General features: G+C 52.7%; 1 protein-coding gene and 1 pseudogene across 1 annotated transcript; both read right to left on the reverse strand.

Annotated features, from left to right (window-relative positions):
* Nucleotides 1-22,170: 22,170 nt before the first annotated feature.
* Nucleotides 22,171-32,535, reverse strand: LOC133629303 (E3 ubiquitin-protein ligase RBBP6-like; annotated as a pseudogene).
* An 8,330-nt stretch (nucleotides 32,536-40,865) lies between these two features.
* LOC133629304 (inositol 1,4,5-trisphosphate receptor-interacting protein-like 1) lies at nucleotides 40,866-42,317 on the reverse strand. The gene has a single exon (XM_062019958.1). The coding sequence runs from the start codon at nucleotides 42,315-42,317 to the stop codon at nucleotides 40,866-40,868; it is 1,452 nt and encodes a 483-aa protein (XP_061875942.1).
* Nucleotides 42,318-70,310: the final 27,993 nt, after the last annotated feature.

Raw genomic sequence — 70,310 nt, forward strand, 5'->3', positions numbered from 1 at the left:
GATACTGTTGAAATAACTTGTAGCATTGATCAGTGATACCTTACTGTTTGATTTGAGTTTAGAGGGATTTCTCTACACAGAGGTAACTTGAATGTTTTCTGTGAGTTGTCTTGTTTAAAACAGACTTGAATCACTATAAATATCCTCTGTCCTTGTTCACTCGGTTCATTTGCATATCTTTATGTAAATACAACTGTCTTTTGGTTGTTCTTTTTGCCATTAGAAAATGAGACAAGCAAAGAAAGAAGTCAGTTGCAACCAACTGTAAAAAGACTGGCCTTTCATAGATTCAGATAATCACAAACGTGTTTCTGCATCTTTTAAAATTGTCTTTCTAGATCTTGCTGTATCTGGTTCTGTTCTTGAAAAGACATGACAAAACTCCAACACAGATGACAGTGAAACTACCACATCTGTAAGTGTTAGATTTTCTATTCAAATGTCAGAATGAATTAAGTGAAGCATCTGTAAGGCAGATTAGGAATACTGTAGTCAGCTATCACGTCCTTTTCTGTAACAAATCTGGGACTAACTCTTGATCTAGTTAAAAGAGAACGTTGTCCTTCAAGTTTGTGGTTCTGGTGGTTTTGGTTTTTTAAATTGCAATGATGGACTTTGAACAGGTTGTGTCTCCTTTTGTACTCACTTGCTCTAGTGCTGTGAAGATGTGTAGTGGTTTTGTGTGGCCAGCTTTTGGTAGTTGTTGGGGGAATACAGGGGCGGATTCTTCAAAGAAAGAGCTGCCAGAAGCTATAGCTTGAGCTGTGAACATGAACTGATTCTCCTGTGTGGTTGATGTTCTTGTTGCATGCTTGATTCTTAATGAAGAAAATTCGGTTAGGTAAGAAAACCACCTTGAGCTCAGTAATGTTTTTTTTCTAAAATGTTGCTCTTAAACAGTATTTTACTGCCAGAAAAGGGTTTGTCTTTTCTTGATAGATTGTCAAAACAATCCCAGGATTGCCTTTCAAGGAAAATCCAGCAGTTCACACAGACAGGTATGGTACAGTATGTTACATATTTGAAAGAATTGTGTAGCCAGATAATTAGGAGCTGTAGTATGTTTCCAGTTACTCTTCTTAGACAGCTAAAAGGACAGAGGGTAAGACAAGATGTGTGCACGTGGTATTGGGGAAGGAGGCCATTAGAAGCTGCTGATACTTATCCAGACCACAGTAAAAATAGCAATTCTTTCTAAACAGTAGCTTGAAAACAAGGCTGTGATGAGGCAGTACGTTTCTGCACACTCAGCATATCCAGTTGCCTTCTTTTATTCTTAGTGTGATTGATAAAGTTTTCAAGCTGAATGAAATCTGACTGAGTTGAGTTGTGCAAGTCTTTTATTATGCTGCAAATCACTTGCTGCATATGTAAACAACCTGAGGAGTGTTTTTAGAAACATTTAGTGCCATTTTAGAAATATTGGTGATATTTATCAATTACACTTTCCTTTTGCATTTACATTGAATTTAATATTGGTATATTTCTCAGGCTTCAGCAGTGCTTAAATTCTGATCCTTTGAAGACACATAGAACTGAAAATGAGCAACAGGTAATTCCAGGATATAACTTCCATTTAAACCTCTGCAAACGTGTGTCATATATGTGGAAGGTGTGGGTAGTGTTGAGGCTACAAGAGTGGTCATTGTGGAGGGACTCTGTGGAGGGACATCAGGGACTGAATCCAGCCACATCAGCAACAAGACCAGACCAAAGGTCAGCAAGCCAGCAAAGTTGATGGTGCCTCTGTGAAAATATGAAGGGCAAAAGAAAATGCAGGGGAAGAGAGAAAAAGAAAAAAAGCAAGAAACAGAGGCCATGGCCAAGTCAGGGGACAGTAGGAGTCTCAGCACTGTGCTGTGTGACGTGTGTGTGAGTTGTACTTCATTTGTGTTTACATTTCTTTGGCTAATTCTTCTCAAAAAAACAGTTTTAAAGTTGGATGTAAGCTCAAACCCATTTACTAAGTATTGCCTTTGTCATCTATTTCATATGGTTTCAGAGTTTTCAAAATCTTGAAGAAAGAAACTTTGTCTTTCTTGGCAAGAAAATGAAGCCACCATCAATTCTGGAAACAGCACCACTTCTTGAAGATCTGGAAAGGGTATTGCTAATGTAATACATTACATTTAGTATTTTTAAGACTACTATCATACCTTAACTTTCAGATACTAAATACTATAGTAGCTAATTTTGATTGAGGAATGTGTAGGAGGTTGTTCATACGGTTGAGTAAATTATACTTCAGAGAGACTGTAGAATTGTACAGTTTCATCTGATCTATCAACCACTGCTACAAATGATGGCATTTGAATTAGATGTAAGAATTTAACTCCTCATCCCAGAAGAACTCTTATCATATTGTGTGTTAAGGAAATGTATTATGCAGTGGGTCAAAGGCTTTTAAATTGCTCAGTGCTTTGTGTTGCCTTGTTGGTGTTTCAAGCACACGATTTTCAGGTAGAACTCTTTATTTCTCTTTCTGTAGGAACTTACTTGGAAAAAAGTTTTAGGCCCCAACTCCACTGAATCTTACTGTTGGCCACCAATAGCTCAAGGATGTGATGTAGTTGCCATCTCATATCAGGGAAATAATCCTTTCTTGTATATTCCACCAGTTCTTACACTTTTGCAGTCGAGCAGTTGCTACAAAGCCTTGAGAAACAGGAGTGGAGGATGTATATATTAGAGTACTGCAGGTTTTGTGTTCTAAGGTGCAAATGTCAATGAATGATCCAAAAGGTAGTGCATGTTGAGAATGGGTGCATCTGATGTCATCTTAGAGTATCTTCATGATGCTTCCCAGGTTATTTAGGCCATCTGCTTAGACATTGACAGAGATGGACTGCATGAGTGTGGGAGTCTGTAACTTATTTATCAAGTAATATCTAACAAGTGGTTAATGTCATATCACTTTGATACTCGATGAAGCTTGATTTTTAAGGGGCTGTTACATAGTGAAATGGAAATGTCTGGTTTGATTTTTAAAACATTGTCATTCATTTTCTAATGCATTAGATCACAGAAACATAGACTCACTGAGGCTGTAAGGGACCACTGAAAATGGCTCACACAGCTCCAAGTAAGACAAGATGTTTCTGCTTCTATGAAACTTTTGGACCTTTCACCGTGTGTTGCTGCACATCCATTTGTCTCCAGCTTGGTGCACGGTTCCTCGGGCCTGTACCATCTGCATTGAAGAGGTGATATGGTGTTAAAAGCTTCTGTTTGAAGCATTGAAAGGCCTGTTTTGCGGATTTTAGTTTTGCCCTAAATTCTGAAATAGTACAATGACTAAGATTCTAAACAGTTGTCTCATGCTCTACTGTAACTCTTTTGTACATACACACCTAGCCACTAGCACTTATCTTGTGTCCTGGGTGGAAGAAGGCACAACTTGGTTTTGAGCTACTGAAAACATACCAGAGATGCTCCAGACAGCTTCATCCAATGTTGTTAATACTTGGGCAGAACAAAGAAGCAGCTAAAAGTGTGAAAATCTGAGGAAGTAACAATACTTCTGTCGTCTTAATGACACTTGAATGCAATGTAGGCTGTCTTAGTTGTTTGTGACCAGAATGTTCAGAATGTTTTTGTAGTTGTTGATTGAGTGGCAGAACTACAAGTGAGTTTTCCAAAGACAGAGCTAGTAAAATCCTTGTTTGACTGCTCTGTGCCACACAGTGCAGAAATTAATTTGACCTAATATTTTGAGAAAGCTACTGTATATCCTGAGGTGTCTTCTCATGGAACTTCCAGTCAGTGTGGTCTCTGTTCCAGCACACCTCCTCCTCTCTTTCATCGCTGACCTTGGAGTCTGCATGGTTGTTTCTCTCACTGTTCCTACTCCTTGCACCGCCACCAGCCAGAAGAAGAAAGGGCAGAAGAAAGAAGAATGGAGGAAGAAACCTCCTCTTCAGGGTTCTCTTAAAAAGTGATGATGGAGGCTCATTGGCTCAGCCCCAGCAGTGGGTCTGGCTCAGAGCTGGGGAGAGCTGCGAGCAGCTTCTTCCAGGAGCCATCTTTACAGCCCCTTCCCCCTCACCAGAGAAGGCTGTCATGGCAAACCATGACAAAGTGGTTTGGGAAGGACCTTTTTTCTTGCTTCTTAAATCAGTGGATGGAGAGATGGAAACAGCCACTGTTAAAGTGATGTCACACTTCACATGCTTCGAGTAGTACACTTACAAGTGTGTATAAACCGTGTGCTTAGCTTTAACAGATGAATGCATGCAGTCTTTGGAAGCTACAGATGCCACTTGTGTGACACATTTCAGTTTTCCTTCTCCAAGAATCTTTGCTCATCGTGTACACAGCATGCCTGACAACTTCTGTAATGCGATAAAGGTTTGACAAACCGTTACCAGGTTAATAGTGCATTTGATCACAAAGTAGTGGATACACAGAAGCTGTTAAAAATACGTCTGTATTTGTTTTAGGATTCTTCTGTAGACCAAGAGATCACAAAGGCACAGTCAGTCGTTCTGTTAAGAGAAAACAACGAGTGTGATGCACTTGGGATCCTCCGCTATTTGCAGCAGGCAGAAGCTGAAGTTCCCCCAGAACTGCCTGGTTTGACTGCCAAGGTGCTAAAAGATGAAGAATACCAGAAATTGTCAAGGCCACTGTGTACCCATCTTAAAACATTTGGGGCTTGCAGGTAAGGAATTGCCAAGCTTTCTTACCACCCATACTGGTGTAGGAAGGTGGTATATGCCTCAATGATGCTGCTTCTGTTTTCTTGCTCAATTTTACTGTTGGATACTTTCATGAAACCATTTTTTGCTCATGACTCTTTTTCTTGTGGTTACTTTTGCATCAGTTTCACTCTTCTTAGATACCGCTACGAAAATCAAAATACCAACATTTTCTGGAGACCAATCTCATGTAGCCTGACAGGATGTCATAATTCATTGTCATTCCTGCCCAAGTGTTCTTGAGGGAACTTCAGGCTCTTTTTTGATTAGTATTCTAGCCCATAATTGCCCAAGGCTTATGCTTTGCTCTCTCCTCTGTTGTCTTCTGTCCCTCCAGATTAGGTAAGTAGATGACTTCTCTGAGCTGTGTCTAACTGGATTCTAACAGGGCCTTGGATGAAGCCCTCAGATATTCCTTCTAGTGTGGATGACCCTTGTTGCAAGTAACACAAAATTCAGTGTTAGTCTTTGTTTTATTCTGAAACTAGTTTCCTGGTGGTTTTTGGTTTTGTTGTATAAACTTGTCCAACAAGAGCTTTTTGGCCACTTCTGTCTAATCTCCAGTCATTGGTGCTACTTGAAACAGAAATTGAATACTGAGGGCTGATGAAATGTTAGTGTTAAAAGATGTTGTAAGCCACATCAGAAATAGTTTACAAGTAAAAGGGCTTTGTTCTAAAACCAGTTTTTAAATATGTAGAAACAGAACAGTGTGTCTGGATCGTCATCAAGTTAATTTACAAACAGACGTGCCCCAGCATATCCCAGATACAGTGACACAAACACCTGGATATCTGATGGTAAGTTACAGTTATTGCTTTTTCCCTTGGTTTGGTGTACCAGGAACACATCTTAAATACCTCCTTAGCATATTACCTTCATGTTAATGTAGTACATATCCCACATCTCTTGGGTATTTGGGAGATTTTTAGCTTTTTTAGTTTCTCCGTTGCTTAGGTGTGTGTCAGATTTTCCCTTAATCTTTAGCTTGACCTAAAATTGTTTTGTAGGTGGTTCTGAGTTTACCTTAGGTTTTCTCCTGTATTGGAGCCTCATGTTCTATGGGAAGAGGGCATTTGTTCTGTTTATTCCTTTCCTCTATCAATTTAGAACATAAACCAAAATAGGCAAAGATTAAAGGTCCTGTAAATGTCATTATTTCTGTAGTAGAGCAAACACAATCCTCTGGAGTGAAGAAACGTTACAGTGGAAGATCATGCCTGTTTAACAAGAGTTAAAGGGAGGATTTTTCCTTCTCTGCCACGTTGATGCAGACTTCCTGAAAAATGAGTATATTCTGGCCTTGTCAATTGAACCAAATATTTTCTCTATTTGCACTGTCCATAGACATGGGATATAAATTCTCTCTTCTAGATGGAGCAGTTGCTTCCTACTAAGGTGTCATTGTGGTTTTGAAAACAGTTTTGATAGAATCCTGTTACATTCAGACTGCCATTTTTAGTAGTTAAATAGTCATGAAACCTTCCTGGTTACTGGTTTGACTTTGCTATAGTGGCTCTTCACATCTCAGTAACAGTTTGTATGTCAAAACTCCCTTCACTTGGCTTTTCAGTCCCTACTTTACTAGAGAGTCTTCCTGTACAGCAGTACTGTAGAGTCTGTCTCGTCTCCACCTTGGATAATGATTGCTGAGGGCAGATGTGTAGACACTGGTGCTTCCTTTCAAGGTTAGTACTTGGATCTGAGAACTGCTGGGTGCTTTCCTTTTTGGATGAGCTGCTTACACTTTCTTCCTGTCCTGTCTTTTGCTAGAATTCAGGTGCACTCAAGTCATGCAATCAATGGGTGTTCCCCATTCCCAAAAATCATAGGTTGTGAGAATAGACAATAAAAACTGGGTGGATTCCTTGGTGTCTCTCCATTTCTGCCTAATAAATAAACTTTTGTTGGCAGCTGGTAGTTCAAACTCGTTGATAACCTATAGATACAGTCTGAGTGCTTGAAACCTGGACAGATTTCATAATACTCCTGTTATAAACTTGTACTTCCCTTTTGTGCACTCAAGACAGCAGTTGTGGCCTCTTTCCTCATCTGGTTCTGCTTCTGCTGACTGCAGAGCCTGGATATATGTCTTACAAATCAGTTGTGAATTGGATAAGTGTTCACTGTCTCTTTTGTTTAGAACATGGTATCATGTTGCTTTCCTTTAAGAATCTCTAGTTGCACTGTGAGAGTTTTAGGGTTTTTAGTAAGTGGAAATTACCTTTCTGGTCTTCTTTTCTGTCTGGCCTCATGCACTCAGCTGTATCTCAGTACTTGTGCCTAGCATGAGCCTTTGGATGAAATGCACCCAGCATTTTGTGAATTGGTGTTCTTGGTAGCTTATGTCGAGCATTTTCCATGCAAAAAGAGGGAAGGCGTCACGCTTCCCCAGTCAGTTCTTGTAAATCTCATTGTAAGGTTGGAGACCACTTAAAATTAAGCTTGGATGATGTGAAATGCCTTAGTGGTTAGTAGCTTGACAGGTAATACTGTAGTTCACTAGTGTTCATTTAAGTGGAATACCACCAAGACCTAATAGATCTTGCTCTATAAACTTGTGTCCAGTCTGGACTGGGCTATGGACAGTTACCATTCATAAGGATTCATTCATTCAGGATTATTCATAATCTTTGGAGTAATAAGAGGTCATCATCTTCTGAAATGCATGTGTACAGCAGTATTTGTCATCTCTTTAGGCTGGAAAGAGGTAGGTCATCTTCAATATGAAAGCATCTCATTAGCTTAAGAAACCATCAGTTGTCTTTATAACGTATTTTATGCTTTCAGATTCTGCCTCTCCACGTTGTAAATGCAACAAACTACTTTGGTCGAAGAGTAGATCAGCAGAAGGACCAATATACAATTCTTGCTGAAGGAATTAATGGGTATTTAAGGAACCTGGTAATAAGATTGCTGTTAAAAATGTGGAGAAGCTGGCATTTCATGGTTTATGTCAGAAAACAGTTGTTCGCAGGTAAAAATGTGGATTTGTTTTGGTTTAAATTATTCATGTAGGTGAAGAAACACAAGTAGGTGAAGACACTTTCCAACTATAATCATTCTTTGTTTCCTCTCCAACTCTGAAGGGCTCAGGCGCTAGATATTTCCCCAAAAGAGAAGGGAAATATGTTCTGTAGTGTCAAAATTAACTATATAGATGAAGGCAGAACATGTCAAGTCCAAAGTTACCAGCTGTTTCACTCACCTGCCAAGATTCAGTGTCTGCCACCTCAGGCTGGGGAATTTGTAGAGTGACACCCATTGGTAATGAACTGGAGTGGAACCCAAAGGTAATATTTATCAGATTTTCAATGGTATGTTCTTTTGTTTCTCTTTGTGTGTTATTTTCTGTAAGAAAGCAGTCATGAACTGCAAACTTAGTTTTCAAATTTAACTCCTCATTAGTATTGACAAGAAATATCTACTATTGGCCAGATTCTGAGAAGTCAGCTTTCTTGGTTTGTTTTCCTGCAAAATCAAGTGAGATTTATGCGATTTTTTTTCTTCCATTCTTCTGAATTCAGTATCTTCTTCCAGAAAATGTTATTGCTGCTTTTGCATCTGTGGGGATTCAACAGGGGAAGGGTAGCCTCTGTAAATGAAATTGTGTTTGAGTACTGTCCCATTCAGGAAGCTCCTTCCTTCATGGCTAATAAAATCTGGTTTTATTTGTGTAATGCTGGTGTCATTTTTAAGCTTGGAAGATTTGTTTCATTACAGTTATTGTAAAGTTAAGTTGGAATTCATCTCAAGTGCAGTGACTTTGTTTTTCCTTAGGTAACTAATTCTATTCATCAAACAGTTAAAGGAGAACTACACAAAGCGAAAGTAGTACTGACCTTGGGAAACACAACTGGGATTGACCCAATGGGAGGTATAGAATTGCAGCATTACAAAATATTTGTATCTAAACTCCTTTACCAAGAGCACCTGTTCTTTTCTTTGCTTCTGTCCGTTCCAAGTACAGTTTGATGCCACATGGTATTCAGGTAACACTGTTGGATTTTTACTGTGGTGGCGTCTGACCCCTGGAACAGGTTTCTCAGAGACTGTAGAGTCTCTGTCCTTGGAAATAAGCAGAAGCAACCAGGATGTGGTCCTGGGCACATGATTCTAGGTGTCCCTGCTTGAGCAGGGAGTTTGGATGAAATTATCTCCAGAGGGCCATTCCAGCCACAGCCATTCTGTGGTAAACTGAGATAACTTCTCATGGCAATAATCTCAGGCATGGGATGAAATTGGTTTAATTATTGGTTTTCTCAGAGTCACCTCTTCAGGTTTTCCTGACATGAAAATATTACAGTCAGTGCCATGTTTGTATTGTTCTGTCAGTTCCCTGGCCTGTAATAAAGGCACTGGCAAATATTCTTCTCGGTAAGACTGACTAGAAGGTAACAGCCCTCCATGCAGTGAGTGTTTCCTCTCAGCATTCTCCTATTCTCCCAAAACCTTGTTGGTAGGAGATTCACTTAGAGGTGAGTTTTGTTTAAAGAGGTGGTTATGTTTTAATTATCTAGACAAGTTCATCAGAAAGGCCACCCCTCCATCTCAGGATCGTGACGTGCCTCTTGTGGCTGCTTGGTCCTGTCCAAGAGTGCAGTAAGTTAGTGTTTTGGAATGTGTGATGCTGTTTTCCATCTGACCATTCAGTCCATTTCAGATGAAAAATAAAGTGGAAGCGGGGAATTACTGGAAGTAGTTCTCCTTAGCAGCTTCCTTTTCTATATGGCATGTCTCAGCCTTTTTCTGATTGCTCTGCTTTTGGTTTTGTTTAGAGTTTTTCTAACTGTGTCCTCCCAGCAGTTTTCTTCTGGTATTTTGGTCCAGGAAGTTATTCTGTGTGGTGTGTATTTCAGCTGTAACTTGTGTAATCAGGGCTTGGATTGTTTATTAGATTGCTCTCGTGGTTGTGTTACATGGAGTTAACTACGAGTTCCTTACGACACTATCATGATGAAAAAGATGGCAATATCTGGAGAAGAATTAAACATGGGAACGTGCCTGTTGGCAAACAGTGACAGGAGACAGCCTGTGCTGCACTTCAGACACACTGGTGATCTGTGTCCCTCCATGTCCCAGCCTCAGGCTCTTGGTCCCCTAACACCCCCGTGTTCCCCCATCCCCTCCCCCATCCTCATTTCTCCCCCCTTCCCACTCTGTGTTCCCTCCATCCCTCCCTTCCCCCCATGCCCCTCTGCTGTCCCTTGGCCCGTGTCCCCCCGGTGTCTCTGACCCCCAGCTCTCAGCCGTCCTCAGGTCCCACCACAGGCAGAAGGTCAATAAACTCCCCCCACCCCCTCAGCCCCTCGTGGGCCCTTCCACATTGGGCGAGAAACTGAGGCAGAGCGTGGGGAAACGGAGTCTGTGTCTACTTTAATAGCAGGGGGAGGGTGTGGCGTCCTGGGAGTCCTGGAGGTCCTGTGGGGTCCTGGCAGTCCTGGAGGTCCTGGGTGTCCTGTGGGTCCGGGAGGTTGTGGGGGTCTCAGGGGAGCTCAGGGTTCTGCTGGCCCTGGGCGCTGCGGCGCATCCGTCGGCAGAGGCTGTGGGGAGGGCAGGGGGCAGAGCTTAGCACTAAAGCTCCATCCCCCTGTGGCACGGCATCACGCAGCCCCCTCCCACAGCCTCACCACAAGCCCATGACCACGATGGCCACCACGACGACGCTGCTGCAGCTGGCGATGATGATGGTGGGCACCGGGACCCCCCCCCGCAGCGGGGCCAGAGGCCGGCGGGGCCGGGGCCGGGTGGGAGCGCGCGGACGAGCGGGTCACTGCAGGCAGGAGCGGGGGGAAAGGACACAGAGCGGGGTGAGGGCTCAGCGGGATCCCCCGTGGGAACTGGGGCGGGGGATGTGCGCGTGTGCCCTCACCCACGACGTCAAAGACGAGCTCGGAGGCGACGTCCCCCCGCGCGTCCCGCATCTCGCAGCGGTACCGTCCCCCCGCCGCTGCCGTCACCCCCTTCTGCACCAGCACCGGCTCGGAGCTCTCGGCCTGGAGCTGCTCCTCGGGCTGGGGGGGACCCTCCGTGTGGCCCCGCAGCCGGTAGAACCAGTAGCTCTTGGTGCCGTGGGCCAGCTCGTGCCAGGCCAGGCCGCAGTCCAGACGCAGCTCCTTCCCCTCCTCCACCCACAGACGCCGCTCTGCAGCGGGTTGGGGGGAGTGCGATGAGAACCCCCCTATTTCACACACGTGGATCCCACCCAGGGACCCCAAACTGCCTTCCTGTCCCCGAGAGCTCCACAAATCACCACCCCAGGATCCTCCTTCCTCCAGTTGCCCCCCCTGGGCCCCTCATTCCCATGTTATTGCCCTGGGGCCCCTCAGATTGTCCTCCCAGGACCCCTCTTCCCAAATTACACCCCCCAGGACCCCCCTTTCTCCTTGACTTATACCCCTGAGACCCCTTAGACTTCCATCTGTCCTCTCCAGGAACCCTTCATCTCTATCCCTACCCCCCAAAGCCGGCAGCCCCCCTCTCCCCACTGACCCCCACAGCCCCACTCACCCCCGCAATGCACCGTCCGGCTGCAGACGTAAAGGGTGACGTTGCACGAGCTGCATTCGATCCACATCACCTCCATCTTTCCTGGGGGGCCACAGGAGTGTGTGTGTGGGGTCACAACGTAGGGACGGGTCCAGGACCCCCTCCAACTGCCACCTCCAGCCCCCCAGCTCCTCTACTCACCACAGCTATTGGGGCAAAACACTGCAAGAGGAAGGGGAAAAGGGAGTTAGAGTGAGGTCTGAGGGCAGGGTGGGGACTGGGAGGAGCTCAGCAGATGTCCCAGGGTCCTGGGTCCCACCTTCCTTCTGGAACTGCTTCATGAGCTGCTGGAAGTGGTTGGTCACATCCTGCATGGCCCGGAACATCTCATTGAAGAGCTGCTTGTCTGGGAGAGGAAGGGAAATCTGTCAGCAGAGGGGAGGGAGATGCCCCAGAGCCCTACTCTGCAGGGCCTCCACTCTTAGGTTCCAGAGTCCACAGCCCTGTGACATGCTGTTACCCCCACAGTTAACAGCACTCTCTGAGCAGTGTCTGACAGGAGTTGTGTGGAGCTCCAGGCAGGGAGGTGTGCATGTCCCTGTGCTGGCTTTGCCAGGGCCAGGTTTTGGTAACGAGAGGCTCCAGGGGGGGCTTCTTTAAAGAAAGAGCTGCCAGAAGCTTCCCCTGGAGCTGACAGGGCTCATGCCAGTCAGTTCTAAGATGGACACACAGCTGAGCCAGGCCTGGCCAATTAGTGACTGAGGTAACGACTCTGTGATTAACGGACGGGAGAAGGGGAGGGAGAGGATCAGAGGGATCAGAGACCCACCTGCAGCCCGTGGGGCATCCTATGGGAAGGACCCCTGCCCTCAACTCATCAACCTCTCCTTATATTTCTCTCTCCCCTGTCCAGTTTAGGAGAGGGAGCGAGAGAACAAGTTGCTGGACACCTGACAGCCAGCAAGGGCTAAACCCACCACATCCCCACCCCCTGTTGGGGTTCAGGCTCACCTTGGAGGTTTTTCTCCACCACGCCAGACATGGTCCGTCTAAAGTAGCTGGTGATCTCCTCCAGCGTTGCCTCGTCTGGGGGGTGGGAGGGTGGGCACAAAGGGGGGAGGGGGAGAGGAGCTGAACCTTCCCCTTCAGTGCACCCTTGTGGGGTGGGGGGCACAAAGGAAGGGAGGTGGATGATGGGTTTGGGTGGAATTTGGGGCAGAATCGGAGGGTCAGGAGGGCAGTTGGGGTGGATTCCCGAGAGCCAGAGTGGGTTTGGCAGGGGCAGGGGGAGTTCAGGATGGGGTTATTGGAGGGGAGGGGAATGGGGGCTTTTGGAGAGGGATGGGGGTCTGGGTTTTGGGTACCCCTTACCTATGACACCCATGAAGGTCTCTGGGTTGTGTGGCAGCTGGCCCAGCGTCTGCACAGTCCTCAGCAGGATGGCTCTCAGCCGGGTCCTGAGCTCTGGACTGTGTGACATCCCCTGCTGCAGGAAGGGGCCTGTCAGCATCTCCAGCGTCTCCATTGCCCCTGGGGAGCAGCGCAGACACCCAGACGCCCCCTGGGCTGCCACCAGCAGCAGCAGCAGGAGTAGCAAACGCCGCATCGCTGTGGCTCGGGTGCTGCTGGCTGCTGGCACGTCCCAATGTCTCTCGTGCTGCTGGCAGCTCACAATGTCCTGCTGTGCTGCTGGCTGGATGTGACACTGTGTCCCAGCTCAAGTGATGTCATGGGCTGACTGTGACTCTCAGGTGACATCACAAAGCCTTCAGGGCAAGCCCAGGAGCTCCCCAAGCCTTGGAGACACCATGGAGACAGCCCCTGTGATGCAAAGCCCATACACAGCGGTGTGATATCTGCTTCCATCTGCATTTTGTGTGGCCGAATTTGAGCACCAGGAATCACCCACCCAAGGCAGCCCCATGGTGCTTGTTGTTGAATTGTCCCAGGAGCAATTTGCAATCCAGATTGTTTTACCTCAGACCGTAAAGAGCAGTGCTTCTGCTCAACTCCAGCACCTTCAAAAGGTGGAGGGGTCTCCTTTCACTGCCACCATCACGGGCAGGTCACTTCTCTTGAAAGCCAGTCAGTGCTCTTGCCTGGTGACCCGGGCTTGCAGCTAGAGCTGACATCTTGTGCTGAGCAGACTGGTCCTCTGACAGAGTGAAAGGGGGAAAAAGCCACTTCTTGTGGGAACAGCTGCACTCACTCAGTGATGGCAAGGTCTGCTCTGCAAAGGGAACGGGAGGACACTGAGCTGCTCCTGATGCTGCAACTGGATTTGCTCCAGCTGCAGGCTGTGCTTCTCTCGCAGCCGTCTCTCCTGTGCCCGCAGCTCCTCCTGCCTCTGCCTCTGAAGCTGGCTCAGCTTCTCCTCAAAGCCCCTCTCCAGCTCCTCCTTCTCACTCGGAAGCTTGTTGCATCGTGCTCTACTGAGGGCGTTGGAGACAAGACCCTTCAGGGTCTCGTCCTGCAGGTGCTCAGGCTCTTCTGAGCACCTCAGGAGCACCCAGTGGCACTGGGTCTTGGGAGCAGAGAGCGACAAGCCCCTGTCAGGGAGCTGCAGAGAGTGCTCCTGTCTTCCTTCAGTGTCCTCTTCTCCAGGCTGAACACCCCCGTTCCCTAAGTAGTTCTCCTTAGCAGCTTCCTTTTCTATATGGCATGTCTCAGCTTTTTTCTGATTGCTCTGCTTTTGGTTTTGTTTAGAGTTTTTCTAACTGTGTCCCCCCAGCAGTTTTCTTCTGATACTTTAGTCTAGGAAGTTATTCTGTGTGGTGTGTATTTCAGCTGTAACTTGTGTAATCAGGGCTTGGATTGTTTACTTGGTTGCTCTCTTGGTTGTGTTCCATGGAGTTAACTACAAGTTCCTTACGACACTATTATGATGAAAGAGATGGCAATATCTGGAGAAGAATTAAACATGGGAACGTGCCTGTTGGGACATTGGGAGAAAACCAATTACTTACAGGTATCAATAAATGGGCACATGTTTAAAGTTTTACTTAGAGCAGCTTAGAGTTAGAGAGAGAGACTGCTGATGAGTTATGAGTAAAAATATGGAGCCCATATTCAAACTGTGTTAACTTGTATTGTGATCTTTGGCTTTTTTCAATGCTTACCACTAGGTGCATCGCACCAGTCAGTACAGCAGAGCATACTCGTAGAATCGTAGAATGATGGAGGTTGGAAGGGACCTTTAGAGATCATCCAGTCCAACCCCCCTGCAGAAGCAGATCCACCTAGATCAGGTCACACAGGAACATGTCCAGGAGGGTCTTAAAGACCTCCAAGGAAGGAGCCTCCACAACCCCTCTGGGCAGCCTGTGCCAGGGCTCCCTCACCTGAACAGGGAAATAGCTTTTTTGTATGTTTAAGTGGAACTTTTCGTGTTCCAGCTTCATCCCATCACCCCTTGTCCTGCTGCTGGCTACTATAGAAAAAAGGGATGTCCCAGCCTCCTGACACCCACCCCTGAGATATTTGTAAATATTTATAAGATCGCCCTCAGTCTCCTCTTTGCTAGACTAATCTGTAACCAGACTAAATTCATATTGTAATGGAAAAGAATATAACAAAATACAACAAAAAGAAAGGAAACTCAAGAAAGACAAGTGCAGGTGCTCAAAGCAGTTGCAATTGGGAGCCAAAAGCTTCTGTAAAGTTTCCCTTGTTTCCAGAGTTTGACTTGTCCAATGTTGGGCTTTAGTTTGCAGCACATGGACAGAGTTGTAGGATACGGCCAAGAGAAACTACAGTTGGGCTTGGCAAGACTTTCTCCTCTTGCTTTTCTCTGCAGAGAGTGATGGAGGCAGCTGGGACTTTGCAGCCCGAAGGACAGAAGGATGTGTCACTGGTGCAGGGGGAGGGACAGAGTAGATGTCCTGGTTTTGCTCAGCCAGGGACAAAGAGCCAGGAGGGTGCTGGCTCACTGCTGGAACCGGACACAAGGGCAAACACCCAAAAGCTCCCAGAGGTTGCAATCAGAACAGTTTAATGGAACAAAAGAAGTGAAGATGACAACAGGTATAACCATAAACGAGAGGAAATACAAAGGGAATAAACAACAACAAGAGACAAGTGAAGGAGAAACAGTTCTAGAACTCTGTTGGAAGTGAAGCCCATCCCAGCCCAGAGCAGGTCAGTAGATGTTGTCCAGACACAGGTGCTGGAACCTGCTGCCAATCAGGCTCAGCGCTCTGTCAACTTGATGTGGGAGGCCTGGAAGACAAAAACCACACTCAAAGTCAGCAGCACAGGGAGGCTGAGGACACCTCCAGCCCTGCCATGGGAAGCAACCCAGCTGCCAGAAGCCTCCTGAGCTGCATCAACAAGTTCATTTGGAACAGACTGGCCACAGAAGCCGATATGGAACCAATGTGAGCAGCTCACACCCCCAGGCCCCAGCTTCAACAGCTTTGGCCTCCAGCGTGAACCCATCTCGCTGGCAGACACTTTTCAGCCACAATTCCTCCAACACCCTTCCCAGCCCAGACTGCTGGGCTTTTCTTCTTGGGTGAGACTTCCTGCCAGGCCCTGTCTTCCTCACGGGACGGGCAGATTCCTCTTCAAGAAGGCCTGCTCTCGGAACCGGAGCTTGGAAATCCGCTTTCCCGTTAACGGCCCAGGGCAACCTTGACGCCGACCAGGAGTCCACGCAACGACGGCTCCGGAGCTGTAAGAGGGTAAAAGGCATTTCCTTTTCATTTTCCTCTTTGGACTGCTTATCCTTGTTGACTATTCCATCCTTCCTTTAAACATATTGTAGTTAAAAGTTGAATTGTTACTGCTTTCATGTTAAATTATACAAAGTTTTGTAAACTGGAATGTTTGTGGGAGTGAACTTTTTTCTGTCCTTTTTCTCTCTTTTCCCTTCTATCCTTTCTCTCTCCTGATCTCTGCATCCACCATCAATTGCTGGCAGCACAGTTAAACACCAAAACCACATTGCTGCAGCCACCAAGGATTCGGCCTGTTGAAGGCGCTGTTGCCTTGCACTGCATGTCCCGCTGTCTCAGGACACAGCGCCTCTGTGCATGGGCCCAAGCCCAGGGTCAGGGGGCTGCTACCCTCACGGACTTTTAGAGACTTTCCAAGATCCTCCAGAACCCTCAAGAGCTTTTCAGGACGCTCCAGAGACGGTACTGGGCATGTGCCAGCAAGAGCAGTGTCTATAAGCACGGGACGAGGGGGGGCGCGCTCTCTTTCTTCATCTTCCCCGCACTGGACGGCGGAACCACAGAGCTCTCGGACAAGGGGACTGCTGGGGGCTCCACAGGGACTCGCCGTGAGGACTATTGTGCCCTTCTCTCTCTCTTTCTCTCTCTCCTTTCTTTTTCCTTCTTCCCTTTCTCCTTTCACTGTGGATTGTTGTGGGTAAAATAAAATAGTTTAGCTCTTGACCCCGTTTGACTCTTAGTTCTGTTCCCGAGAATACATGAAACCTGACCGCGACACCGTTTGATTGGACATCCCTCAGGGGTGAAGCCCAGCCGCCCCCAGCCGCCCAGAATTGTCTGAGGTCAGTATTAAAGCACTGGGGTTTAATTCTGCCAAATTAAACCCAACAGGGGATCGTGACACAGCTGCGGGCGCATCCCCCGGCTTCCCTCTCGTTCCTGCGCTGCCAGGCACATTCCTTTGGGTGAGCTGGGGCCTCCTGAGCCCCTCCCAGAAGCACTTGGCCACCGACTGGGGCACAGCTGGGAGCAAGTGGCCCCTCATCACCTGACAGAGGGGTCTGGCTCTCAAACCCCGTTTTTATTTTGCCATTTCCCATTCTTCCTGTTGCATTTTTTGCTTCAATTTCTACTCGTGAAACTCTCAGTAGCTCCTCCTCTAGTTTGGAATCACTGTGGTGTGGGTAGACCTGGTGGCCTTGCTCGTTTTTGCTGGTGTAGACCTGTCAGCCCTGCCATGTCCAAAGAGTGAGCTGTCTGCCCTGCCCCTGTCTCAGCTGGGAGAGACCCGTCTGCCCTTCACTGTTTCTACTGGGTAGACCTGACGGCCCTGCTCTGGTTTCTGCTGGGTGACACCTGGCAGTTTGTTTCCTGGTGCTGTCAGGCAGGGGAGTGTGTGAGAGATCCTCATCAATGATCTCTTCATCACCCTCTGAACTCATATCAATTCTCATTCATACTCCAATGCTTAATCAGATCTGTTGTAATTGCTAACTCAAGAAAGATTCCCAAGACAAGGAATCAATAATTAAGAAATGCTTAGGAACTCCTGGTCATTTCATCATTCACATGTGACCCGTTATTAAATACTGGAAATAGCAAAGAACAAATGGAAGGCTGAGGGAGCCCTGGCACAGGCTGCCCCAGGAGAGTGTGGAGGCTCCTGCTCTGCAGGTTTTCAGGCCCGGCCTGGACACGTTCCTGTGTGACCTGATCTACTTGGGTGCTTTGGCAACTACTTTGGGTTGCCCAGATGATCTCTAGAGGTCCCTTCCAACCCCTACCACTCTGTGATTCTGTCATAGCTCCCACATCACAAGAGCTGGGAAGGTAGAACTTTGCTGGCTGACAGGCTCCCCTGGGACCTCTCTAAAGGGTAGGAAACTTGGAGCTGGGGCTTTCTTCTGTCCCTCAGTGCTCACTGTTCCCTGCATCTCTTGGGGCTGCAGCCTGTTGGCTGGGAAGGCTGCCTGCAAAAATGTCAAGGAACTCCCACACCAAAAGATGGAGGATGGCAGAACTTTGCTGGCTGGCAGGGTCCATGGGGCCCCACTCTCAAGTGGCAGGAAACCGGAGGCTGTGGGCTTTCTTGTTTTTCTCTGTGTCCAGCGTTGGCTGAATCTCTCTCTGCTACACCCTGGCTTTTTGCAGTCTGGGCTGAGCAGACTCACTGCACATGACTGAGGAGAGCTCCCAGAGCAGAGGAGCCAGGAAAGGAGCACTTTGCTGGCTGACAGGCTCCCCTGGGACCTCTCTAGAGGAGTAGGAGAGCTGTGGCTGGGGGCTTTCTTCTGATCTGGGGCTGTTTAGTCTGGAGGGGACTGAGGGGGGATCTCACTGACAGTTACAAACGTCTACATGGTGGGTGTCAGGAGGCTGGGGTGTCCCTTTTTTTCCTGTTGTAGGCAGTGACAGGAGAAGAGGTCATGGGAAGAAGCTGGAACAACAAAAGTTCCATTGAAATATAAGGTGAGGGAGCCCTGGCCCAGGCTGCCCAGAGAGGGTGTGGAGGCTCCTTCCTTGGAGCTCTCTGAACCTATATGGACACGTTCCTGTGGGACCTGACAGAGATGGACCTGCTTTAGCAGGGGGAGTTGGACTAGATGATCTCTAAAGCTCCCTTCCAACCCCACCACACTGTGATTCCGTGATTCCCTGACCATGGCCAGCTTTGAAGAATGGTTTGTTCACGTCAAAGCTGGCATCACAAACCCAGTCACAAGGTGTCCATCCTACTCCTGTAGAGGGGTCCCAGGGCAGCCTTTATTTGAGTCTGGGCTGAGCAGACTGACTGCACACGAATGAGGAGAGCTCCCACCTTCGTATTTCTTGTAGAATAAGCTTTCCTACTCTCCTCTCTCGCTCAAGCACTGGAGTCTGTTTTGCTCAGGACCGTCACTGGCAGCGAGCCCTCCCTGCCCTTGTCTCCATCCACAACGACCTTGGTGATCTTTTTAGTGCCATTTCGCTGGGGCCTCTGCCATCCTAACGAGGGTGGGGGTGGATGTGGGCACCGAGCAACAGACTGTGGTGCTGCTGCTGGGCTGCTTGGGCCAAACCACCACACACACACACACCAGTGTTACACACACACCCACTGCTCTCACCAGTTGGCCCCAGCAGAGAACACTACACCTGACGACTTGTAGTTCCCACTCAGATGCTCTGGCATTCGGACCTCCATCTGTACCTAGAGCAGAGAGCTCCCTTGCCCTAGAAAGCACTTGGATGTGCAGGTATTGGGAAAGCAGGACAGGCTGTGGTGATCAGCTGCAAGGCAAGGCCACAGAAGTGGACTGATCAGCCCCCTGTTTACGTGTGACCTGCTCCTTTCAACCCCTTTTCTCTCTGTTTTCCCACCTCTGTTCCTCCAGAAACCACCTGATCTCACCCTTTGCCTTGGTTTGGTCCTTTCCTACACATCCCATGGCAAGATCCGCGAGGCAGCAGCAGCCATCCTGAGTTGCCACGGCCATGCTGGGGAGCTCTCCCCTTGCCCTCCTCGGTGAATCTTTCCCACAGACCTGTTGGAACTCTTTTTCATTCATCTTTTCAGTGATTTCTCAGGAAACACAGCAATTCCCCTCCTACACCTGGCAATTCTGTCTTTGTTAAGAAAGCACTGAAAGCCATTCAGAGCTCCAGACCAGCCCCGGGACATTTCCCAGTGCACATATTCAAGCAGGAGCCATCTGAAAGGGAAGGATCCTGTTCTAACAGTCTTCACCTCTGGGTTGTCTGGCTGGGCAATGGGACATAGAAAGTCGTCTCTCATTTGAAGAGCAGACAAATCCCTCATTTGTACCACTTAGAGGAGGGTAAAGCAGGGAGTGTCAGGACTCAGCACACTTTGGCTTGCAGACAGTCAGGCCCCATTAGGATTGGTCTGATATTCTAATTGTTGTGATCCTGTTCCCTTTGCTTCTCTGGAGTAGGAGTTGTGTCCTGCTTTGTCCAGGACAGCTCCATCTCCAGGGTGGGACAGAGCAGAGCCTGCAGAAGTGCCCTTTGCAACAGGACTGTCCTGCTTGACTTACGGCCCAGATGCTTGTTGAGGAGTTACTTGTGTGTGAAGTCATCTTCAAGGCAGCACAAGGGAAAACACAGGGCAGAGAGGAAAAAGACTAATGGGCACTGCAGCTCTCCTGACTGCACTAAGGCACAGAGAGAGGAGCCCTTTCCACGTCGTGTGCCAAGATTCCTCCAATTTTCAGTGATAAAAGTGAGTTCTATCCCAAAAAAGAGCACCCCTGACACAGAAAAGCTGACTCCTCAGCAGCACGGGAGCAGAGCTCCTGCCCCTCACAGCCAACACACAGCACAGCAGAGAAATGCATTTCATTGGGAAGGTAATTACCTGAAGAATGGAGTGGCTTTGCTCAGAGGAGTCTGTCTTCTTTTTTCTCTGCACTTTGCTGTTTTTAAAAGGCTCTCCTTCAAAGGAACAGCAAATGCCCAACAGCAGCTGCAGCAGCCAGTTCCTGCTCCTGCCCTTGGCAGACACGGGGCAGCTGCAGCTGCTGCACTTTGGGCTGTGCCTGGGCATCTCCCTGGCTGCCCTCCTGCCCAACGGCCTCGGCATCAGCGCCGTAGCCTGTGACCACCCCCTCCACACCCCCATGGACTTCTTCCTGCTCAGCCTCTCCCTCTCAGACCTGGGCTCCATCTCCACCACGGTCCCCAAAACCATGGCCAACTCCTGCTGCGACCATTGGGACATCTCCTACTTGGGACATGCTGCCCACACATTGAGGAGTCTCCTTTTCATTTCAGGAGAGTGTTATCTTCTCACCATCATGTGCTACGGCCGCTCCCTGGCCATCTGCCCAGCCCTGCACTAGGGGCCGCCCTGGGCAGCAGAGCCTGTGTCCAGGTGGCAGCAGCTGCCTGGGGCTCTGGCTTTCCCTCAAGTTTCTGTACTTTACTTTCTGTCAAGTTTCCTTTGTTTCCCGTGTTTTTCTTTGGCAATATTAGACTTTATTTTGTAAGGTATTTTCTACAATTACTACTATTTACTACCATTTCCTACTACTTCCTCTTCTTTTTCCCTGCTGCAAGTGCTTGAGGCGTCTGGGACTTTGCAGTCCTAGGGACAGAAGGACGTGTCACCGGTGCAGGGGGATGCAGAGGGTAGATGTTGTCCAGACACAAGTGTTTGAATCTCCTGCCAATCAGGCTCAACGCTCCTTCAACTTCATGGGAGAGGCCTGGAAGACAAGAATCCCACCCAAGGTCAGCAGCACAGGTAGGCTGAGGACACCTCCAGCCCTGCCATGGGAAGCAACTCAGCTGCCAGAAGCCTCCTGAGCTGCATTGACCCAACTCACTCACAGACACTTTTCAGCCCCAATTGCTCCAACATCCTTCCCAGTCAAGATGCTGAGAAGCATCCCCTATCTGCTGCTTCAAGCCCAAAGGGATCCTGCAAAAGGGGCTGGTTCAGCTCCAGCAGCCAAAGCTGCTCAAATGCATTCCCAGCCCTACAACAGAGGCTGCACGTGCCCAGGCCCAGGCCACTTGCCACATCCCTCTGCTGGAACAGCCCTGAGCAGAACATTTTGGTAAAAGCCGTGGCCTAGCCAAGCCACTGAATCCATTTCTAGTCTAATTAAAGCCCCCAAGCTACGCTCTAGACTCTGAACAAAAAGGCTCCTCTTACCTTTGATGTGACAGACTTCGTAGTCATCGACATCAGGGAGCGCTGAGAGAGAAATTTTGGCCCCAGACTCTCTCCTCAAGCTGTTAATAAATTGTCCTTGCTTGCCAATCAGATGTGTAACTATCACCTTGATGAAAGACAAGAAAGCAAGAGTCAAGGAGAGAAATGTAGATCAAACACCACTGTGCCCTGGGGCTTCTTTTGCCCATCTTCCTGGTTCCTGCAGCTGATTTGGAGGTTGGGTTTGGACAGGCAGCGGGAGCGTGACCCTCCTGCACAGGGGAAAGCACCACAACTCATTCCCTGCTCTTAGGAGCTGTGAGCCCTCAAAGCCTTCTGAAGGCTTTCAGAGGGTCACCCTGACAGATCAGGTTGGAAGGTGCTGGAGAAGGACTCCAACCACCAGCCCTGGGTGTCTCCCTAACATGCCTCTTCTTTCCATCTCTGCACCTCTTCTTCCTTCCTATTGGGTCCCCACGGCAGCTGAAAGTGCCTCCGCAGGGCAGGGCAGGAGGCACGAGCAGGACAGCGGCTGCTTACCTTTGGCACCTCTATTGCCCAGACAACCACTTTGGATTTTCCCCTTTGGCCGCGCTTCTTTCGGGTCACTGTCTGCCACTCGGGACCGTCTGTGTCCTCCGAGTCCTCGTCAGACCCATTTACACCTGCAAGACAGGCACACAGGTCAGCATTCAGACAGCCCACACAGTGCAGCTGCCACACAGCAGGCCAGGCAATGAGATCCTTTCCTAGAGAGGTGACACTAAGCACTTGCTACGCATTCCATGGGGATGCTCCTCCATCAGGTTCCCCGGGATGTCACGAAGGGTCAAGTCCCATCACACACCCTTCATGCCTGGGGGAGAAACCAGCCCACCTCTGGGAATGCAACAGGAGCAGGCCCAAGTTCAGCAGCAGCCCCTCAAACACAGTGATCCTTTCCCCAGCAGCAGAGGCAAGACAGTCCTGTCCAAGTGCTGACCAAAACTGCCCCAAGTGGAGCAGCAGCCGTTTGTCGTGGCCCCAGCCCAGCCAGGTGCCCAGCAGCCCGGCACAGCCCTTACCTGCCGCGCCACGCGCATGGCTGCCCGCCGCCAGCAGCCCCGCAGCATCCCTGCTGGCAGCCGTGTGCTCAGCCGCTGCCGCCGCCTCCAACAGCCCCCGCTCAGGGGCAGCAGCGCCGGCCGCCTGCGGAGGGGCATCAGCTGGGGCGGCTGCAGCCGGGCAGAGCCCAGCGGGCACATCCCGCGCGGCACCCGGCAGCACTGCCTCAGCCCGGGGCTCTGCCTGCGGGGATGGCGGCAGCGCAGCGGCGCTCTGGGCACTGCTGGGCTCCTGCCCGGCTCCTGGCGCTGCCGGCGCTGCTGCCGGCCGCTGCTCTGCGTCGGCGCCTGAGCCCGAGCCCTGTGCGGGGCTGGCTGCAGCGCTGCCGGGACACTCTGTGCTCTGCACGGGGACAGAAACAGCAGCAGGGACGCTGCTTTCCCCTGCACATCCTGTTGTCTCTTGTCTCTCAGCGTCATCCTCCAAGGTGCTGGGCTGAAATGTCGTCGCTGACACCTCTGGAAGGTCAGCCTTTGGCCATTCCTCTTCCAACGAGGAACACAGACTCTGAGGGACACAGGCTTCCGTCTGGGGCCACGATTCCTTCTCTGTGCCTCCTTCCTCCAGCGCTTCCTCAGCAGCAGTGGCCGGTTCCTCACGGTCTCTGGCCTGCGCTTTTCGGGAGGAATAGAGCCACCAGCAGCCCAGCAGTGCCAGCGCTCCGGGCACGGCATATGGGATCACGCTGCTGAAGCGCAGAGACATTGCACACAGCCTCAGCAGGATCTAGCAGGAGACACAGACAGCACGTTCAAATAGACACAGGGAACGAAACAGGAAGGCAAAAGTTTCAGAAAAGCCTTGAGGCTCCTGTTTGGGGCCCAAACCCTCCTCTGTAGCTCCCAGTGCCTCCTTTTTGGGCCACAATCAGAACTAGCACAGAGCAACACTACTCATAGCCCTGGCCAGCCTAGAGAGGTGCAAGAGTTCAGCCTAGAGATGGATCACGAGGTACAGAGTTGGATCATCCTTACCTTTGGAAGAGGTTGGAGAAGTGGCAGCAAATGAGAGATGGTTGGAAGCAAGCAGGAAGGCAAGTAGCCAAAGAAGGAGCTGAGTCCTCCCGAGGGCAGCTCAGCACAACTGGCTCTGGCTGTCCCGCTCTGAGGCTCTACAGCCCCTGGCCAGGTGAGGTCACAACACTGGGTGGGGTCTGGAACAGCCCCTGTGTGACATCAGCAGCGCCCTAAGGTCTCCCTCTCCCTTGGTGACGCCCACAGCGCTCCCCCTCCCCCTGGGATGGCCTCTGGCATCACTACTAGCCATAGTTTAGAACTACTGCTAGAGGCACAGTATTGTTCACACTGACAGGAAAAGTCTAACACTGAGCAGGGCTGCAGGGAGGAGGCAGCTGGGGTGCAAGAAATCCGCTCCAACAGTGGCTCCCTGGGACACCAGCACGGGAGGCCGGGACAGAGCGGAGACTCTGTGGGCAGGTCCTGTCAGCTCTTGCAGAAGAAGGGAGCTGCATGGTACTACAGAACTCTCCTGACAACACAAACATACAGCTTGTGAGTTCCAAGTGCCAATCAGGACTCAATAACCAGTGTGACTTTCAAGCAGGGATTCTTTTTGGCAGCGCTGGGCACACAGGGGATGGCTCCACCAAGTGTGTGCCCTGCTTAGAGCAAAACTTTCTACATGTGCCCAGACTAGATCTGCATGTTCATTGCACTTCTTCATGAGTTTCCCCCATTGTCCTGCCTCAGTCTGCCCAGGTCACTGACGACTTATTTCATAGAGACTGATGTCACTCACCCACGTCAATGACAGCAGGTGGTTCTCCTTCACTCAGCTCCAGAGGGTAACCTCCAGGGGCATCTCCACTCAGAGAATTGAGGGCTCCTGAAGAGCCTTCCTGCCCTCAAGCACATCTACACACCTGCCCAGCTTGGTGGGATCATCATACTCCCTGAGGGTGGTGGTTTAGCCCTGACTGGGTGCCAGGTGCCCACCAAGTTATAACTTTCACATGATTCCACACACGTTCTTCAGCATCATTCCCCCTCTGAAGGTCTTTCATCAGTTTCAGATTTCCTTAAAAACGACCTTGATCTCATAATTCCTGAGACAAAAACTGACCAATACTCACAAAAGCCACCAGTCTGCAGTCTGGGTGAAAGCAACTGCTGCCCCATTACAACTGTCAGCCAGCTGTCACCTCTGCCACACTGGAGCTACTCACCTACACAAGATTCCCCTATCACTGCCAATCACCTTGGATCATCCCTCATGATCCAGGTGTGGAGTGGAACTCCTCCCGAGTTCCCCACACAACCTGCTTCTCCACCACAGACGTGTCAGGCAGTTGGATAGCTTCTTTTCAGCCCTTCTGTATTCTGTCAGTTCCTTTGCCAAATCCCTGCCAAAGCAGGCGACAGGTTCCCTGGCAGCCCGGCTGCCACAGATGCTGCACCAGGGCCCAACAATGGCAAAGCAGCAGCAGGCCAAGAAGCTGGAGAAGCTGGTGGGATGATGGGTGGATCCTGCTGGCTGGAAATGGTTGGCTGGAGAAGAGGTTGCAGGTTGTGTGTTCTCGCTTGTCTGAGGAGTGTGGCTGGAGGTGGAGGCGGCGGCAGCTGCTGCTGAGGCTGCTGCTGAATCTGCTGACTGCAGCCAGTGTCATTCCTCAAGTTGTTCACAATCTGGAGGCAGAAACACTGTTAGAAAAAGGCACCATGAAACTTCAGGAGAGTCGGGAACAAAAACCTCCACAGAGGGAAATGATGGCTATCCCTGTAAGGGCTGTCAATCCTAAAATCAACCCAGAGACAGATACATGAGCACATCCCACTAAAGGCTGGTAAGAATGACTGGTCACCCAGAGCAGCTGCATTCAAAGCACTTGAGTGTTAACAGCCCATCGGAAAGGGAGGCAGTTGTGTGGAACAAGCGTGACCTGAACTGGCCACATTGTCTGTAAGGAGCTGTCAGCTTCTCTAACAACAGATCATGGCCTGGAGAAGCCAGTTGGGCCTCAGCCCATTGAGCCTTGCCTAAGGAGACCTCAGTGAACATTTCCTTCCCTTCCAACTGTTTGCAAACAGACTTTCCTCACAAACCCTCTCCACCCAAGCCATGGGGCTACCTTGCGCAGGACTTGTTGGCCTCCTAAGAGTCAGGAGAAATGTCTGTCTGATGACACGTTGGGCACTGATGTTCCTCAGGTTCCAGCAGTGCTGTTCTAATACCTGTGATGAATTAGAACCATCAGAATAGCTCTGAGCCAAACTAAGGAAATGTTTAGGGTTCAAGTCAATGACAATCCATTACAAAAGCATGTGGGTTAAATGCCTGCCTGTCTGTCTGTGGCAGACCCCAGTAAGTCACCAGAGCTGGCTGTACAGTTTTGTGGGAGACAAAAGGGCTGTGGGCAGCCTAAATGCCTTCCATATCCAATCTGGAATTCACCTGCACCATTATGCTCTCTTCTCATACTCCACCTTCTGCCTCTAGAGATCATTGAAGCAGAGACGTTCCAAGGGAAAAAAGAGCTGGCTGCCTTTTGTTTCTGTCTTTAGCACGAGAAGAGCCCTTTGCTGTTCTGAGGGTACTTCAGTTTTCAGTAGAACAGGTAACAGAGTCGCTGTGTCATCTATTTCAGCTTTCACAAGATCAGATGTAATGTTTGGAGTTAACAAACATGGCAGTAACACTTACAGTCATCACAGTCATCGTTTTGACAGCAGGGAATAACAGCTGCGTCCGTGATTAACTCTTTACACAGGGGACATAACAGCTCCTCAGGAACAGGAACATCTGAAGAGGAGGAGGAGGAGGATGGCTCCTGTGGCAAGAAGGGAGGCTTTTCCTTCTTCTTCCGAGCCTAAGCTGCCCTGGGGGGAGGGAGGGTGGGGAAAGAGAAACATTAAAGACTGGGAAAGGAAAAGTCATCCTCTCAGACTAGTCAAATCCCTTTCTGACAGCTGGAAATGCATGGAATGAATCCCACCTCTGCTCTGGCAGAGGGTCAGTGCAAAATGCAGGCTCACGAGGAGTTTAGTCTCCGAGTCATCACATATCAGAGAAGGAGGAAGTCTTTGTAACAGCTTCTGCAAAAGGAGCCCTATGACAGAAAACCACAAGTGCTCCCCATCCCTTTCTCAAACAGCCACTCTAGCAGCACCTGCTCAGTTCAGAGCAACAGCACAACTTCAGCCTGTTTCACACGTGCCATCTGATCAAAGGCAGAGGAAATCTCCAGCCAGCAGCCAGTGGTGAAAGTTGACAAGAAGCCTTTGAAACTTAAACCAGAGGCAAAAGGAGCTTTCCAAGAGAAAGACTCCCCAGGAACAGCACTGAACTCTTGGTCAGAAATGCAGGTTCTTGGCACGCTACAAGATGAAGCAACTTCCAGGGGCACCAACAGCAGCACTGCACTGTCTTCATATTGGAACGGACGACAGATGGGAAGGTTGAGATACATTGACACTGCTGCCTCCCTCACAAGGACAGATGCTGGCCCGTCTCTCTCTCACACACACACATGGTTCCTCTCGCTCACTCTCTGGCCAGTCCAATTAGCTCCCCACTTACGCATTACTGGCTGGGATGGCGTATTTCCCGTCGCTCGTCAGCATCGCGCCCTTCGTGTTGGGATCATCCACCTCCACCATGAAACTCCTGGGAATTCCAGTGCTCCTTTTCATTCTGGGAACAGCATCACAAGGGATCAGAACTTCAAATGAAGCACTTGCAGCTAGACTCTAAAGCCTGAACATCAAAATGCTGTGTTCTCAGAGTCCAGTGACTGTGGAAATCTCTCTGTGCACAGACACTGCTCTCTCGTGGTACATCCAGTGCAGCTGGAAGGCTTTCAGCCCAAAGTCCTGTGACTCGGGAGCCCTGTAAAGAAAAACCAGAACAACTCATCAGGCTGCTGACTTCAAAACCAGCAAGAACAAGCCCCACCGCGCCCACTGCCCCCAAAGCACTCACTAGAATAGAAAGAGAACAAAACTGCAACAGACCCAAAAGCCTCACACACCCACGTGTGGCAAGAGTAACTGACTGCAAGCCCACTTAGAGGGGTGCACCCTAAACCAGACCTGCAATAGAACAGGTTGTTGTCATACAAACAGGTACTGAGGAGAACTGAACTGGACTAGAACTATGAGCTCATTTCACAGATACCAAAGCACTGCAGTTGCACAGGAAAGGTCCCTCAGAACAGGAGATTACTGTCTTGTGCATTACCAACTGAAGAAGGGAAACCAAGAGCAAGCAGGTGTCTTGCTGAGGACAGCAGACCACATTACAAGGATCACAAGTGCATCTTGAGGACAACGGCTGGTAATGCATCTGTGACACCTCTGTCTCTGAGAGGAAAATCATGTCTTTGAAATCCTTAGGAAAAGCTCTCCAGAAACTCATTTCCACCATGGGTCAAATCCCTGCTCCTGAAGCCCTACATTTCATTCTAATGGTTTACACACACTGACTAAACACCCAGTAGCGGGAAAAGTAAAGAAAATAGCGTCCCTGTTTTAAATTCACCTTCATACAACAAGCTGACACAAGACATGCCAGGGGATTTAGATGCACTAGACAGAAAACAGCAAGGCTGCTGCTGACTTTGAGCTGAATGTCATGACGGCATTGAGCTAGATCTTTGCCAGGCCCGGAGTGCTTCACCACCGCGGCACTCTCAGCAGAAACACCCTCTTTGTAGAGAAATGGAGAGAAGAGGCAATCACAAAACGACAGCTGGAGACTGCCAACACACAAACAGTAACCCAAAAGTACTTCAGACTGCCGCTCAGTCATGGGCTTTGGAAGGCATTTGCAGTAGTTCTCCACACAGTGCTCTGTATTACACCTTGGTAGTTTAGACTTGGCTCTGCAGATGAATTACCAGCCTGGCTAAGAGCTCCAGCTGCACTGTGCCTCACCACTACTACCTTGTCAAGTCTGGATGTTGGCTCACACACACAGGAACTGGACTGACCCAAAAACCACAACCTGGGCTCTGCAGCACCGATGATCCAAGTGAGTTCAGGTGGAAACACATTTCTGAGCCATGCTCCTTTCTCCAAGACTATACGTCCCAGTCAGAGAGAAACTCAAACAGGCTGTGCAAACACCCCAGGAAGTCCATCCTATGAATACATCAAGCACTTCTGACTGTTTTAATTGTGGTAACTCACCTCTCCTTTCCTGAGCCATAAAAAAGAGCCAGAATGGCTGCTACAGTGAGTAGAAGCTACTAATTTGTTGTAGAAGTTGGAAATGTAATTATAGATGGTAATATGAAAAAAAAAAATCACCTGAGATTTCCTGCACAAGGTCAATGGAACACAAACAAAACACTCCCAACAGAGCTGGCTGAAATTCCCCAAGGTTAGGAAGAGACGCAGCACTACAAATGCCATGTCGAATACACGTGAACAGTGATGATGAGAAAAAGATCCAAAAAGGAACAACAGGAAAGTTGTAAAGATCACTTCTGAAAATCAACTCCTGATGCCTCTTATGACCGTGTTTACAAGGGCATGTGTCCCCCATCTCCCTTCCGCAAATGCACAGCTGGATTCCACACCCCACACAGGAGAGTCACTGGGCTGCTGGGATCAGTCACACACATGACTGAGGGAAACGAAGGCATCCGAAGGAAGGGATTTGACCAAGGCAACCCAACACAGACAAAGACATCCCCTGTGTTGCTTTCACCAGCAAACAGAAATCATATTCATATTCAGCAGCTGCACCTCAGGGCAGCAGTCAGCATGGGCTGAACTGGAAATGTCTGCTGAAATCCCAACAACTGCCTCTGAAAGGTCACATCAATCCCAGAGATACAACAACAACCCCCAGCCAACACTACACTGTGTTTTTCACTCCTGAAGAACATCAGGTTGGCGTCACAGCCAGGATCCCTACCTGGGTCTGTCAACTTGCCCCTCTGCAGCCAGCAAGGCAGAGCTTTTGTCCCCTCCTACCCCGCGGCGGCTGCCAAAGCAGCGGCACAGCCAGGACGGCGAGCTCCCGGCCGGGCTGTGCCTGCGAAACCTCTGGCCCAGCACCTGTGGGGAGAAGGGAAATGGAGTGAAAGCCCTGCCAGAGTGAGCAGCACCACACACTGCTGCTGTCAGACTGAAATGCTGGGGCGGCTCCGGGGGCTCTGGCAGCTGGGGCACCCGGGGCCTGTGCCCGGGGCCTCTGTCTCCATCTCCTGCCCCTCCTCAGCTCTCGGGTCACCCCCGCGGCTGTCCCAGCCAGGCCCAGCTCCAGCCTGGAGCTCCCATCACCAGCCCTGGGTGGGCAGCAGGCAGGAGACACCCCCCACAGCTGCCCAAGGGCCCGGCTGGCCTGAGCCCTCACCTCAGCCAGGCCACAGCTGGAACAGAGACTGTGCCTCACAGCACCGACACGGCTGTGGGCAGCTGAGGGGGCAGCGACAGCTCCCAGTGTGCCCAGCAATGAACAGGGACGGCTGGCAGCCCCTGCCCAGGGCTACAGCTCCCACATGGCCCAGGAGCCAACATGGCTGGCTGGTAGCCAGTGTCCCAGGCCTACAGCTCCCACGTGCCCCGGGGCCTCCTTCCTGCTGCCTGACCCTACAGGGACACCAGCCCCTGGCCAGGCCCCCCTGACCCTGCAGCCCCATGGCCGCCTCCCCGGAGGAGGAGGAAAATACGGGGGAGGAGCAGGGCAGAGGGACAGAGCAGGAAAGGGATGGAGCTTAAGGAGACAGGGAGTGCAGGAGGAAAAAGAACACTAAAGAGCAGGAAAGAGGGACAGAGAGAGGATTGGAAGGGCAGAAAGCAGGACAGGGGGATACACAGACACAGGCAGGGAGAGGGACAGGGGGGCAGAGAGACAGAAAAGGCAGCAGGAGAGTGGAGTGACAGAGAAATGGGACAGGGATTAGGACAGAAGGGAATAGGGAAGGACAGAGAAAGGGAGGGGAGGAAAAGCAAAGCATCCAGAGAGAGCGAGGACCAGAGAGATGTGGATCAGCAGAAGGAGGCGCAAGAGGGTGGAACAGGGATGGCCTGAGAGAGTCAGTGGAAGAGCTAAAAGGGGGTGAGGAGCAGGATGGAGGCCCAGAGAGAAGAGAGTAGTTCCAGCCAGCTGAGCAAGAGAGATGGGCAGGAAAGTGGGGACAGGCTGTGGGGGAGAGAGGGAAAATAAGGCCAGGAAGCACAACATGGTGATAGAAAAAGGCAAAGGACAGGGAGCAGGAGAGGAGAAAGGAAAAACAGCAACAGGATGTAGGACACACAGGGAGGGGTCAGAAAATACAGACAAGGAGTCCTACAGAGAAAGAGAAAGAAAAAAACAGTGATGGGCTAAAGACCGAGAGGGAGGAGGTGAAAGATGAGGGCAGGGAGCCAGACCGAGTGACAGGGGACACCAAAACTAGCAATTATGGACAACTGCCCTCATTTCTTGAGCAGTGCCCAGGAACTGCATTAGCAGGAGCCTCCAGAAGTGTGCTGCCTGCAAAAGGCCTGTCCTGGGCCCAGCCCTGCACCCTGAGAGTGCTGCCGACCATCACCTTGCAGAGTGGCCAGCACTGGGGAAGGGAAATCACCCAGCTGTTTCTTTGGGGTTTTATTGTGATGGTTTTGCTTTCAAAAAGCAACTGTGTATGCTCTAAATAGCACCTGCAAGGAAAAGGGAAGCAGGCTTCCCAGGTGGGACACCTTTAATGCCTGAACCAGGTACCAGGCTTGAGAGATTTCACAGAATCATAGAATCGAATCAGAGAATGGTGGGAGTTGGAAGGGACCTTTAGAGATCATCCAGTCCAACCCCCTGCAGAAGCAGCTCCCACCTAGATCAGGGCACACAGGAACATGTCCAGGTGGGTCTTGAAGACCTCCAAGGAAGGAGCCTCCACACCTTCCCTGGGCAGCCTGGGCCAGGGCTCCCTCACCTCTCAGTAAAAGAGTTTTTTCTTTTGTTTCAATGGAACTTGTTGTGTTGCAGCTTCATCCCATTACCCCTTGTCCTGTTGCTAGCCACAACAGAGAAAAGAGACGTCCTGACCTCCTGACACCCACTCTTTAGATATTTGTCAATGTTAATAAGGTCTCCCTTCAGTCTCCTCTTCTCCAGCCTAAACAGCCCCAGGTCCCGCAGCCTTTCCTCATGAGGAACATGTTCCAGTTCCCTGATCATTTTGTGGTCCCTGTACTGGCCTCTCTCCAGAAGTTCCCTGGAGCTGAGGAGCCCAGACCTGGACACAGGACTACAGATGAGGCCTCACCATGGCAGAGGAGAGGGGGAGCAGAACCTCCCAGCAAGGCTGCTCCCTGCTCAGCAGATTCACCAGGCAGTGAATCAGTTTCTAACATGAGCCCCTCGGGGCACCACACATCTCTCTGGCAGGGGGTGGGGGGAAAAAGGGCACCGATAACCCCAAGCAAGGTGGGCCAGGCCCTGGACTGACTAGCTGAGGGCTGGACTTCTCAGGAGAAAGGTAGTGCCCAAGACCAGCAAAAAGCACCCTTCCTGCCCCAAAGCCTCCTGACGACACTCTTTTGCTGCCCACAGGCCAGTCATCCCCCCGGCTCTGTCTCTGGCCCTCGCTGCATCCTGCCTGGCCCTGGGACGGACGCCCCATCCTGAGCCCTCAGCCCAGGCCCACGGGAGGGGACGCTGGTGCTTTGGGGGGTGTCTGCTCCTGGGCACCCACCTCTGCCAGGCTTCTCCAATCTGCCGGGCCAGCCCTTGGGGACAAGCCCCTCTCACCCAGCACCAAGGGCATTTGCGGGGGTGTCCTGTTTGCAGGGGACAAATGTTGGAGGGAGCAGAGAGAAGGGGGCTCTCACCTGGCCAGCAGCCCCACGGCACTGTGCCGGGTCTCAGGGTGGAGCAGTGCTTCCCAGCCGTGCTTGCGCTCGAATTCACGCACCTCGGCCTCGTAACCCAGGTAGTACAGCAGCTTCCTCAGGGTCCGCATCGCAAACCCGCGCCCAGGTCACACTGGGAGCCCCTGGCCTCAGCTCCAGAGCCGTGTCAGGGATGGCAGGACCGGCACGGGGCACCTGCCGGGGATGATGGGAGAGCGGCCTTCCTGCTGCCATTCTCAGGGCCCAAAGCGTCACGGGCAGCACCCAGCCCCCCGTGCCCCTGCACACAGCCTGCGCTTGAGGCCCAGCAGCCCCATGCTGAGGGTCCCACCCGCGTGCTGCGGCCACAGGAGCCCTCAGAGCCCGACAACGGCTGCCCAGAGGGGAGCCAGAGCCCCGCACAGCCAATGGCAGCGCAGCAGGCGGGCGCAGCCCTGATGGACGTGTGAGCGCAGCCAATCAGAGGCCGCAGCGCCTCAGGGAGGGCGGGCCCAGCGCAAGGCGGTGACAGGCCCGCAGCCAATCAGAGGCGGCGGAGCCTCAGGGCGGGCTCTGCAAAGCCCCTGAGCCACAGGCAGAGGCAGAGCGAGAGAGACGGGAGCTGCTGGACACAGGCCCCCAGGGGTGAGTGCTGAGGGGCCGGCACATGGCTGTGGGCAGCGAAGGCTGCGGCCCTGCAGAGGAGAAGGCTGAGCTCAGGGGCCCTTCTCAGCGCTGAGGGCTCCCTGCAGGGCAGGGGGCGAGAGGCTGGGGCCGGCGTGTGCTGTGTGGTGGGCAGGGACGGGACACGGGGTGCCGGGCACACGCTGACACAGGGGAAGCGCTGCTGGAACAGCAGGAGAAGCTTCGTGACTGTGACACAAGGCCCTGAGCTGTGGATGGGCACACTGAGCTAAGGACTGCGCCTCAGCCAGCACCAGAGACCCCCAGAGACCCTCCCTCGAGCAGTTTGGGGCTATCGGGAGGCTCTGTGGGCTACTGGGAGGAACTGGGTGTTAGTGGGGGTGACTGGGAGTTACTGGGGGGGCTCTTTGGGAGGCACAAGGGGCTACTAATGGGTGAACTGGGAGTCACTGGGCTGCCCTGGAGGCTACTGGGAAGTACTGGGTGTTACTGGAGGTGAACAGATTTACTGGGGAGCTATTTGGGGCTACTAAGGGATGAACTGGAGGCTACTGGGAGGCACTGGGAAGTCCTGGAAGTTACTGAGTGTGAACTGGGAAGTCCTGGGTGTTACTGGGGCCTATCTGGGGCTTCCGGAGGCTACTGGGAGGGACAAGGGGCTACTGAGCGGTGAACTGGGGGGAACTGGCGGCTACTGGAAGTGAGCTGGGAAATACTGGGGAGCACTGGGAGTTTCTGGGGGAAAACTGGGAGCTACTGGGGAACTATTAGAGCCTTCTGGGGACTCCTGAGAGGCACAAGCGACTCCTGAGGGGTCAACTAGGATCTTCTGGGAGGCACTGGGAGCTCCCGGGCTGGTTTCTGTGGGGAGGGGTCCCCTGTGTGACCCCCACACACACTCTCTGCCCCCCCAGTCTCAGCACTATGGGACCATGTCCCTGGGCACTCCCCAGCCTTTCCGAGCTCTGAGTGCTCTCAGAGCGCTGCTGCCACTCGGACACGCCGCCTTGCACATGGGAGGGGGCAGGTCTGGCGTGGGGAGGGGGCGGCTGGGTGGCCAAGACCCCCCTTAATGTAGGACTCCCCAAGCCCAGGGTTGCTGTCCTGCTATCGGCCGGGGCTGCCCCGCACCCAGCAGCCCAACGGCAGCACCTTGAGCATCGGCTGCAGCAGCGGCAGCGTGAGGGGCTTCCTCAGCCAGGACACGCTGATGGTGGGGAGGGGGCACAGCAGGGGAGGAACATGGAGGAGGATTTTGCCACAAGCATTTTGTGGCGTGGGGAGGGACTTCTGGGGCTTCATAAGCCAGAAAAAAATGACTGGGGGAAGGAGGCATTTTGGGGTGTTTGGGGATATTGAGGAGTCTTGGTGGGTTTTGGGTCCCCTTCTCACCCTGAGCCCCTCCCCTGGTGTTAAACGTGTTGGTGCCAGAGCAAACGCTCAGCTTTGAGTGGGGGTTTGGGGCCTTTTGAGTTGTTTTGAGACCCTGATGAGTCTTGGGGAGTGTTTTGGAGTGTCTTGTGGGGGTTTTAGGGTGCCCCCTGCCCTCAATTTCCCCCCAGGAGTTGAACATCTTGGTGCTGGAGCAGTCGTTGGCCGAGGCCCTGGAGCTGCAGGGTTTCGCCTTTGCTGCCGCCCGTTTCCATGGGCTGTTTGGTTTGGCCGTTCAGGCGGTGCCAGCCTGTGTCAACACGATGTGCCGGCGCCTCCTCAGCAGCAACGTCTTCACCTTCCACCTCCAAGGTACGGAGGGGACCCCAAAATCCCCCCTCCTCGAGCAGGACACTCATGACTTGCTGCTGACAGGGGCAGCCCATGGTTGAGTGCTGTGGCCTGTCGTGCATCTGCACCTCGTCTCAGCACTTTTGCAACTGCATCCTGACACAGATGGGCTCAGGAACAAGTGCTGCTGCGCTGCCCTGACATGGGGCCATTTTTATCCCACCTTCAGGGCCCTTTCAGTGGCACCAACCCTGGCAGCAGCAGCAGTGGGCAGGTTTGAGCCCTGCCAGTTCCCCATCCAGAAGCTGCTGGTTTCGTTAGTTGTGTCCAGCAGCTGCTGCAGGCTCTGATGGGAAAAGTGGCTGGAGCAGCAGGACTCTGCAGCAGAGCTGGGCTCTGCCCCTCTCCTTCACTGCAGGGTCTCAGCAGCAGTCATCAGGCAGCAGTGAGGAGCAGCTGCAGTTATAGCAGTGTTTCTTTGCCCCGTTGGACTGTGTAAGATTGACCAGAGGCTCCTGTTATGTTTTGCAGCTCTGGGGCCTCTGTGCTGGTGCTGCACAACTGCAGTGTTACGTGTGCAATGGAACCACTGCCATGGGAAGTTAGTGACAAAGAATTACAAGCAATTCCAAAGAGAAAACAAAAGCAAAGGCCCCTTTGCCTCCTGGTGTCTGTGCAGCACGGCCTGGCTCCCCTCCCTGTGCCCTGCAGCTAAGGGCCATCTCACCAGCCCAGCCCTGGCTGGACACCCAGCCCCAGGACACGGGGGCTCTCAGCCCCCTCCATGGCCACGCCGGACTTGCACAGAGGGGTGAGAGCAAATGGTCTGCCTGTGGGTCTCATGGCTGCTCTCAGCCTCCTCAGCCATCCTCACTGGTGTCTGTTAAAGTCCTTAGATGGAGGGGAACCAGGACACCGTTTGGGGTTTGCCGGTGCTGCTGGGTTTGCCAGATTTGGCCCTGGCTGTGGGCTACAGTGGGTCCTGCAGCATCCCTGGGATCCCATCCCCCGAACCCAGAGGGACAAGCTGACCCCCCCCAAGAGGGTTTTCTCAGCAGCACGACCCCAGGGAGCCCCCCCGATGCTGAGGTGACAGCAAAGGCCTCCTCCTCACAAGAGAGTGAGAGAGAGAGAGACCTGTGTGAGGACAGAGATGTTACAGTCAGCTCAGCGCACTGACCAGATGCCCGTTTGCCATCATAGAACTCCAGTAACAGAGTCCATGCAGCTGCTCTCCATTGCCTTTGTCCAGCTGCTGTGTGTGTTGCACTTCTGCCACTGAAGCAGGAGCCTTGTAATGCCTCGGACCCAAAAACTCTGGCTTCTGTCTGATGCTGTGGCCCGGTCATATGCCAGGGGTCTCAGGAAACTGTATCATCTACAACTGTTCCTTCTCATTCCAGGGGATGTCCTCACCTAGCAGGGGGCAATTGTGCATCTTCAATCAGAGCGTTTTGGGAGGCCTCAAAGGCTTCTTGTTGCTGTTTGGTCCCCTGCCCAACAACCTTCTTCCTAATCGGTTTCTGCAAAGGGCATGTTAACACTGCCAGGTGTGGGGTCAAAGCCTTCCAATGCCCTAAAAGTCCCCAGAAGGTCTGTACTGGCTTCACTGTCCTTGGCACAAGAAAGCACTGAACTGTTTGCTACACTTTATTTGGTGTTGCTGTAGTCTGGCCATGCCAGACTGTTCCCCAGAATTCCCCAGGAATACCAGGGCCCTGTGTTCTCTTTGGATTCAGTGCCCAACCTCAGCCCTGTGAGTATGTTTTTGGTGATCCAGCAGCTATGGCAGCTTCTGGCTGTGAGTCTGCCATCATCAGTAGATCATCAGTGTAACAGTCACCCTGATGGTGGCCAAGCCTAGAGCTGCATCCTTTGGTGTTGACCTTTGGTGGCAAAGGGGAGGAACTGTGTGAGTGGCCCTGAGCCAATACCTGGGAAGTCTATTGCTTTTGCTACCAGGTAAAGGCAAACTGGTGCTGGCTTTCTGAAGCAATTGCAGGCAAGACAAGAGCTCTCATAGGTAGGAGGGGAGCCGGGCAGGAGCTGAGCAGTGCCCAGAGCGCTCCCGGGGAAGCGGCCACAGGCGCTGAGGAAGCACAGGAGGAACGAGGGATAGAGGAGGAATCCTGCCCCAAAGCAGTAGCCGCCGTCCCTGCTGGCTGTTCTGTCCTCCTGCTTCCTGACAGCACAGTGTCCCAGGCAGGGCTGAGGCTGAGGTGCCAACCCAGCCCCGTGGCCATCAGCAGCGCCGGCAGCGCCAGCAGCGTGTGCGGGACCCCGCCGGAGCCGAGCCGTGCCCAGAGCGCTGCTGCGCTGCCGCCATCCCCGCAGGCAGAGCCCCGGGCTGCGAGCGGGGCCGTTGCCGGCTGTGGCACACGCAGCCCCTTCCCCGCCGCTCAGCACACGGCTGCCAGGAGGGATGCTGGCGGCTGGGTGCCGGCGGGCAGCCAAGTGGATGACACGGCAGGTGTGGGCCGCTCGGCCCCATTGGTCTCTTTGGCTTTTGGCTTCAAGATCCTAGATGGTTTGTGCTGGGGAAGGGCTCACTGTGTGTGAAGGGCTGCTGCTGAACTCGGGCCTCCTGTGGTGGCATTCCCAGAGCTGGGCTGGGTGGTCCCAAGTCGTCAAGGGAAGCTTTCAGTGGGCTCTGTGTGATGGGACTTGACCCTTTCTGACATCCTGGGGAACCTGATGCAGGAGCATCCCAACAGAATGCGTAGCAAGTGCTCAGTGGCATCTCTCTACAAAAGGATCTCTTCTCCTGGGCTGGTGTGTGGGAGCTGCGTTGCGTGGGCTGTCTGAATGCTGACATGGTGCCTTTCTGTCAGGTTTAAGTGCAACTAACATGGACTTGGAGGACACAGACGGTCCTCCGTCCTGCCGAGGGCCAGACAGTGAGTTGCCAGAACCATCACCGAAAGAAAAAATCCAGGCAGTCTAATGTCCTTGTGTGGGAAATAGAGGTGCCCAAGGTAAGCAGCCACTGTCCTGCTCGTGCCTCCTGCCCTGCCCTACACAGCCATCTCCTGCTTCTTCCATCTCAGGGCCACCCCAGGGAGATACAGAATCAGCCAACGAGGGTTTCAGCGTTAGGGCTACACCCTGGAATGGTTGCTGGAGTCCTTTTTCTCCATCACTTCCCACCCTGATCTGTCAGGATGATGCTTTGAAAGCCTTCAGAAGGCTTTGAGGGTTCACAATCCCTGAGAGTAGGGAATGAGTTGTGGTGCATTCCCCTGTGCAGGAGGGTCACGTTGCAGCTGCCTGTCCAAACCCAACCTCCAAATCAGCTGCGGGAACCAGGAAGATGGGCAAAAGAAGCCCCAGGGCACAGTGGTGTTTGATCTACATTTCTCTCCTTGACTCTTGCTTTCTTGTCTTTCATCAAGGTGATAGTTACACGTCTGATTGGCAAGCAAGGACAATTTATTAACCGCTTGAGGAGAGAGTCTGGGGCCAAAATTTCTCTCTCAGCGCTCCCTGATGTCGATGACTACGAAGTCTGTCACATCAAAGGTAAGAGGAGCCTTTTTGTTCAGAGTCTAGAGCGTAGCTTGGGGGCTGCAGCTTGGGGGCTGCAGCTGCCCCGTGTCTGCCAAGGACAGGAGCAGGAACTGGCTGCTGCAGCTGCTGTTGGGCATTTGCTGTTCCTTTGAAGGAGAGCCTTTTAAAAACAGCAAAGTGCAGAGAAAATAGAAGACAGACTCCTCTGAGCAAAGCCACTCCATTCTTCAGGTAATTACCCTCCCAATGAAATGCATTTCTCTGCTGTGCTGTGTGTTGGCTGTGAGGGGCAGGAGCTCTGCTCCCGTGCTGCTGAGGAGTCAGCTTTTCTGTGTCAGGGGTGCTCTTTTTTGGGATAGAACTCACTTTTATCACTGAAAATTGGAGGAATCTTGGCACACGACGTGGAAAGGGCTCCTCTCTCTGTGCCTTAGTGCAGTCAGGAGAGCTGCAGTGCCCATTAGTCTTTTTCCTCTCTGCCCTGTGTTTTCCCTTGTGCTGCCTTGAAGATGACTTCACACACAAGTAACTCCTCAACAAGCATCTGGGCCGTAAGTCAAGCAGGACAGTCCTGTTGCAAAGGGCACTTCTGCAGGCTCTGCTCTGTCCCACCCTGGAGATGGAGCTGTCCTGGACAAAGCAGGACACAACTCCTGCTCCAGAGAAGCAAAGGGAACAGGATCACAATCAGAATATCAGACCAATCCTAATGGGGCCTGACTCTGTCTGCAAGCCAAAGTGTGCTGAGTCCTGACACTCCCTGCTTTACCCTCCTCTAAGTGGTACAAATGAGGGATTTGTCTGCTCTTCAAATGAGAGACGACTTTCTATGTCCCATTGCCCAGCCAGACAACCCAGAGGTGAAGACTGTTAGAACAGGATCCTTCCCTTTCAGATAGGTCCTGCTTGAATATGTGCACTGGGAAATGTCCCGGGGCTGGTCTGGAGCTCTGAATGGCTTTCAGTGCTTTCTTAACAAAGACAGAATTGCCAGGTGTAGGAGGGGAATTGCTGTGTTTCCTGAGAAATCACTGAAAAGATGAATGAAAAAGAGTTCCAACAGGTCTGTGTGAAAGATTCACCGAGGAGGGCAAGGGGAGAGCTTCCCAGCACGGCCGTGGCAACTCAGGATGGCTGCTGCTGCCTCGTGGATCTTGCCATGGGATGTGTAGGAAAGGACCAAACCAAGGCAAAGGGTGAGATCAGGTGGTTTCTGGAGGAACAGAGGTGGGAAAACAGAGAGAAAAGGGGTTGAAAGGAGCAGTCCACTTCTGTGGCCTTGCCTTGCAGCTGATCACCACAGCCTGTCCTGCTTTCCCAATACCTGCACATCTGACAGGGCCAGTGCCAGACAACTGTCAGATGGAGCCGCTGCTAACCAAGGCTGAGTGCTGGAGGTAACTGCTCCTCAAATACGTGATTAACATATTTGAGAAGGGGAAGCAGTTGCTGTGTAGGTGGTAAGCCACAGGAGAAAAAGGGGGTGAGAATGTCAGAACACCACCTCTGCAGATACCAAGGTCAGGGGAGATGGAGTGGAAGGAGGTGCCCAGGCACTAGAGGAGAGATTCCCCTGCAACCTGTGGTGAAAACCATGGTGAAACAGCTGTGCCTCTGCAGCCCCTGGGAGTCCACAGTGGAGCAGAGATTCACCTGTAGCCCATGGAGAATCCCACACCAGAGCAGGTGGATGTCCCAGAGAGGCTGTGACTGCCTGGGAAGGAAGTTCCTGGCAGGACATGGGAACCTGTGGTGAGTGGAGCCCACGCTGGACTGGGTTTGCGGTCAAGGCTTGTGACCCCATGGGGAAACCACGCTGGAGCGGTCTGTTCCTGAAGGGTTGTTTTCCTCTGGATGAAACCCACGCTGGGACAGTTCATGAAAACTGTGGCCCATGGGAAGGATGTATGTTGGAAAAGTTCATGGAGGACTATTTCATGTGGGAGGGACCCTACACTGTACTAAGGACAGTGTGAGGAGTCTTCCCCTGAGAGAAAACAGCAACAGAGACCATCCGTGATAAACTGGCTGTAGCCCTCATTCCCAATCCCACTCTGCTGCTCTTGGGGAGGAGGTAGAAACTCAGGAAGAAAAGAGGTGTGGGGGGAAGCATTTTAAGATTCAGTTTTATCTCTCATTTCCTTACTCAATTTTGACAGTTAACAAATCCAACCATTTCTGCAGCAGTTTGGTCTGTTTTGTCTATGATGACAATTGCTGAGTTATCTCCCTGTCCTTATCTTGACAAAGTATTCATCTGTGGAGGATGACAAATGATTCCAATTGCCCCAACATAGGGACATCAGTGAAATCAGAGACCACTGCCTCAGCTGTTCTGCCAAATGCTCCCTGCATCTGGGCAGCCCAGCATTCAGCAGCCTGTGTCTGCCTTCCCCACAAAGGGATGCACAGACACTCACAGCCTCAGTGTTTGTTCAAACAGACATTTATTCAACTGTGTCTTCAAACAACTAACTATGTACATGGTCAAGCTCCCAGAGGCAATGGGCTCCATTTTTCCTCCTACATGAGGTGTCCATCTGCCGTCAGCTGTGAGCCTCACCAACAGAGCTCTGCCTGGAGACTTCTATCGCTTTCCGTAGATCAGCAGTCTTGCAAGCTTATCTTTCAGCTTATCAAAGTCCCGCAGAGCCTTGGCATAGGCAGCTATATCCTCCACCAGGTGCTGGAAGAGGTTGAGTGGTTCAGCCTCTCGGAAGCCTGGTGGCAAGACAATCTCCTCTGGCACATTCTCATTCCCAAAGAAGAAGTGGTTGAGGCACCTCTCCTCCACGCAGTGGCCCAGGTACCGCATGATTTCCCCCAGGCGCATCAGGAAATGCCTCCTGCGCCAGCCTGACTGGGGTGTGCTGGCCATGAGGTGCATCACTACTGTCTTCATGATATACGTGGAAAAGCTGTATCCCAGCAGGATGCGGGTGCAGAGATGCAGGCAATGGAGGTGGTAGCTGCCAGGCTTCCAGGCCACATGCCTGAAGAACTTCACCTCTGCCACAGCACAGCTCTCAAACCACATCGTGCTTGGGGTGAAAACAGCGTCAGGTGAGGTCTCGCTGGTCACAAAGATGTCTGAGTCACCTTGCTGCACCCCAAAGATCAACTCAAAGGTGAGGATTTTCTGTCTGCAGTTTCTCACCTCAAATTTGCAGGAGCGCCTAGAGGGCAGCATCACAAGGGGTTGTGAACGTGACAGAAGAAAGAAGCTCCAGGCTGATACCATCAAGTGACAGAACCAGCAGGCAGTTTTCTCCACATCCAGGTAGTGGTCAGTGCAGAGGTGGTCAAAGAAGTTGGTGACCTCATCACTCCTCCATTCTTGCTCGGGGTGATGGAGGAAGCAGAGCACGTCTCCTGTCGGCTCCTCTCCACTGCAGGTGCACTCCGGCTGCACACGGATGCGAAAGCCCCTTCCCGGCAGCTCCTGTGCAGTGTCAGGCTCCAGGTGGAAGGAGTACCCTTGGGGGGCCTTCAGGGGCACAAGCATGCGGTGTGTGATGTCCTTCTCACAAGGATTCCAGCCTTCAAAGCTGCTGCCCACCCCGATGGCTGGCTGCAGCACCGGGGAGAAACTTTCTGCCAAGATTTTTTGGCTGATTAAGACAAATCTGTCCATCAGCTTCTTTGCCATCTCACTCTGTGAAGCCAGGTTCTGAACTTGCCACTGTATGTGTTTGTCTAAAAACCCTACAAAGTCATATCCTTCATTTTCCACTTTCGCCTGCTCATTGTTGCTGCTGGAGCTCTCCTCTCCACTGCTGTGGTCTGGCTCACGGCTCCTTTTCCTGAGCCACCAGAGGAGCCCCAAGAGCAGAACCAGGACTGCAGCAGCGACCCAGAATTGCCAGTGCTGCAAGCCATGAAGAAGCATGGCTCCCCAGGCAAAGCCATACTGCCCCTGGTGTGTCTGCTCCAGCTGCTCCATCAGCTGAGTGGTCTCCAGGCTCAGCTGCAACTCAGTCTGCTTCAGGCGCTGGCGCGTGACTTCATCCAGTGCATCGCTGACCGGCTGTGGTGCCATGATAAGGAATGACACAACAAAGAAACATATGAGCTCCATGGCCTGCAGGAGGGGGGATAGAATAGATTTAGAGGGGTGGGAAGGAGGGAGCTGGCAGTGGGGAAAACAGGGCTGGGAGAGGGGTCAGGTTGGAGAGAGGCTGAGGCAGGGGGGAGGCACAAGGCCTGCACCAGCCCTGCCAGCGACTGAGCCCTGGGTGACGCACCTGAGCCCACCCCTGAGGCCCACATTCCTGCCCCAGTTCCCCTCTTCCTGCTCCCTGCACACTCACCGCTGTCCCAGTACGTACTGGACCCGTGCTGCCTACGGGGCCCCTTTTATAGCCACCCCTCGCTGACATGACCTCTGATGTCACAGCCACTGCAGCGCCTCATGGCAATGGTTGCCGGGCAACTGAGGCTTGAGGCCCCTGAAGGAGGACAACCTGGGAAACTACAGGCTGATGAGCCTCAACTCCAGCCCTGGAAAGGTGACGGAATAACTCATCTTGAATGTTATCACTACACATATGAAGGAAAAGATCATTATCAGGGGGAGTCACTAAGGGGAAATCCTGTTTGCCCGACCTCATAGCTTTGTATGAGGGCATAACTGGTTGGTTAGATGAGGGAAGAGCAGTAGATGTCATCTACTGCAAAGATCAGGAGTTAATCCATTAAGTCCATTGCAAAGGGCAAGGCAGAGTGAAACATACCCGTGTGGAATGTGCAGCACTGTAACAGGCCACAGCAGCAGTGGCAAGAAAGACCTGACCACCCCAGCACAAGCCAGGAGTAAAGCATACACATGGCCTGCCAGGGGCTTTTCATACCCATGGAGCCAGTCCCACTGGAGGTGTGATTGGCAGCCCTAAGGACAAACTTTGCACCAGACAGACTTTGGTGGGGTGGTAGAGCTGAATCCTAGACTAAGTGCAGCCACTATGGGTTGAGTTCCTCTGTGCAAGCATGATACAGCAATAGCTCTCTCATCCTACTGTACCAAGTTGTCTGGGTGCTGGCATCTCCTCAGTGTTCAGTCCTGGCCAAAGTATCAGCTCAGAGGAGAATATATCATGGTATTCCTGCAGGAGACTACTGAAATCAGTGGCTGATGACGCTGCTGAAGCCTTTGCAGTGAGTTTGGCAGGCTTGGGGTGGGAGCTAGTGGCACGGTGGGGAGCAGATTTGACTGAAGTAGCATTTTGTAGAGTCATTAAACAAAGTCACTAGTAGCAACTTCACTCTGAGGCCAGAGCTTATTCAGATCCTTTTTTTCATGCACTCTCCTCATCGTGATTTCTACCTTTACCACTGGGACAAGAGAAAAGGCTTTGGTAGAGTCAGAGATAGTGGGAAGGTTTCATTCCAAGGGTGATGGGTTGGTTTATTTCTGCCAGGGCTAGACCTTCCTCCAGAAAAGGCTGAAATCCCTGGAGTCCCGGTTCACATGCTTTGACTGCTCTGAGATGAGGCACAAGCTGCAAGAGATGTTTGGCAGGCTGGAGGCAGATCACAGAAAGCACACATCTAAAACCAGGGTGAGCCATTCAGTGGGTAAAGTCTCTTAGCCACATCAATCACAGCCTGTGTTTGTCAAGCAGATTAAAATAGCATGTACACAAACAAAACATCTGGTAGTGAATGGTGGAAGAGTTTCTGTTTCCAAATAACACACTTCCTGGGATGATGCGTGTTTCATGAAACAATTAATGGAAACTGGTGTGCAAATGTTATGACGCTGTATTGTTTCAATATTGTTTATCATGCAATAGTTATTACAGTATTATTATTGTGCATTATTCTTTATTCTTGAAATTATTGCAGTATTATTTCACTATTTCTTATAGAATGTAAGGCTTTGACAAGTTGGTGATGGGAGCAGAGGAAGAGAGAGAAAGCCTAGGCGTGAAGGAAAGCCTCTCTCCATCATTTTTGAACAATCATGCAGGACAGGTGAGGTGTCTGAGGGCTGGAGACAGGCCAATGGCACTCACTGCAGGCTGCAACAAGGGCAGGAAGGACGAGCCAGGAAACCACAGGCTGGTCAGCCTCACCTCCATCCCTGGAAAGGTGATGGAACAACTCATCCTGAATGTCATCACTAAACATACAAAGGAAAAGATGGTTATCAGGGGGAGTCAACATGGATTCACCAAGTGGAAATCCTGCTTGCCCAACCTGATGCCTTCTAGGAGTGCATAACCGGCTGGCTGGATGAGGGGAGAGCAGTGGATGTCATCTACCTTGACTTCAGCAAGGCTTTGTACACTGTCTCCTACAACATCCTCATCAGAAAGCTCGGGTAGTGTGGCTTGGATGAGTGGACAGTGAGGTGGATGGAGAGCTGACTGAATGACAGAGCCCAGAGGGTGGGGATCAATGGCACAGAGTAAGGTTGGAGGCCTGTGGCCAGTGGAGTTCCACAGGGATGGGTTCTGATGCCAATACTGTTCAACATCTTCATCAACCACCTGGATGAGGGGACAGAGGGACCCTTAGCAAGTTCCCTGCTGGCACCAAACTGGGAGGACTGGCTGACTCCCCAGAGGCTGTGCTGCCACTCAGTGGGATCTCGACCGGCTGGAGAGTTGGGCAGAGAGGAACCTCCTGAGGTTCAACAAGGACAAGGGCAGAGCCCTGCAGCTGGGAAGGAACAACCCCCTGCACCAGGACAGGCTGGGGATGAGCTGCTGGAGAGCAGCTCTGCAGAGAGTGCTGGGTGGTAATAAACTGAACATGAGCCAGCAAAGTGCCCTCGTGGGCAAGAAGCCAATGGCATTCTGGGATGCACCAAGCAGAGTGTGGCCAGCAGGTCCAGGGAGGTTCTACTCCCTCTCTACTCTGCCCTGGGGAGGCCTCATCTGGCCTCCTGTGTCCAGTTCTGGGCCTCCAGCTCCAGAGGGACAGGGAACTGCTGCAGAGAGGCCAGTGCAGGGCCACCAAGATGCTCAGGGGACTGGAGCATCTTCCTTCTGAGGAAAGGCTGCAGTAACTGGGACTGTTCAGTCTGGCCAAGAGGAGACCGAGGGGGGAGCTCATTCATAGTTCCAAATATCTCACTGGTGGGTGTCAGGAGCTTGGGGCAGCACTTTCTTTCTGTTGTATCCATTGCCAGGACAAGGGGTGATGGGATGAAGCTGGAACACAAAAAGTTCCACTGAAACACAAGGGAAAACTGTTTCAGTGTGAGGTGAGGGAGCCCTGGCCCAGGCTGCCCAGGGAGGGTGTGGAGGCTCCTTCCTTGGAGGTTTTCAAGAAGCTGCAGTGCACACGCTCAGTGAGGGCTGGTGGCACCTGGGAGGTGGGTGGCTTTGGGATGGAGCTGTGGTTGGTATTAGAATGAGATTCTCATGAGCAAAGTTCACCTCAAACCCAGAATTTTTTCACACAATGATAGGCTGCTGGCCCAGGGTGTCAAACACGCAGCTGATCCGTTCCACAGTACCATGCGGCTCCTTTCTTCTGCAAGAGCTCTCGGGAGCTGCCCACAGAGTCCTCACTCTGTCCCAGCCTCCGTGCTGGATGCCCAGGAAGCCACTGTGGAGTGGAACCCTCGCACCCCAGCTGCCTCCTCCCTGCAGCCCTGCTCAGGATCAGACTGTTCCTGGCCATGTGAACAAGGCTCTACCGTGAAGATAAGTTGAGTTTCTGAATTAGTGCCAGTCATGATTCCAGAGGCCATGGCAAACGAGGGGGAGCGTGGTGTGCGGTCACCAGGGGAGCGCGAGAACGTTGGGCGCTGTTGATGTCACAAGGGGCTGTTCCAGACCCCACCCGGCGTTTGTGACCTCACCTGGCCAGGGGCTGTAGAGCCCCACAGAGCGACAGCCAGAGCCAGTTGGGCTGAGCTGCCCTCGGCAGGACTCAGCTGCTTGCTCCTTGTCTTTGTGCTTCCTTCCAACCGATTCTCGCTTGCTGCCCACTTCTCAACTTCCAGCCTTGTCCAAAGGTAACGATGGTCTAACTCTGCAGCTCCTGATCCATTTCTAGGCTGAGCTCTCACCCCTGTCTCGCCTGGCCAGGGCTGTGGCTAGTGCTGCTCTGTGCTCATTGTGATTGTGGCCCAAACAGGAGGCACTGGAAGCTACAAAGGAGGGTTTGGGCCCAAACAGGAGGGCGTGGAGGCTAGAGGTGGTGGGTCAGAGCTGTGAGGTTCAGGAGCAGCTGCAAAACTGCTCCTAGAAATACCTCAAGGCATTTCTGACGCTTTTGCCTTCCCGTTCCTTTACCTGTGACTCTTGGAACACGCTTTCTGTTTCTCCTGCTAGATCCTGCTGAGGCTGTGCACAATGCCTCTGCACTTCAGCAAGGTGATGGCATACGCCACATCTGGAGCGCTGGCACTGCTGGGCTGCCTGTGGCTCTGTTCCCCCCGAAAATCGCAGGCCAGGGATGGTGCCAAACCAGCAACAGCCGCTGAGGAAGGACGGCAGAAAGCAGGGACGGAGAAGGAATGGCGGCCCAAAGCAGAAGCCCGTGTCCCTGCTGGTTTGTCCGTTGTGCTCGCTGCGCACCCAGAGCCCCAGCCAAGGCTGGCACTGAGGTGCCAGCCCAGAGCAGTGCCTGTCAGCAGCGATGCCGCGGCAGGTAAGGGCTGTGCCAAGCCGCTCGGCACCTGGCTGGGCTGGAGCTGGCACAAACAGCTGCTGCCTCCGTCGGGGCAGCTTTTGATCGGCGCTGGGGTCTGTTCTGGGCTGCTGGGCTGCTGCTTGGAGGAGGCTGTAAGGCAGGTTGCTGAGGTGCTGCTGGAGGAAGCAGGGAATCGGCAGAGCTCTCGCTCAGCCGGGAACTCGGACTTCTTGCAGTGTCTTGTCTCTGCTGCTGGGTGAGGGCTCACTGTGTGTGAAGGACGCCTGCTGAACTCGGGCCTCTTGCTCTTGCATTCCCAGAGTTGCGCTGCTTTTTCCCCAGGGAACAAAGGAAGCTTTCAGTGGGCTCTGTGTGGTGGGACTTGACCCTTTCTGACATCCTGGGCAACCCGATCCAGGAACATCCCAATGTAACGCGTAGCAAGTGCTCCCTGTCAGCTCTCGACACAAGGATCTCTTCTCCTGGCCTGGTGTCTGGGGACTGCATTGTGTGGGCTGTCTGAACGCTGACACGTGTGCCTGCCTTGCAGATTTAACGGTGCCTGACGTGGACTCGGTGGACACCAAGTGTCTCGAGTGGAAGTCAGGGACTCGCCCGAACTCTAACCTAAGAAGAAAATCCACACAGCCCAAGGTCATTGTCAGGGAAACAGAGATGCCGAAGGTAAGCAGCTCCTGTCCTGCTTGTGCCTCCTGCCCTGCCCTACAGAGCCATCTTCTGCTTCTTCCAGTCTGACACCATCTCAGTGCCATCCCAGGGACAACCAACCAACCAACCAACCAACCAAGCATTTAGCAAAAGGAGCCCCAGAGAACAGTGTTGTTTGATGAATGTTTCTCTCCCTGACTCTGGCTTTCTTGTCCCTTTCATCAAGGCTTTGGTGAGATTCTTGATTGGCAAAGAAGGAAATTTTACTAAAGCCTTGAGGACAGAGTCTGGGCCCAAAGTTTCCATCTCAACGCTCCCTGATCTCCATGGCACCAAAGTCTGTTACATCAAAGGTAGGAGGAATGCCACTTGGGTCTAGGCCTAGGATGCAGCTTGGGGGCCTTCATTAGACAGGCAAGGGACTGGAATGGATTCAGTTGCTTTTTGAGGCCAGTGCTGTTACCAAAGTGTTCTGCTCAGCGCTGTTCCAGCAGAGGGATGTGACAAGTCGCCTGGGCCTGGGCATGTGAAGCCTCTGCCCTCGGGCTGAGAATGCATGTGAACAGCTTTGGCTGCTGGAGTTTAACCAACCCCTTTTGCAGGGTCCCTTTGGGCTTGCAGGAGCAGCTGTGGGATGTGTGTCAGCACAGGCAGTCTGGACTGGGAAGAACGTTGGATCAATTGTGGCTGCAAAGTATCTGCCAGAGGGTTGGGTTCATGCTGGAGGCCAAAGCTGTTGGAACTGGGGCCTGGGGGTGTGAGTTGCTCCCAGTGGTTTGATCTTTGGATCTGTGGCCAATCTGTTCCAACTGAAATGGTTGATGGAGCACAGGAGGCTTCTGGCAGCTGGATTGCTTCCCGTGGCAGGGGTGGAGGTGTCCTCAGCCTGCCTGTGCTGCTGACTTTCTCTCTGTGGGATTTTGTCTTCCAGGCCCCCCACATGTAGTGGACAGAGTGCTGAGGCTGATTGGCAAGAGGTACAAATGGCTGACTCGCTGACACCTGCCCTCTGCATGCCCCTGCGCCACTGGCACGTCGTCCTGTCCATAGTTGTGCAGTCTGTCTGTCCATAGTTGTGCAGTCTGTCTGTCCATAGTTGTGCAGTCTGTCGTAGTTACACAGTCTGTCCGTAGTGTCCCAGATGCCTCGGCTGCTCTCTGCGAGAGAGAGAAGAGCAATTGCCCATTGCTGCCCATCCCTGTTGTGGTTTGTCTGTTTATGTATGTTCCAGCTCTGTAAATAGACTGCAAAATAAAGTTAGTACTGTGCAAGAAAAACCCTGGCAGCCAAGGGAACTTTTCAAAAGTGTTTTCACCCCGCAGTGTCCCGTGGAGGTGGCGCTGGGTTGGGCTGCAGTCCCTGGTCCTCATGGGGGACTTCAACCTCCCTGATATTTGCTGGCAAAGCCACTCAGCCAAGCACACACAGTCCAGGAGGTTCCTGCAGATTGTTGATGGCAACTTCCTGTTACAGGTGATCGAGGAACCAACGAGGAGGGGTGTGCTGCTGGATCTGGTGCTGACAAATAAGGAGGGTCTAGTTGGGGATGTGAAGGTTGGAGGCAACCTTGGCTGCGGGGAGCACGAGATGGTAGAGTTCAAGATCCTGTGTGGAAGAGGCAGGACACAAAGCAGGACTGTGACCCTGGACTTCAGACGAGCCCCGTTTGGCTTTGAAGATCAAAGACCTGCTTGGAGGGGTCTCATGGGATAGGATCCTGGATGGTAGAAGTGCCGGAGAGTGCTGGTTAATCTTCAAGCACCACTTCCTCTGGCTGATTCCCCAGAGGCTGTGCTGCCATTCAGTGGGATCTCGACCGGCTGGAGAGCTGGGCAGAGAGGAACCTCCTGAGGTTCAATAAGGACAAGGGCAGAGTCCTGCAGCTGGGAAGGAACAACCCCCTGTACCAGGCCAGGCTGGGGGTGAGCTGCTGGAGAGTAGCTCTGCAGAGAGAGACCTGGGAGAGTGCTGGGTGGTAATAAACTGAACATGAGCCAGCAAAGTGCCCTCATGGGCAAGAAGCCAATGGCAGTCTGGGGATGTCAAGAAGAATGTGGGCAGCAGGCTAAGGGAGGATCTGCTCCCCCTCTGCTCTGCCCTAGTGAGGCCTCATCTGGAGTCCTGTGTCCAGTTCTGGGATCCTCAACTCAAGAGGGACAGGGAACTGCTGGAGAGAGGCCAGTGCAGGGCCACCAAGATGATCTGGAGACTGAAGCATCTTTCATACGAGGAAAGGCTGTGGGACCTGGGGCAGAGGAGCAGAGGAGACTGAGGGGGGAGCTCATTAATAGTTACAAATATCTGAATGGTGGGTTGTCAGGAGGTTGGGGCAGCACTTTTTTCAATGGTATCTACCAACAGGACAAGGGGTGATGGGATGAAACTGGAACACAAAAAGTTCCATTTAAACATAAGAAAAAACTGCTTCAGTGTGAGGTGAGGGAGCCCTGGCCCAGGCTGCCCAGGGAGGGTGTGGAGGCTCCTTCCTTGGAGGTCGTCGAGACTCGCCTGGACACGTTCCTGTGTGCCCTGATCTAGGTGGGAGCTGCTTCTGCAGGGGGTTGGACTGGATGATCTCTAAAGGTCCCTTCCAACTCCCACCATTCTCTGATTCGATTCTATGATTCTGTGAAATCTCTCAAGTCTGGTACCTGGTTCAGGCATTAAAGGTGTCCCACCTGGGAAGCCTGCTTCCCTTTTCCTTGCAGGTGCTATTTAGAGCATACACAGTTGCTTTTTGAAAGCAAAACCATCACAATAAAACCCCAAAGAAACAGCTGGGTGATTTCCCTTCCCCAGTGCTGGCCACTCTGCAAGGTGATGGTCAGCAGCACTCTCAGGGTGCAGGGCTGGGCCCAGGACAAGCCTTTTGCAGGCAGCACACTTCTGGAGGCTCCTGCTAATGCAGTTCCTGGGCACTGCTCAGGGGATGAGGGCAGTTGTCCATAATTGCTAGTTTTGGTCTCTCCCCATGAGTTCATCTGGCTCCCTGCCCTCATCTTTCACCTCCTCCCTCTCGGTCTTTAGCCCATCAGTGCCTTTTCTTTCTCTTTCTCTGTAGGACTCCTTGTCTGTATTTTCTGACCCCTCCCTGTGTGTCCTACATCCTGTTGCTGTTTTTCCTTTCTCCTCTCCTGCTCCCTGTCCTTTGCCTTTTTCTATCACCATGTTGTGCTTCCTGGCCTTATTTTCCCTCTCTCCCCCACAGCCTGTCCCCACTTTCCTGCCCATCTCTCTTGCTCAGCTGGCTGGAACTTCTCTCTTCTCTCTGGGCCTCCATCCTGCTCCTCACCCCCTTTTAGCTCTTCCACTGACTCTCTCAGGCCATCCCTGTTCCACCCTCTTGCGCCTCCTTCTGCTGATCCACATCCCTCTGGTCCTCGCTCTCTCCAGATGCTTTCCCTTCTCTTCTCTGCACCCTGCCTTCTTTCCCTGCCTCTCTCTCTCCTTTCCCTTTTCACTCTGTCCTAATCCCTGTCCCATTTCTCTGTCACTCCACTCTCCTGCTGCATTTTCAGTCTCTCTGCCCCCCTGTCCCTCTCCCTGCCTGTGTCTGTGTATCCCCCTGTCCTGCTTTCTGCCCTTCCAATCCTCTCTCTGTCCCTCTTTCCTGCTCTTTAGTGTTCTTTTTCCTCCTGCACTCCCTGTCTCCTTAAGCTCCATCCCTTTCCTGCTCTGTCCCTCTGCCCTGCTCCTCCCCCGTATTTTCCTCCTCCTCCGGGGAGGCGGCCATGGGGCTGCAGGGTCAGGGGGGCCTGGCCAGGGGCTGGTGTCCCTGCAGGGTCAGGCAGCAGGAAGGAGGCCCCGGGGCATGTGGGAGCTGAAGTCCTGGGACACTGGCTACCAGCCAGCCATGTTGGCTCCTGGGCCATGTGGGAGCTGTAGCCCTGGGCAGGGGCTGCCAGCTGTCCTGGTTCATTCCTGGGCACACTGGGAGCTGTCGCTGCCCCCTCAGCTGCCCACAGCCGTGTCGGTGCTGTGAGGCACAGTCTCTGTTCCAGCTGTGGCCTGGCTGAGGTGAGGGCTCAGGCCAGCCAGGCCCTTGGGCAGCTGTGGGGGTGTCTCCTGCCTGCTGCCCACCCAGGGCTGGTGATGGGAGCTCCAAGCTGGAGCTGGGCCTGGCTGGGACAGCCGCGGGGGTGACCCGAGAGCTGAGGAGGGGCAGGAGATGGAGACAGAGGCCCCGGGCACAGGCCCCGGGTGCCCCAGCTGCCAGAGCCCCCGGAGCCGCCCCAGCATTTCAGTCTGACAGCAGCAGTGTGTGCTGCTCACTCTGGCAGGGCTTTCACTCCATCTCCCTTCTCCCCACAGGTGCTGGGCCAGAGGTTTCGCAGGCACAGCCCGGCCGGGAGCTCGCCGTCCTGGCTGAGCCGCTGCTTTGGCAGCCGCCGCGGGGTAGGAGGGGACAAAAGCTCTGCCTTGCTGGCTGCAGAGGGGCAAGTTGACAGACCCAGGTAGGGATCCTGGCTGTGACGCCAACCTGATGTTCTTCAGGAGTGAAAAACACAGTGTAGTGTTGGCTGGGGGTTGTTGTTGTATCTCTGGGATTGATGTGACCTTTCAGAGGCAGTTGTTGGGATTTCAGCAGACATTTCCAGTTCAGCCCATGCTGACTGCTGCCCTGAGGTGCAGCTGCTGAATATGAATATGATTTCTGTTTGCTGGGGAAAGCAACACAGGGGATGTTTTTGTCTGTGTTGGGTTCCCTTGGTCAAATCCCTTCCTTCGGATGCCTTCGTTTCCCTCAGTCATGTGTGTGACTGATCCCAGCAGCCCAGTGACTCTCCTGTCTGGTGTGTGGAATCCAGCTGTGCCTTTGTGGAAGGGAGATGGGGGACACATGCCCTTGCAGAGCCCAGGTTGTGGTTTTTGGGTCAGTCCAGTTCCTGTGTGTGTGAGCCAACATCCAGACTTGACAAGGTAGTAGTGGTGAGGCACAGTGCAGCTGGAGCTCTTAGCCAGGCTGGTAATTCATCTGCAGAGCCAAGTCTAAACTACCAAGGTGTAATACAGAGCACTGTGTGGAGAACTACTGCAAATGCCTTCCAAAGCCCATGACTGAGCGGCAGTCTGAAGTACTTTTGGGTTACTGTTTGTGTGTTGGCAGTCTCCAGCTGTCGTTTTGTGATTGCCTCTTCTCTCCATTTCTCTACAAAGAGGGTGTTTCTGCTGAGAGTGCCGCGGTGGTGAAGCACTCCGGGCCTGGCAAAGATCTAGCTCAATGCCGTCATGACATTCAGCTCAAAGTCAGCAGCAGCCTTGCTGTTTTCTGTCTAGTGCATCTAAATCCCCTGGCATGTCTTGTGTCAGCTTGTTGTATGAAGGTGAATTTAAAACAGGGACGCTATTTTCTTTACTTTTCCCGCTACTGGGTGTTTAGTCAGTGTGTGTAAACCATTAGAATGAAATGCAGGGCTTCAGGAGCAGGGATTTGACCCATGGTGGAAATGAGTTTCTGGAGAGCTTTTCCTAAGGATTTCAAAGACATGATTTTCCTCTCAGAGACAGAGGTGTCACAGATGCATTACCAGCCGTTGTCCTCAAGATGCACTTGTGATCCTTGTAATGTGGTCTGCTGTCCTCAGCAAGACACCTGCTTGCTCTTGGTTTCCCTTCTTCAGTTGGTAATGCACAAGACAGTAATCTCCTGTTCTGAGGGACCTTTCCTGTGCAACTGCAGTGCTTTGGTATCTGTGAAATGAGCTCATAGTTCTAGTCCAGTTCAGTTCTCCTCAGTACCTGTTTGTATGACAACAACCTGTTCTATTGCAGGTCTGGTTTAGGGTGCACCCCTCTAAGTGGGCTTGCAGTCAGTTACTCTTGCCACACGTGGGTGTGTGAGGCTTTTGGGTCTGTTGCAGTTTTGTTCTCTTTCTATTCTAGTGAGTGCTTTGGGGGCAGTGGGCGCGGTGGGGCTTGTTCTTGCTGGTTTTGAAGTCAGCAGCCTGATGAGTTGTTCTGGTTTTTCTTTACAGGGCTCCCGAGTCACAGGACTTTGGGCTGAAAGCCTTCCAGCTGCACTGGATGTACCACGAGAGAGCAGTGTCTGTGCACAGAGAGATTTCCACAGTCACTGGACTCTGAGAACACAGCATTTTGATGTTCAGGCTTTAGAGTCTAGCTGCAAGTGCTTCATTTGAAGTTCTGATCCCTTGTGATGCTGTTCCCAGAATGAAAAGGAGCACTGGAATTCCCAGGAGTTTCATGGTGGAGGTGGATGATCCCAACACGAAGGGCGCGATGCTGACGAGCGACGGGAAATGCGCCATCCCAGCCAGTAATGCGTAAGTGGGGAGCTAATTGGACTGGCCAGAGAGTGAGCGAGAGGAACCATGTGTGTGTGTGAGAGAGAGACGGGCCAGCATCTGTCCTTGTGAGGGAGGCAGCAGTGTCAATGTATCTCAACCTTCCCATCTGTCGTCCGTTCCAATATGAAGACAGTGCAGTGCTGCTGTTGGTGCCCCTGGAAGTTGCTTCATCTTGTAGCGTGCCAAGAACCTGCATTTCTGACCAAGAGTTCAGTGCTGTTCCTGGGGAGTCTTTCTCTTGGAAAGCTCCTTTTGCCTCTGGTTTAAGTTTCAAAGGCTTCTTGTCAACTTTCACCACTGGCTGCTGGCTGGAGATTTCCTCTGCCTTTGATCAGATGGCACGTGTGAAACAGGCTGAAGTTGTGCTGTTGCTCTGAACTGAGCAGGTGCTGCTAGAGTGGCTGTTTGAGAAAGGGATGGGGAGCACTTGTGGTTTTCTGTCATAGGGCTCCTTTTGCAGAAGCTGTTACAAAGACTTCCTCCTTCTCTGATATGTGATGACTCGGAGACTAAACTCCTCGTGAGCCTGCATTTTGCACTGACCCTCTTCCAGAGCAGAGGTGGGATTCATTCCATGCATTTCCAGCTGTCAGAAAGGGATTTGACTAGTCTGAGAGGATGACTTTTCCTTTCCCAGTCTTTAATGTTTCTCTTTCCCCACCCTCCCTCCCCCCAGGGCAGCTTAGGCTCGGAAGAAGAAGGAAAAGCCTCCCTTCTTGCCACAGGAGCCATCCTCCTCCTCCTCCTCTTCAGATGTTCCTGTTCCTGAGGAGCTGTTATGTCCCCTGTGTAAAGAGTTAATCACGGACGCAGCTGTTATTCCCTGCTGTCAAAACGATGACTGTGATGACTGTAAGTGTTACTGCCATGTTTGTTAACTCCAAACATTACATCTGATCTTGTGAAAGCTGAAATAGATGACACAGCGACTCTGTTACCTGTTCTACTGAAAACTGAAGTACCCTCAGAACAGCAAAGGGCTCTTCTCGTGCTAAAGACAGAAACAAAAGGCAGCCAGCTCTTTTTTCCCTTGGAACGTCTCTGCTTCAATGATCTCTAGAGGCAGAAGGTGGAGTATGAGAAGAGAGCATAATGGTGCAGGTGAATTCCAGATTGGATATGGAAGGCATTTAGGCTGCCCACAGCCCTTTTGTCTCCCACAAAACTGTACAGCCAGCTCTGGTGACTTACTGGGGTCTGCCACAGACAGACAGGCAGGCATTTAAGCCACATGCTTTTGTAATGGATTGTCATTGACTTGAACCCTAAACATTTCCTTAGTTTGGCTCAGAGCTATTCTGATGGTTCTAATTCATCACAGGTATTAGAACAGCACTGCTGGAACCTGAGGAACATCAGTGCCCAACGTGTCATCAGACAGACATTTCTCCTGACTCTTAGGAGGCCAACAAGTCCTGCGCAAGGTAGCCCCATGGCTTGGGTGGAGAGGGTTTGTGAGGAAAGTCTGTTTGCAAACAGTTGGAAGGGAAGGAAATGTTCACTGAGGTCTCCTTAGGCAAGGCTCAATGGGCTGAGGCCCAACTGGCTTCTCCAGGCCATGATCTGTTGTTAGAGAAGCTGACAGCTCCTTACAGACAATGTGGCCAGTTCAGGTCACGCTTGTTCCACACAACTGCCTCCCTTTCCGATGGGCTGTTAACACTCAAGTGCTTTGAATGCAGCTGCTCTGGGTGACCAGTCATTCTTATCAGCCTTTAGTGGGATGTGCTCATGTATCTGTCTCTGGGTTGATTTTAGGATTGACAGCCCTTACAGGGATAGCCATCATTTCCCTCTGTGGAGGTTTTTGTTCCCAACTCTCCTCAAGTTTCATGGTGCCTTTTTCTAACAGTGTTTCTGCCTCCAGATTGTGAACAACTTGAGGAATGACACTGGCTGCAGTCAGCAGATTCAGCAGCAGCCTCAGCAGCAGCTGCCGCCGCCTCCACCTCCAGCCACACTCCTCAGACAAGTGAGAACACACAACCTGCAGCCTCTTCTCCAGCCAACCATTTCCAGCCAGCAGGATCCACCCATCATCCCACCAGCTTCTGCAGCTTCTTGGCCTGCTGCTGCTTTGCCATTGTTGGGCCCTGGTGCAGCATCTGTGGCAGCCGGGCTGCCAGGGAACCTGTCGCCTGCTTTGGCAGGGATTTGGCAAAGGAACTGACAGAATACAGAAGGGCTGAAAAGAAGCTATCCAACTGCCTGACACGTCTGTGGTGGAGAAGCAGGTTGTGTGTGGAACTCGGGAGGAGTTCCACTCCACACCTGGATCATGAGGGATGATCCAAGGTGATTGGCAGTGATAGGGGAATCTTGTGTAGGTGAGTAGCTCCAGTGTGGCAGAGGTGACAGCTGGCTGACAGTTGTAATGGGGCAGCAGTTGCTCAGGAGCAGGTGTCTCTTGACTAAATCTGCTCTGTGAAGACCCCGTTCACCACCTGGCAGGCGTGAGGAGGAGAGAAAGTGAAAAGGTGTAGGTGCTGGGTTTTCTGCATCTCCCTGTTCTGATTTGGGGTAACCATTACCCCAAAGCACTTTGGAGCATTTCAGTGAGAGAAATGGTCTTCATCTCCTCTTTGGTCTGTCTCGTGTAAAAGCACAGAGAGACTTTCACCCAGACTGCAGACTGGTGGCTTTTGTGAGTATTGGTCAGTTTTTGTCTCCGGAATTACAAGATCAAGGTCGTTTTTAAGGAAATCTGAAACTGATGAAAGACCTTCAGAGGGGGAATGATGCTGAAGAACGTGTGTGGAATCATGTCAAAGTTCCTTAAAAGCTAAGAAAACCCTTCGCCGCCACCCCCATGGAGAGGCAAAGGCAGCAGCCGTGACAGTGGGCCGAGATCGAGGCCACACAGCCATCGTCGTGCAAGGTCTCGGTCTCCTGGCTGTCACCGGTCGAGGTGAAGGTCACCCCTGTAGTGGTTCTGCCTGGGCCAGGTTTTAGGTAGCTGAGGCGGAGGGGGGGGCAGGGGGTGCAGGGGAAGATGGAGGGGTGGGGGGAGGTGTTTTAAGATTATTTTGTTTCTCATTTCCTTGTTCTTATCATTTCTTCATGAATCCAACCTTTTTCTCCACAGGTTGAGTCTGTTTTGCCCATGACGGTGATTGCCGAGCCATCTCCCTGTCCCTGTCTCAATACACAAACCCACTCGTTATATTTCTCTCTCCCCTGTCCAGGTTAGGAGGGAGAGTGATGTTAGAACTTGGTGGGCACCTGGCACTCAGTCAGGGCTAAACCACCACCCTCAGGGAGTATGATGATCCCACCAAGCTGGGCAGGTGTGTAGATGTGCTTGAGGGCAGGAAGGCTCTTCAGGGGGCCCTGGCCAGGCTGGAGCCATGGGCCCAGGGCAATTGCGGTATGTCTGGTAATTCCCTGAGTGGAGATGCCCCTGGAGGTTACCCTCTGGAGCTGAGTGAAGGAGAACCACCTGCTGTCATTGACGTGGGTGAGTGACATCAGTCTCTATGAAATAAGTCATCAGTGACCTGGGCAGACTGAGGCAGGACAATGGGGGAAACTCATGAAGAAGTGCAATGAACATGCAGATCTAGTCTGGGCACATGTAGAAAGTTTTGCTCTAAGCAGGGCACACACTTGGTGGAGCCATCCCCTGTGTGCCCAGCGCTGCCAAAAAGAATCCCTGCTTGAAAGTCACACTGGTTATTGAGTCCTGATTGGCACTTGGAACTCACAAGCTGTATGTTGTGTTGTCAGGAGAGTTCTGTAGTACCATGCAGCTCCCTTCTTCTGCAAGAGCTGACAGGACCTGCCCACAGAGACTCCGCTCTGTCCCGGCCTCCGTGCTGGTGTCCCAGGGAGCCACTGTGGAGCGGATTTCTTGCACCCCAGCTGCCTCCTCCCTGCAGCCCTGCTCAGTGTTAGACTTTTCCTGTCAGTGTGAACAATACTGTGCCTCTAGCAGTAGTTCTAAACTATGGCTAGTAGTGATGCCAGAGGCCATCCCAGGGGAGGGGGAGCGCTGTGGCCGTCACCAAGGGAGAGGGAGACCTTAGGGCGCTGCTGATGTCACACAGGGGCTGTTCCAGACCCCACCCGGCGTTGTGACCTCACCTGGCCAGGGGCTGTAGAGCCTCAGAGCGGGACAGCCAGAGCCAGTTGGGCTGAGCTGCCCTCGGGAGGACTCAGCTCCTTCTTTGGCTACTTGCCTTCCTGCTTGCTTCCAACCATCTCTCATTTGCTGCCCACTTCTCCAACCTCTTCCAAAGGTAAGGATGATCCAACTCTGTACCTCGTGATCCATCTCTAGGCTGAACTCTTGCACCTCTCTAGGCTGGCCAGGGCTATGAGTAGTGTTGCTCTGTGCTAGTTCTGATTGTGGCCCAAAAAGGAGGCACTGGGAGCTACAGAGGAGGGTTTGGGCCCAAACAGGAGCCTCAAGGCTTTTCTGAAACTTTTGCCTTCCTGTTTCGTTCCCTGTGTCTATTTGAACGTGCTGTCTGTGTCTCCTGCTAGATCCTGCTGAGGCTGTGTGCAATGTCTCTGCGCTTCTGCAGCGTGATCCCATACGCCGTGCCCGGAGCGCTGGCACTGCTGGGCTGCTGGTGGCTCTATTCCTCCCGAAAAGCGCAGGCCAGAGACCGTGAGGAACCGGCCACTGCTGCTGAGGAAGCGCTGGAGGAAGGAGGCCCAGAGAAGGAATCGTGGCCCCAGACGGAAGCCTGTGTCCCTCAGAGTCTGTGTTCCTCGTTGGAAGAGGAATGCCCAGAGGCTGACCTTCCAGAGGTGTCAGCGATGACATTTCAGCCCAGCACCTTGGAGGATGACGCTGACAGACAAGAGACAACAGGATGTGCAGGGGAAAGCAGCGTCCCTGCTGCTGTTTCTGTCCCCGTGCAGAGCACAGAGTGTCCCGGCAGCGCTGCAGCCAGCCCCGCACAGGGCTCAGGCTCAGGCGCCGACGCAGAGCAGCGGCCGGCAGCAGCGCCGGCAGCGCCAGGAGCCGGGCAGGAGCCCAGCAGTGCCCAGAGCGCCGCTGCGCTGCCGCCATCCCCGCAGGCAGAGCCCCGGGCTGAGGCAGCGCTGCCGGGTGCCGCGCGGGATGTGCCCGCTGGGCTCTGCCCGGCTGCAGCCGCCCCAGCTGATGCCCCTCCGCAGGCGGCCGGCGCTGCTGCCCCTGAGCGGGGGCTGTTGGAGGCGGCGGCAGCGGCTGAGCACACGGCTGCCAGCAGGGATGCTGCGGGGCTGCTGGCGGCGGGCAGCCATGCGCGTGGCGCGGCAGGTAAGGGCTGTGCCGGGCTGCTGGGCACCTGGCTGGGCTGGGGCCACGACAAACGGCTGCTGCTCCACTTGGGGCAGTTTTGGTCAGCACTTGGACAGGACTGTCTTGCCTCTGCCGCTGGGGAAAGAATCACTGTGTTTGAGGGGCTGCTGCTGAACTCGGGCCTGCTCCTGTTGCATTCCCAGAGGTGGGCTGGTTTCTCCCCAGGCATGAAGGGTGTGTGATGGGACTTGACCCTTCGTGACATCCTGGGGAACCTGATGGAGGAGCATCCCCATGGAATGCGTAGCAAGTGCTCAGTGTCACCTCTCTAGGAAAGGATCTCATTGCCTGGCCTGCTGTGTGGCAGCTGCACTGTGTGGGCTGTCTGAATGCTGACCTGTGTGCCTGTCTTGCAGGTGTAAATGGCTCTGACGAGGACTCGGAGGACACAGACGGTCCCGAGTGGCAGACAGTGACCCGAAAGAAGCGCGGCCAAAGGGGAAAATCCAAAGTGGTTGTCTGGGCAATAGAGGTGCCAAAGGTAAGCAGCCGCTGTCCTGCTCGTGCCTCCTGCCCTGCCCTGCGGAGACACTTTCAGCTGCCGTGGGGACCCAATAGGAAGGAAGAAGAGGTGCAGAGATGGAAAGAAGAGGCATGTTAGGGAGACACCCAGGGCTGGTGGTTGGAGTCCTTCTCCAGCACCTTCCACCCTGATCTGTCAGGGTGATGCTCTGAAAGCCCTCAGAAGGCTTTGAGGGTTCACAGTCCCTGAGAGCAGGGGATGAATTGTGGTGCTTTCCCCTGTGCAGGAGGGTCACGTTGCAGCTGCCTGTCCAAACCCAACCTCCAAATCAGCTGCAGGAACCAGGAAGATGGGCAAAAGAACCCCCAGGGCACAGTGGTGTTTGATCTACATTTCTCCCCTTGACTCTTGCTTTCTTGTCTTTCATCAAGGTGATAGTTACACATCTGATTGGCAAGCAAGGACAGTTTATTAACAGCTTGAGGAGAGAGTCTGGGGCCAAAATTTCTCTCTCAGCGCTCCCTGATGTCGATGACTACGAAGTCTGTCACATCAAAGGTAAGAGGAGCCTTTTTGTTCAGTCTAGAGCGTAGCTTGGGTGCTTTAATTAGACTAGAAATGGATTCAGTGGCTTGGCTAGGCCACAGCTTTTACCAAAATGTTCTGCTCAGGGCTGTTCCAGCAGAGGGATGTGGCAAGTGGCCTGGGCCTGGGCACGTGCAGCCTCTGTTGTAGGGCTGGGAATGCATTTGAGCAGCTTTGGCTGCTGGAGCTGAACCAGCCCCTTTTGCAGGATCCCTTTGGGCAGCAGATAGGGGATGCTTCTCAGCATCTTGACTGGGAAGGATGTTGGATCAATTGGGGCTGAAAAGTGTCTGTGAGTGAGTTGGGTCAATGCAGCTCAGGAGGCTTCTGGCAGCTGAGTTGCTTCCCATGGCAGGGCTGGAGGTGTCCTCAGCCTACCTGTGCTGCTGACCTTGGGTGGGATTCTTGTCTTCCAGGCCTCTCCCATGAAGTTGAAGGAGCGTTGAGCCTGATTGGCAGGAGGTTCAAACACTTGTGTCTGGACAACATCTACCCTCTGCATCCCCCTGCACCGGTGACACGTCCTTCTGTCCCTAGGACTGCAAAGTCCCAGACACCTCAAGCACTTGCAGCAGGGAAAAAGAAGAGGAAGTAGTAGGAAATGGTAGTAAATAGTAGTAATTGTAGAAAATACCTTACAAAATAAAGTCTAATATTGCCAAAGAAAAACACGGGAAACAAAGGAAACTTGACAGAAAGTGAAGTACAGAAACTTGAGGGAAAGCCAGAGCCCCAGGCAGCTGCTGCCACCTGGACACAGGCTCTGCTGCCCAGGGCGGCCCCTAGTGCAGGGCTGGGCAGATGGCCAGGGAGCGGCCGTAGCAGATGATGGTGAGAAGATAACACTCTCCTGAAATGAAAAGGAGACTCCTCAATGTGTGGGCAGCATGTCCCAAGTAGGAGATGTCCCAATGGTCCCAGCAGGAGTTGGCCATGGTTTTGGGGACCGTGGTGGAGATGGAGCCCAGGTCTGAGAGGGAGAGGCTGAGGAGGAAGAAGTCCATGGGGGTGTGGAGGGGGTGGTCACAGGCTACGGCGCTGATGCCGAGGCCGTTGGGCAGGAGGGCAGCCAGGGAGATGCCCAGGCACAGCCCAAAGTGCAGCAGCTGCAGCTCCCCCGTGTCTGCCAAGGGCAGGAGCAGGAACTGGCTGCTGCAGCTGCTGTTGGGCATTTGCTGTTCCTTTGAAGGAGAGCCTTTTAAAAACAGCAAAGTGCAGAGAAAATAGAAGACAGACTCCTCTGAGCAAAGCCACTCCATTCATCAGGTAATCACTCTCCCAATGAAATGCATTTCTCTGCTGTGCTGTGTGTTGGCTGTGAGGGGCAGGAGCTCTGCTCCCGTGCTGCTGAGGAGTCAGCTTTTCTGTGTCAGGGGTGCTCTTTTTTGGGATAGAACTCACTTTTATCACTGAAAATTGGAGGAATCTTGGCACACGACGTGGAAAGGGCTCCTCTCTCTGTGCCTTAGTGCAGTCAGGAGAGCTGCAGTGCCCATTAGTCTTTTTCCTCTCTGCCCTGTGTTTTCCCTTGTGCTGCCTTGAAGATGACTTCACACACAAGTAACTCCTCAACAAGCATCTGGGCCGTAAGTCAAGCAGGACAGTCCTGTTGCAAAGGGCACTTCTGCAGACTCTGCTCTGTCCCACCCTGGAGATGGAGCTGTCCTGGACAAAGCAGGACACAACTCCTGCTCCAGAGAAGCAAAGGGAACAGGATCACAATCAGAATATCAGACCAATCCTAATGGGGCCTGACTCTGTCTGCAAGCCAAAGTGTGCTGAGTCCTGACACTCCCTGCTTTATCCTCCTCTAAGTGGTACAAATGAGGGATTTGTCTGCTCTTCAAATGAGAGACGACTTTCTATGTCCCATTGCCCAGCCAGACACCCCAGAGGTGAAGACTGTTAGAACAGGATCCTTCCCTTTCAGATAGCTCCTGCTTGAATATGTGCACTGGGAAATGTCCCGGGGCTGGTCTGGAGCTCTGAATGGCTTTCAGTGCTTTCTTAACAAAGACAGAATTGCCAGGTGTAGGAGGGGAATTGCTGTGTTTCCTGAGAAATCACTGAAAAGATGAATGAAAAAGAGTTCCAACAGGTCTGTGTGAAAGATTCACCGAGGAGGGCAAGGGGAGAGCTTCCCAGCATGGCCGTGGCAACTCAGGATGGCTGCTGCTGCCTCGCGGATCTTGCCATGGGATGTGTAGGAAAGGACCAAACCAAGGCAAAGGGTGAGATCAGGTGGTTTCTGGAGGAACAGAGGTGGGAAAACAGAGAGAAAAGGGGTTGAAAGGAGCAGGTCACACGTAAACAGGGGGCTGATCAGTCCACTTCTGTGGCCTTGCCTTGCAGCTGATCACCACAGCCTGTCCTGCTTTCCCAATACCTGCACATCCAAGTGCTTTCTAGGGCAAGGGAGCTCTCTGCTCTAGGTACAGATGGAGGTCCGAATGCCAGCCCATCTGAGTGGGAACCACAAGTCATCAGGTGTAGTGTTCTCTGCTGGGGGCAACTGGTGAGAGCAGTGGGTGTGTGTAAGTAAGTAAGTAAGTAAGTAAGTAACTGGTGTGTGTGTGTGTGGTGGTTTGGCCCAAGCAGCCCAGCAGCAGCACGACAGTCTGTTGCTCGGTGCCCACATCCACCCCCACCCTCGTTAGGATGGCAGAGGCCCCAGCGAAATGGCACTAAAAAGATCACCAAGGTCGTTGTGGATGGAGACAAGGGCAGGGAGGGCTCGCTGCCAGTGACGGTCCTGAGCAAAACAGACTCCAGTGCTTGAGCGAGAGAGGAGAGTAGGAAAGCTTATTCTACAAGAAATACGAAGGTGGGAGCTCTCCTCATTCGTGTGCTGTCAGTCTGCTCAGCCCAGACTCAAATAAAGGCTGCCCTGGGACCCCTCTACAGGAGTAGGATGGACACCTTGTGACTGGGATGGTGGTGCCAGCTTTGACGTGAACAAGCCATTCTTCAAAGGTGGCCATGGTCAGGGAATCACGGAATCACAGAGTGGTGGGGTTGGAAGGGACCTGCAGAGATCATCTAGTCCAACCCCCCCTGCTAAAGCAGTTCCATCTCTGTCAGGTCCCACAGGAACGTGTCCATGTAGGTTTAGAGAGCTCCAAGGAAGGAGCCTCCACACCCTCCCTGGGCAGCCTGGGCCAGGGCTCCCTCACCTCACAGGGAAACATTGTTTTCCTTACATTTCAATGGAACTTTTGTTGTTGCAGCTTCTTTCCATGACCTCTTGTCCTGTCACTGCCTACAATAGCAAAGAAAGGGAAACCCCAGCCTCCTGACACCCACCATGTAGACGTTTGTAACTCAGTGAGATCCTCCCTCAGTCTCCTCCAGACTAAACAGCCCCAGATCAGAAGAAAGCCCCCAGCCACAGCTCTCCTACTCCTCTAGAGAGGTCCCAGGGGAGCCTGTCAGCCAGCAAAGTGCTCCCTTGCCAGCTCCTGTGATGTGGGAGCTATGACAGAATCACAGAGTGGTAGGAGCTGGAAGGGACCTCTAGAGATCATCTAGGCAAGCCCTCTGCTAAAGCTCCCAACTAGATCAGGTCACACGGGAAGGTGTCCAGGCCGGGCCTGAGAACCTGCAGAGCAGGAGCCTCCAGAGCCTCCTGGGGCAGCCTGTGCCAGGGCTCCCTCAGCCTTCCTCTAAAGAGGCTTTTCCTTCGGTGAGACTACTTGTGTTCAGCTGTTGTCCATCAGCCCTGGTGCTCTCCCTGGGCACTCCCATCCCGCCCCATCCCCTTGCCATGCAACTGTCAAGGTGCCAAAGTGCCGAGCTGCCGGCTTCAATCTTCTTCCCTAGGCCGTGTCCCCCCCTGGCCCAGCCCCAGCGCCAAGGACACCCAGCCCAGGGCTGCGTCATGGGCTCGTCTTTATTGCAGGAGCCGTGGCGGCACTGCTGCAGGGGCACAGCAGCGGTGCTGGCGGCGGCCGGGAGGCTCAGGCCCGGCGGCCGCGCGGCGGATCAGAGCCGGCCGGGCTCAGCCACGGCGGCGGCCGCGCGTCCCGCGGCGGCGGCGGCGGCTCCTCACGGGCCGCGGGCGCCTGGGCTGCCCGGCCCTGCGGGCTCTCTTGGCTCGGCGTGGGCCCCGGGAGCGGCGGCTCCTGCTGCGGCTCCTGCTGCGGCTCCTGCTGCGCGCTCTGCGGCTCCGGGCCCGGGCCATGCTGCCGCTGCCCAAGTGTGCTGCTCAGCCGCTGCCCGCGCTGCCGGCTCCCTGCCCCCGGCCCGCTTTTATAGGGCTGCTGGGGCCGGGCCCTTTGTGACAGCGACACCTTCTCCGGCCCATCCACGCTCTCGGGCACCTTCTCTCAGCACTGACGTCACCAGGGCTGCACCCGCCGGGCTGCGCGTGGGCTCCAGCGCAACGATGGTGCTGACCACAGGGCATCCTACAGGGACCGCAGGGAAAAGACACCACGACACAGCCTGTTTGCTGTCAGGACTTGTGACCCTGTGACGGATCCAGGCTGGAGCAGTCTGTCCCTGAAGGACTGTTCTCCCGGTGGGTGACCCCCGCTGGGGCAGGGTGTGAGGAGCTGCCCCCATGGCAGGCCCCAGGCTGGAGCAGTTGGTGAGGAGCTGCAGCCCGTGGGAGGGAGCCACGCTGGAGCAGTTGGGGAGGGACTGTCTCCCGTGGGAGGGAGCCCACAGTGCAGCAGTGGCAAGTGTCAGGAGGCCTCTCCCTGAGCAGCAGCAGCATCAAAGTGCATCTGTAATGAAGTGACCCCAACTCCCACTCCCCATCCCCTGCGCTGCTGGGGGGGAAGGAAGGAGAGTCCTGGGAAGAGGAGGGGTGGGAGGAGGTTTTTTTAAGATGGTTTCATTTCTCACCTCCCTGCTCTTATTGTTCCTTTAATAAATCACACCTTTTTCTCCCCAAGTTGTTTCTGTTCTGCCTGTGATGCTCATTGCTGAGTGATCTCTCCATCCTTATCTGAACTCACAAGCCATTTGTTGTCGAGGAATGGTTAAGGGAGAATGGACATGGATCCCAGGGTATAATGTTAGGCCCGATGGGGCAAGGCAATCTGAGTTCTAGTTATATGAATTTAATGACAATCAAGACCAGAGTCAGAGCCATGGTTAAAGCAGTTGCTGTCACGCAGACAGCAGGCCGCTTTCTCTTCCTTCAAGGTCGGGCTGTTTTCAGCTAACGAGGTAACAGCCCAAGGTGGAAAACAACTATGGGGGAAAAACAAGATGGGAAAATGTGAGGGAGCTTGCTTATGGCAGGAACCGCAAGTAGGATTAGCATAAGAATGTAATCTATTAGCTACTGTTGCTGAGCCAGCTTTGAAGCTGCTGGATATAAGTTAGAGCCTGCTCTCAATAAAGAAGATGATTTCTGCTATCACTCACATTGAGTAGGACTGATTTCTTCCCACCCAGCTGAGAATCGGACCCTGGGTTGATCGCCGCATGAAGTAGGCTTGGAGCTGGTTTCAGACTTAGAGTCTGGGTTGCAGACTTCGAGTCTGGTTTTTCAGGCCAAGAGCCGAAAACTTCGCGGCACCCCCCCGCTAACACAGGGACCCCTCAACATCCCCCACTCACCCCGTGGCGATGGGAGGGATCCAGCTGACCCCTCCATGCACCCCCATGATGGGACCTCAAGTGCCTCACTAAGAAAGTCGCGCGTAGCCCCCCACCCCCCCCATCTCACGACCCCTTTGGGGGGCGTTTTTATCCCCCCAGCACCAATCCCCCCCCCCCTCAGCACCCTGACTCCCCTCCCATCACCCAGAGCCCACCCCAGTGCCCAGACCCCCTCCCCAGCACCCAGAGCCCACCCCCAGCACTCAAACCCCCTCCCCAGCACCCAAACCCCCTCCCCAACCCCCTCCCCAGCACCCAGAGCCCTCCCCCAGCACCCAAACCCCCTCCCCACACCCTGAGCCCACCTCCAGCACCCAAACTCCCTCCACAGCACCCAACCCCACCCCACAACCCCCACCCCAGCACACTGAGCCCACCCCCAGCATCCCTACCCAGCACCCTGACCCCCCACAACCCCCTCCCCAGCACCGAAACGTCTTCCCAACCCCCTCCCCAGCACCGAAACTCCCTCCTCTACCCCCTCCCAGCACCCTGACCCCCCCAACAACCCCCTCCCCAGCACTCGGCCCCTCTCCCCAACCCCCTCCCCAGCACCCAAACCCCCACCCCAACCCCCTCCCCAGCCCCCCAACCCCCTCCCATTCCCGTTTACTGTGTGTGGGGGTCCCCCATAACCCCCCTCTCTCTCCTCCCCCCTCCCCAGAGTTCCTGTGCAACGTTCTGCACCCCCCGGGCTACGCCGCCCCCCCCTTCGAGCAAACCCCCCCCCCTTACAGCCCCGACTATTTCGGGGGGTCCCACCTCGCCCCCCCCACTCTGCCCTCCCGTTCCGAATACGACCCTTACTCCTTCGGGGCGGGGCTTGGCGGCATCAGCACTCACGATACTCTTTACACCCCCCCCCCGGTACGAGGGGGATGATTTTGAGGCCCCCCCTTTACCTTTCATCCCTCACCGACCTCGGGGACCCCGTTATGAACCCCCTGACCCCCATCCCGACCCCCACGCCTGGTCCTACCAAGCCCACGGAGCCTTGGTGGAGGAGGAAGAGGAGAAGGAAGAGGAGGAGGGTGAGTTTGGGGAGGGGGTGGGGTGGAGGGGAGGTGGATTTTGGGGTGCTGACCCCCAGCCTGACCCCCCCAGCCCCAGGGGAGGAGTGTGGGGTGCTCACTGGGTGCCGCCATGGGCGCTGCGTCCGGCTCCCCGACGGCTTCACCTGCAGCTGCGACCCCGGCTACCGGCTGGACCCGGAGCAGCTCGACTGTGTCGGTGAGACACCCCCACACCAGCCTGAGCCCCCCAAAACACAGACACCCCCACACCAGCCTGAGCCCCCCCAAACAAGCCTGAGCCCCCCAAACAAGCCTGAGCCCCCCAAAACACAGACACCCCCACACCAGCCTGAGGCCCCCAAAACTAGCCTGAGCCCTCCAAAACAGACACCCCAAAACCAGACTGAGCCCCCCAAAACACAGACACCCCCACACCAGATTGAGCCCCCCAAAACAGACACCCCCACACCAGCCTGAGCCCCCAAACCAGCCTGACTCCCTCAAATCAGCCTGAGCCCCCTTTCAGTCTGACCCCCCCCAAACCAGACTGACCCCTCCCCCAGCACCCTGACCACCCCCCAACACCAGGAGCCCCCTTTGAAGACTGAGCCTGTTAGCATTACTGTATATGGAAAGTTAGAAGTAGTTAGGCTAAGGTCTGTATCGAGGCCTAGTGAGCAGTGTGGGATGTTGATGTAACCTAGCAGTCTAGGGAACTAGTGGGGCATGCTGAGCTTGTGCATTCTTGCTTAAACAAAGCAAAGAGATTAGTGAAGAATGCTGAACCCTGAACCTTGTTTTTCTCAAAGAAATCGTTATCTCGAATGTTTACTTGTTTGTTATCTATGGAAATTTCTGGTTGTGGATTCAGATAAGCGTTGTCTCAAGTAACTACATGAAAGAGCACGACATAATCCTAAAGTCTAAGAAAACTGGTAAACATCACGGGCACCTGATGAAGTAATCATTTGTGGAAAGTATATAAACTCTGTGAAATTTTCTGTTACTGGGGGCTCTGACTTTGGACACTAGTCCTCAGGTCCCTAGGGCCCTCAATAAAGCACCGCATGAAACGACCTCGGTTGTTTTGTGTTTTCCTTCGGGAACGGGCAGCAGTTTTCTGGCGACGCGGCAGGACTCCGAAGGCAGCTGGGGCGGTTTCCGTGCTGATTTACTCCACGCCGGCACCGAGAGATTCTCGGGGAGTCATCGGTTCGTGCCCGACCCCCGCACCTGGCGGACGACTGCTATAAGGTAAGCCCATAGGTGCTTTATTTTCTGGTATGGGTGCCTGCTCATAAGACGAGGCGGCGATCCTCGCTGAGTTGGGCTAAGACGTCTTGGTGGATGCCCAGGCGCCGGCTGTAACACGCGGCGAAAGCTGCGCAGGTCCGGCACTTGCCCCTCGCGGCGTCGAGAAGTGGCAAGTTGGTTTGGTACTGGGTATTGGTTTTGTGGGTTTTGTTTGTGTCGTTACAGTGTCTGTGTTTGCTGTTATTTTGTCTGCTGTTATTTTGTTTCATGAATACTTGAAATGATGCCGCTTAAAACTTTTAAGCCGTTAGTTCAGTCTAATAGTAAAATCCCAGGAAACACCCCATTAGGATGTTTGCTGGGAAGATGGAGGAGTGCTGGATTTCATCAGGATTTGAATAAGGGTAAAACGATAAACTATTGTAATCATTGGTGGCCTTTATATGAGTCAGAACGGGGACCTGCGTGGCCCCTAAACGGTACTGTCGATCCGGGTATTGTATCGCCTTTGATGCAGTATTTACGGGACAATGAGAAATGGGATGAGATCCCGTATTTGGATTTGTTTTATTATTTAGGGCGAAAACTGGATTGGCAGAAGGAATGTGGTATTTTAGTTTTGGAAACAAAGGAATTAGGGTGTAGTGAATGTAAGAAGAGATCTATGTGTGTTAAGTGTTTAGCTGCCTCCTCTGGTTCAGAGGAAGATTTATCGTTATTAGTTGCTCATAGTGGACAGGGTCCCTCTGCTCCACCCTATGTTCCACCTCAGATGGAACAGGATAGCGAGGACGATGATAATGAGGAGGAAGAAGAGGATGAAGATGAGGACACCAGGAACTTGGATAAAATGTTAGAAGTTGCGTGGAAGGTTTATAATAGTAGGGGAAAAAGAATCAGCTAAGCGGCAACAAGCGGGTATACTGGCTGTAATTCAACAATCGGGAGGACAAAGGGGCCGAGGTCCTGGTAGGGGAGGCTCTGCCCAAGGAAGAGGTGGTTATGGTCAGGGAAGAGGGGGATTTCGAATGGGAAACATTAATCAAGGAAAGTTAGGTTTTAATCAGTGTGCTTTTTGTCGACAGATAGGACATTGGAAAAATGAATGTCCTGTGAAAAATGGAATGGGGGGTGGCGCCGGGACAATGGGTAGTTATCCTATGCCTGAGGCAGATGTCGCCCAAGCCCTGGTTTTGGGGAATTACCAAAATCAGAGCTGACTAGAGCAAGGGTAAGGTTAGAAATAAATGGTAAAGAACAGGAATTCACAGTTGATACAGGAGCTACTTATTCAGTTCTCAACAAAAGACTGGGACCAATAAGTGATACCACCGTACAGGTGGTAGGGGCTATGGGTCAGCTGGAAGAAAGACCATTTTTGCAGCCTCTAAATTTGAAATTTGGGGGAAAGGAATTGGATCATCAATTTTTTTATATGCCCAATTGTCCCAAGCCCCTGTTTGGAAGGGATTTATTGTCTTTGTTAAATGTGAAAATAATATTTGAAAATGGGAGAGTAAAATTGGAGATTCCAAATGAAGAAATTGGGAAAATTTTTGTAATAAAGGAAATAGAACCTATTCCCATTCCAGAAGAAATAGATCAGGCAGTTGTACCCTGGGTATGGGAAACAGGGACCCCAGGAAAGTCAGAAGCTGCCCAGCCTGTTGTTGTAGAACTGAAAGAAGGAGCCCAGCCGGTTAGGGTTAGACAATATCCAATTAAGTTGGAGGCTAGGAAAGGAGTGGCTCCACTGATAACCCAATTTGTGATTCAAGGAATTTTACAGGAATGTGAATCTGAGTATAACACCCCTATTTTTCCTGTAAGTAAGCCTAATGGTAAATATAGGCTAGTGCAAGATTTAGGGCAATAAATGAAATTGTAAAGGACATTCACCCAGTGGTTGCTAACCCTTATACTCTGTTAACATCTGTGTCGGAAAGGTTTAAATGGTTTACAGTAATTGATTTGAAAGATGCCTTCTTCTGCATCCCGCTGGCATTACCCAGTAGGAAGTATTTTGCATTTGAATGGGAAGATCCAAATTCGGGAAGGAAGAAACAACTGACATGGACACGGCTTCCGCAGGGTTTCAAAAACAGCCCCACTATTTTCGGAAATCAATTAGCCAAAGAGTTGGAGGAATGGAAGACCGAACAGGTAAGAGAATCTCCATTCTCTTATGTGATTTTGCAGTATGTGGATGATATTCTGTTGGCAACTGAGGAAAAGGAAGTTTGCC

Source organism: Colius striatus, unplaced genomic scaffold (genome assembly GCF_028858725.1).
Source record: "Colius striatus isolate bColStr4 unplaced genomic scaffold, bColStr4.1.hap1 scaffold_38, whole genome shotgun sequence".
Taxonomy (NCBI): domain Eukaryota; kingdom Metazoa; phylum Chordata; class Aves; order Coliiformes; family Coliidae; genus Colius; species Colius striatus.

Bases quoted from the DNA above. Each gene is read 5' to 3' on its own strand.
- LOC133629304 (XM_062019958.1), bottom strand. From the start codon at position 42,317: ATGGCACCACAGCCGGTCAGCGATGCACTGGATGAAGTCACGCGCCAG.